This window comes from Arachis hypogaea, chromosome 9 (genome assembly GCF_003086295.3).
Source record: "Arachis hypogaea cultivar Tifrunner chromosome 9, arahy.Tifrunner.gnm2.J5K5, whole genome shotgun sequence".
Taxonomy (NCBI): Eukaryota; Viridiplantae; Streptophyta; class Magnoliopsida; order Fabales; family Fabaceae; genus Arachis; species Arachis hypogaea.
Genome location: NC_092044.1, coordinates 102,802,878 through 102,874,966, shown reverse-complemented (window position 1 = coordinate 102,874,966; position 72,089 = coordinate 102,802,878). Strand labels below are relative to the sequence as shown.

At 36.5% G+C, this 72,089-nt stretch overlaps 2 protein-coding genes and 2 non-coding genes across 10 annotated transcripts; 2 read left to right on the top strand and 2 right to left on the bottom strand.

Moving 5' to 3' along the window:
- The first annotated feature begins 12,663 nt into the window (after nt 1-12,663).
- Nucleotides 12,664-40,559, top strand: LOC112711374 (probable ribosome-binding factor A, chloroplastic). Of its 7 annotated transcripts, none has more exons than XM_072203326.1 (6): nt 12,664-12,986; nt 14,247-14,630; nt 14,764-14,937; nt 15,255-15,453; nt 15,733-15,850; nt 40,341-40,559. In XM_072203326.1, exons 2-4 carry the CDS (start codon nt 14,268-14,270, stop codon nt 15,390-15,392), a joined length of 675 nt encoding a protein of 224 aa, XP_072059427.1. In that variant the 5' UTR covers nt 12,664-12,986; nt 14,247-14,267; the 3' UTR covers nt 15,393-15,453; nt 15,733-15,850; nt 40,341-40,559. The 7 variants fall into 7 exon arrangements, with proteins under 7 accessions (XP_072059427.1, XP_072059428.1, XP_072059426.1 ...); XM_072203327.1 differs by lacking the exon at nt 40,341-40,559 and adding an exon at nt 17,145-17,544; XM_072203325.1 differs by lacking the exon at nt 40,341-40,559 and adding an exon at nt 16,067-16,322.
- LOC112713393 (small nucleolar RNA R71) lies at nt 29,437-29,543 on the top strand. Its single transcript, XR_003158365.1, has one exon. It is a non-coding gene; the product is annotated as a small nucleolar RNA R71 (small nucleolar RNA).
- Nucleotides 40,560-61,024: 20,465 nt separating the features above from the next.
- Nucleotides 61,025-61,108, bottom strand: TRNAL-CAA (transfer RNA leucine (anticodon CAA)). Its single transcript has one exon. It is a non-coding gene; the product is annotated as a tRNA-Leu (tRNA).
- A 3,261-nt stretch (nt 61,109-64,369) lies between these two features.
- On the bottom strand, nt 64,370-66,035 carry LOC112709389 (F-box protein At5g07610-like). The gene is made up of 3 exons (XM_025761278.1): nt 65,098-66,035; nt 64,881-65,013; nt 64,370-64,474 (listed from the first exon to the last, which is right to left on the bottom strand). The coding sequence occupies exons 1-3, from the start codon at nt 66,033-66,035 to the stop codon at nt 64,370-64,372; spliced, it is 1,176 nt and encodes a 391-aa protein (XP_025617063.1).
- Nucleotides 66,036-72,089: the final 6,054 nt, after the last annotated feature.

Sequence of the window (72,089 nt, the reverse complement as noted above, 5' to 3'; positions counted from 1 at the left end):
GAATTTGGAGAACAACCATGAAGAGGAGGCTTATAATCAAGGCCATGCCAATCGTGCTGGGCAAGAAAGGAGGGTCTTAGGATCCTATATCAATCCTAATCCTGGAAACTGTGGGAGCAGCATTCAGAAACCCACCATACAGGCCAACAATTTCGAGCTAAAACCCCAGCTCATCACTTTGGTGCAAAATAATTGCTCATTTGGAGGAGGTGCTCAAGAAGACCCTAACCAACACTTGACCACCTTCTTGAGGATTTGTGACACGGTGAAGTCCAATGGAGTCCACCCTGATGTCTATAGGTTGCTCTTGTTCCCCTTTTCACTCAAGGACAAGGCATCCAAGTGGCTTGAATCCTTTCCAAAGGAGAGCTTGATTAATTGGGAAGAGGTAGTGAACAAGTTTTTGGCAAGGTTTTACCCCCCCCTCAAAGGATTAATAGGCTGAGAACTGAAGTGCAGACGTTCAGACAGCAAGATGGGGAGACACTTTATGAAGCTTGGGAAAGGTTCAAGGATCTAACAAGGAGATGCCCACCAGAGATGTTTAATGAGTGGGTCCAACTTCACATCTTCTATGAAGGTCTTTCATATGAGTCAAAGAAGGCTGTGGATCATTAATCAGGAGGCTCTCTAAACAAGAAGAAAACCATTGAAGAAGCCATAGATGTCCTTGAAACAGTTGCTGAAAATGACTACTTCTATACATCTGAAAGAAGTAACACCAGAGGAGTCATGGAGCTGAACCACATGGATACCTTGCTAGCTCAAAACAAGATGATCACCAAGCAGCTAGCAGATATTACCAAGAAGGTGGAGGAGAACCAAATTGCAGCAGCCATCACTTCATCACCAGCTCAAGAAGGAGCAAACATAGGAGAAGAAGGTGACTGGGAGCAAGCCAACTATGTTGGAAACTCACCTAGACAAAGCCATGATCCATACTCCAAAATTTACAATTCTGGATGGAAAAATCACCCCAACTTTGGATGGGGAAATCAACAAGATCAAGGGCAAGATCAGAGACGCCACAACCTCAACTCCAATAACCATGCAACTCATCAAAACACCACACAGAGACATTACCATCACTCATCCAACCAATCTTCACAACCCCTAATCTCAACCCACCATCATTGACAGATGATAGACTCTCAAAGATTGAAGCTCTACTTGAAAGCTTATGCACAGAAGTTCAAGACAACAAGGTGTTTAAGAAAGAGGTACGAGCCAACATCAAAAACCAAGGGGAGAACATCAAGAGGTTGGAGTCCCAAGTAGGGTACCTATCTCAACAACTTCCCAAGTCCACTGATGGATTCCCCAGTGACACAGATAAGAATCCAAGAGGAGATACAAGGAAAGTAAGATGGGAAGAATGTAAAATGATAACCACAAGTGATGGAGAGAGTATGAATGGAGTAGAACACCTTCAAAACAATCACAAAGAAAGCCAGGAGGAAGGAAGTTGTACAACTCAACCTACATCCAAGGAAGAGCTAAGGAAGAAGGATATGTTGAACCCATATGCACATTTTCCCCACAGGCTTAAAGGTGGTGTAGCAGGGAGAATGTACTCAAGGTTCCTTGATATGTTTGTATCTCTTGATGTAAATATACCATTCATTAGAGCCCTCCAGCAAATGCCTTTCTACATCAAGTATATAAAGGAGCTACTAGCCAGAAAGAGTCTATTGAAAGGTGGACAAACCATAAAGATGAACAAGGACTGCAGTGCCCTCATTCAACCAGGGGCACCTACAAAGAAGGAGGATCCAGGGAGTTTTCACATCCCTTGTGCCATAGGAGAAATAATGATTGACAAAGGGCTTTGTGACTTGGGAGCAAGCATCAATGTAATGCCTCTCTCCCTCATGAAGAGGCTCCAAATCAATGAACTAACTCCCACTGATGTAATTATCAAATTGGCTGACAAAACTCAAAGACAAGCAATAGGAGTGGTTGAAAATGTGCTGATAAAGGTTGGGAGCTACTACCTTCCCACAGATTTTGTTGTTTTGGAAATGGATGAGAATCCTATCTACCCCATCATTCTGGGAAGACCATTCCCAGCCAGAGCGCTCATAGATGTAGAGCGAGGAGAGCTGGTACTGAGGATACATGATGAGCAGCTCACCTTCAATGTCTTTAAACCCTCACAAGAATCAGATCATGATAACAGAGAGTTGATGAAGGAGCCAACCAAGGAAGCATTGATGCAAGAAACAAGCAGTGAAGTGGAAACAATTCAAATAGAAGCCCCATTGGTTGGAAAGCCATGTGCTCAGGAAGAACCACATCAAAACGGGATCCAAAAAAAACCAGAATCACCAGAGCCATGCAAAGCTAGCAACAAAAATCCCTTAGAAGAAGAATCTGTAGAAAGCAAGATAGCACTAAGAGAAACAAGGAAGAAAGTACCTAGAAGATGGAGAAACAAGAAGATTCCTACAGAAGATTTCTCTCCAGGTGATGAAGTGATCTCTACATACTTCCCAACCATACCACCTCACCTTCCCATTATTCCATCTCAGCTGCCCCCAGTGTATACCATCAACAAAATCATGTCCTTAGAGCATATGGAGCTTATCAACAAAGCTAATGGACATAGGTTCACTGCAAGAGGGGAGGACTTCAAGCACTATCAGCCACCTTGAGAAGAACCAAACGTCAAGCTAGTGACGCTAAAGAAGCGCTTCATGGGAGGCAACCCATGTTCTATAACTCTCTCTCTCTTAAATCTCTAATAATAGTAATAATGCAAAGTTCATGGATTTTCAGATCAATTTTGACAACCAATATAAGACTCCTTTACATGCAAAGTATAGTACATGATAAGTTTGGTGTTCAAAGCACACCAAGTGGGTTTGAACACACTTTTTGAAAAAAGCAATTCATTCCCCAAACTTGTTGTACCATATGACCACAAACAAGTTTGGTGTACCAACGTTGCATGCATGGGCAGCTTAATGGTTGATTGATGTGTATTCATGAATTCATGGAAAGAAATTAGCCTAAAAAAAAGAGATCTTTGTTTAGTTAGTTCACCCCTTGAATTTTCCCACCAATTTTTCAATTAATTTTCACATTCTCTCTTTTTCGTGTATAGGGAATCAAAAAGGACATTGATGGTACTTGATAGGACAAATGAGGAAGAGGGATTCGGCTACTACACCAAGAAAATTTCACATTTGTCCTCATAGGGAATGTCCTTGGAAGTGTTACCATGCAACATTGGGAGTGGATGGCTTTGGAGACCGAACCAAGACCCTCATAAAAGAGGTGATCCTTGTGCTCATTCAATCTCAAAACCCCAACCGTCCACTATCAAACAACACCATCAATCCACACCCTTCAACAATTGCCATCTCTCTGTATAAACCCCTTTACACAACCTTTCTATACACACCCTATATCCCCGTCTTTTTCACTTCTTTCTCTCGGTTATACGTACTTCACGTACACCTTATATCCTCACCTTTCTTCCTTCTCTCAAAACACATTCCTCTAAGACACATTCTGCCTCACATCAACCGAATTCCATCTTCAACTTCATAGCTTTCACCATCTTCGCAAACCAATCCTCACTTATGGCATCATCAAGCTCCAAAAGGCAAAAGAGGAAGGAACCAATGGAGCAGCCTTCCTTCGATGCCGGGAGGTTCAAAACAGCCTTCCATGAGCTCGAGCTCGAGCGAATAAAAAACAAGAAGATACTGCATAAATCAACCTTCCAGTTCGATGAAGATGAGTGCCCACAAATTCGAGAGAAGATAAAAAAAAATGGGTTGGCAAAAAGCTCACTAACCCGGAAGCAAGGGTAAATGCAAATCTCATCAGGGAATTTTATGCAAATGTGGTTAGAGAAGACAAGACCATGACCCCCACCTTCACAAGCTATGTAAGAGGGAAGGAGGTAGATTTCAGCCCAAATGCTATAACTAGAGTTCTTCATCTGAAATCACCACAATTTGTTGAGCTCGGGTACCAAGAAAGAATGAACAATGGCCCCGACAATGATAAACTGGAGGAAATTGTAGGTGATATATGCATTGTGGGGTCTGACTGGGAAATGTATTTGGATAAGAGACCTCGTTTCATCAGGAGAGGAGACCTCATCCCAGAAGCCAAGGGATGGTTTGAGCTTGTGAGAAGATCTATCCTTCCAGCTGCAAACAATTCTGAAGTTAACATTTCTCGAGCTACCATGGTACATTGCTTAATAAGAGGTGGAAGCATAAATGTGCACGAAATTATAGCTGAAGGAATCCAAGAATCATCCGAGAAGAAGGATTCAGGTGCTAGACTTTGGTACCCCAGCACCATCCTTATATTATGCATGAAGGCCAAGGTAGTCTTAGAAGACAGCAATCCAACTTGGATAGGTCTTGGGAGATCACTCACACTCCAACGCATAACCCATGTGACTCCAGCTCAACAGCAGAAAAGACCCGATCTAATGAAGAGAACATCAGAAGAAGCACAAGAGGAAGAACCTATCCATGAAGAAACCCAACAAACAGAACAGCATCAAGAAGGGTATTATGACCCAACCAACATCAATTTGGGTCACATCCGAGGAGCCATTGACGATTTATCAAGAATATACATGGAAGGGCAAGAACAAAAATTGCAACTTCAATCTCAGAGAATGGATCATCAAGAAGAAATGCTAACAAACTGGATGAACCAACAAAGGAAATGGCAGCAACAACTAATGGAGCAGCAACAAGAGCACTACTCTCAGCTCACTCAAGCCATCAGTCAGGTGTCTGAAAGGCAGGAAAGCCAAGATAAACGCCTCCAGGAACTCAATCAACGCCAGATGAATCAAATGAAAGCATTTAATGAATTCAGCGTGCTCAACAAAGGAAGACAACTACATCGAGAAGAATTTAGCATCAACACTCAGGCAAGGTTAAACTATGTGACTGAGCATATGCATCACCTGCACCCTGATATCCCAAGTTATGAGGCAGTGCGTAAGAACTTAACTGAACAAGAAGAGGGGAAGGTGAAACAGCAAAAGGAAGCATTAAAGAAGAAGATGGAGGATGCCAGTTTCTGGAAAAAGTTGATGGGGAAGCGCAAAAGAAATGGAGACTCAAGTAATCAAGGAGAATCCCAAGGGAGCAGAAGAGAATGAGCATATCAACAAGTGAAAGGTGGTGAAGTTCCTCCTTAGTTTACTTTCTTTTTCAAAGCTTTAAATAAGAAAAATCATGTATGAAATAGAACATGCTTCCATGGTAGTTTAGAATTTTCAATTATGCATTTAAGTTTCATTGCTTAGGTCTATGTTATTGAGCCTAATGTCTTGAATGCTCACTTTCATCTTCCTTACTTGTATGCTTGTCTCTCTAAGTTTATCTAAAAGAAAATGTTATGGGAAGAACAAGAGTGGAGTCATTTTGTGAAGAATGTTTGTGGTAGGTTGATTAGTAAGCTAAGTTGGTTCACCAAGAAAGGAAAGAAAGCAACTATCCATCCTAAGTCCTATGTTTGAGACACATTTTTTGAGGCTAGCTAAACAATAAGATCCCAACAAGAAAAGAAAAAGAGTAATACAATTGAAAATAAGAAAAGGAACACAATAAGAAACAATGCTAGGCACCAAGGGTTTCAAAATTGAGGCATGTGTCTGTGGTGTTTATGTACAAGGGATATACTTGGATGAATAAGCTCTTAGGGGTGCCTTATCACTTGGTAACTTGGGTTAACTAATCCAGGATTATCAGCTGAAAGTCCACTATCAAGAGTAACCTTTGCTACAGAGCACTTAGTAACCCAAAGAGGTGCTGGACACCAAGGTCTCAAGAAAGAAAGAATAACAAACCATGTGCCTGTGGTGTGTAGGTATGAGGGAAAGAGACTTGAGGGAGTAAGTCCTTAGGGGTGTCTTAACACCTAGCACCTTAAAACCAAGTGGTTTGGGAGTGTTGGCTGAAAGCTTATCATAAAGAGTTGCCCTCTTACAAAGCACTTAGCAAAAAGAAAAATAAACTTTGAAAAGGAAGGAAGGATCACTAAGAAAGAAGCCTCCAGGGATGCAATCAAGAGAGTGACTAGGGATTTGATAAAGGCTTGAAACCTAAAGGGAAAGAACCTAAGTTGCTATGCATGAAACTCCATGAACCAGGAATGCCACTTCTATTTTATCTTCTTGTTCTTTCATTTCATTTTTCTTATGCTTCAATACTTGCTTAGGGATAAGCAAGCTTTAAGTTTGGTGTTGTGATGCCAGGGAATCTAGGCCAGTTTCACTGACCTTTTCTTTACTGTTTTAGGATAGTTTCATGCATTTTCTTAGTGAATAAGGCAAGTTTTGGGTGAAAATACACTTACACATTGATTCAAGCAACTATTGTGAATTTTGCATGATTTCATGAGATTTTTGCTAGAATTGCATGATAACTTGATGATGCATAATCTCATGACTTTGGCTAGAGCTTTGATGCACTTTAATTGCTTGATTTCAGGACAAATGAAGCATGGAAGAACCACGTTAGCATTCACGTTAACTTAGTTAATGAGAACACTAACGTGGAATGGCAAGGAGCTTGCAACGTTAATGAGAAAAGTGATCACCAATAACGCCTGTGAAGCCATCCATAGCTCACGTTAATAGCCACGTTAACTAAGTTAACGTGGTAGTTAACGTAGAAGAAAAAGGGGAACTCCACGTTAACGAGAAAAGTGAACACCACTAACGTTGGGAAACTAGGCAATGCCCCACGTTAAGAGTCACGTTAACTTAGTTAACGTGAACTTTAACGTGGAAGAGGAGCAACAACGCCAACGTTAGTGACACTCACTTTTGTCACTAACGTTGGATCATTAGCATTGCCTACGTTAATTCTCACGTTAAGATTGTTAACGTGAAAGTTAACATGGAGTTGAATTCAAAGAACCAACGTTAGTGACACTCACTTTTGTCACTAACGTTGGGAGATGGCTTCATTTACTACGTTAAGAGCCACGTTAACTTAGTTAACGTGAGTCTTAACGTAGGAACTTTAGGCAATTGGAGCGTTAGTGACAAAGGCGAGTGTCACTAACGCTCTCGAAGGTGAAGAACACCCACGTTAAGAGCCACGTTAGCTAAGCTAACGTGAAATTTAACGTAGGGGCAAGAGGCAAGCCAACGTTAATGGGAAAAGTGAGTCCCATTAACGTTTGCGAAAAGGGGCACAAGCCAACATTAATGGGAAAAGTGAGTCCCATTAACGTTAGCCAAGGTTTGAATAGGAGACGTTAGTAGTCACGTTAAGACTTTTAACGTTGGAGTTAACGTGGGTATATAAGGGTGGAACGTCAGTGGAAAAAGTGAATGCCACTAACGTTCTCGCACCTAAAAATGTGACTCAACGTTAATCTCACTAAATGCCAAGCCTAACTCATATTTCTCTGCAAGATGGGCCCACTAAAGATGAGAACGGCTTCAACTCAAGGTCCAGAGCCCACATCCAAGACTTGAAGAACTCACTAGAAGATCATGAAGAGTAGTATATATAGGAGTAGTTTTGAACTAGAGAGGAGCTTGGCACTTCTGGGCACTACTCTCTAATAGATTTACTTTTTCTGCACTTTAGCATGGATTCTTCTTTTCTCCTATTTTTCATTTCTAGAGCTATGAACAACTAAACCCCTTTCATTGGGTTAGGGAGCTCTGTTGTAATTTGATGGATCAATTTTAGTTTTCATTCTTCTTCTTCTTTCTTTTCTCTTAATCTTACTAGAAAGCTTTCAATCTTAATTCAATTGGTTAGTTGTCTTGGAAAAGAAACTCTCCATAATTGGATCTCCTTTGAGCCTTGGAAAAGGGATGAGGAGATCATGCTAGAAATGCTTTCTCATGTTGGACCGAATTGGGATTTGGATGGATATTGTGACATGTAATCCTACCAACACTTTGATTTGGGAATACATGTGGTATAATCAGTGACCACACTTTATCTCTTCCCATGAGCAATTAAATCAAGGAATTGGGCAATTGTTCAAGCTTAGAGAGATTGGATTGCCAAGGAATTGGGATCCAATCACTTAAGATTGCCAAGGAGATCAATGAATGCATTGATTGAGGAAGAGATGAGAATGAACTTGATTCGGAGAATGCAACATCTCCTGAACCCAATGATTTCCCGATATCTTATCTTACCCATTCTCTTTACTTTCTGCCATTTAATTTCATGCTTATTACCCCAACTCCGCATTTAAGATTCTGCACTTTAATTCCTGCTATTTACTTTCCAGTCATTTAATTTTCTGCAAATTCCAAATCCAATTTCTGCTTAGCTCAACTAGCACTTTCTTCTAACTAAAATTGCTTGACCAATCAATCCCTGTGGGATTCGACCTCACTCTACTGTGAGTTTTACTTGACGATAATTCGGTATACTTGTCGAAGGGAAATTTGTTGAGAGACAAGTTTCCACGCATCAGGCGTGTGATGCGTGAGCATCTTTTCTATCTTTTCCTAGTGAATTTGCATCTAATTTGTTGAGTTTAATCAAGAATTAATTATATTTTACCCAATATGGATGCTACTTTGAGTCTTTTGCAATTTTGTTTATTTTAGGTAGCATACGACTGGATTTGATGGAGTTTCTGCAGCTCAAGAATTAAAGGAGATGGCAGCGAGGAGTGACGCGCACGCGTGCCTGACGCGTTCGCGTGATTTGGAGGTATCCAAGTCACGGGCACGCGTGATTTGAAGATTTGAACAGTGACGCATGCGCGTGATCGACGCGTCCGCATGACTTGCGAAGAAGACCAGTGACGCGTCCGCGTGACTGACGCGTACGCGTGACATGCGCCACGTGCAGAAAATGCAGAAACCGCTGGGGGTGATTTCTCGGCCCCATTTTAGCACCCAAGATAGACACAGATCCAGTGAAGCCAAGTGGTCCCCACGTTACAAGACGCGGAGTAATTAGTTAATTTTGATTTAAATTCAAATTTGAATTTGAAAATAGGAAAAGATATTATCTTAATTTTAAATATTAGATTTTAAATTAATTAGGATTAGTTATAAAAAGGAGAGACTTCCCTTCTATTAGGTACATTCCATAAGGGGGATTCTATTAGGGAATTCTATACAAATTTACATTCCACATTCCATGAGCAACTAATCCTTCATTGTTAAGGTTAGGAGCTTTGTCTATTTGTATGGATTGATTTTATTACTTTTTCTATTTTAATTTATGCATGGATTTATAATTTAAGAATTGTTTTCGCTCTTTATTTTATGAATTTGGGTGGAACGGAAGTATGACCCTCTTTCTATTTGAGTTCTTGTATAACTTGGAAAAGCTCTATACTTGAACAACAGCTTGAAAACAATTTCTCCTAAATTTTAATTATTTGGATTTAACAGGATACGTGACATATAATCCTCTTATTTTCGGGTAATTAGAATTTTTGTGGCATATAAACTGGAATTTTAACTTCACCTTCTAATTGGAATTAATTGACCAAGGAATTAGCAGTTAATAAATTTTAGAGGAGACTAGGAATTAGGGTCTAGTCACATATAGTTTGCCATAAATTAAATCCTGCATAATTAAAATAGTTAGTAAGAAAAGTAAATCCGGAAAAATAGATAAGTCTGGAGCCTTAACTGTTTTCTCAATATTTTATTCCCAACTTATTTATTTGTCTATCCTTTTGATATTCTGAGTTCGAATTTAAACCTTTTGAATATCTCCAAACCCTTTTCTGCTTGCCTAACTAAGCCAATCAATCAATCATTTTTGCTTAGTCCATCAATCCTCGTGGGATCGACCCTTACTCACATAAGGTATTACTTGGTACGACCCGGTGCACTTGCCGGTTAGTTTGTGGGTTGTAAAATACCGCACCAGCGTGCCACTTGGGCTCGAAGGCGTGGCACGCCAAGTTAGCTGCATGAGAAGACATGCCACTTGGGGAGCCAGTCATGACACGCCAAGCCAAGCTGAGGAGCTAGCCGTGTCATGCCGATCACACGCCAAGCACACGCCAATCACCTGACCCATTTTATTAGTTTTTCCTCTCCTATTTTTCAATTGCATTTTTTTCTTTTTTTTTTGTAATTTTCCTTTTTCTAGTAGTAGGAGTAGTATAAATACCCCCTGAGAGTACTAAAGAGGGGGGATTGGCTAGGTGGATAGCGTGATTGGTTAAGTTTTAGTTTTACTTCACTTCATTTCTTCCATTTCTTGTACTTTTCTCTAAGTTATGAGTAGCTAAACTCCCTCTCATTGGGAGAGGGAGTTTTGTTGTACTTAATGGATTAATGATAGTGAATTTCTTCTTCTTTTCATTTTCTCTTTGATTTGCTAGAAGGAATTTCGTTCTTAATGCTTAGTGTTCAATCATCTTGGAAAAGAGGTTGAATGCAAAATGGGTTTCATGGGAACCTTGGAAAAGGAAACATGAAATCATGCTTGAAATCCCTTCTCACACTTGAATAGATCTAGGTTTTGGGATTGGATATGGTGATATGAAATCCACCCATTATTTGGACCTATGAGGATGTGTGGTATAATCAGGGACCAAGCATATCTCTCTTCATGAGCAATTAGACCAAGGAATTGGCTGATTATCAAGATTTGAGAGATTGAATCACCAAGGAATTGGGGTTCAATCAATCATGATTGCCAAGAGGTCAATGAGTTGCATGATTGAAGATGAGATGAGCTGAATTTAATCCAAAGAGAGCAACATCTCCTAATCCCAATGAATCTTCCCTATTCTTATCTTCCTTATTCTTTATAGCTTTCTTTAATTTCTGTTATTCCCCATTCCCATTTACAATTCAGTCATTTATGTTCCAGCACTTTACATTCCTGTCATTTACTTTTCTGTACTTTATTGCTTTCCTTTACTTTTAAGTTATTTACATTTCTTCTATTTAAATTTTTGCACTCCACAATCTCTATTGATTAGCTTGACTAAATTCACCCATTAACTAAAGTTGTTCAATCAATCAATTTATGTGGATTCGACCTCACTCATAGTGAGTTATTATTTGACGATAATTTAGTGCGCTTGCTAGAGAACGGATTCATTTTATATGGGGAGTGAATTCCGGTCATCAAGTACACCAAAATAAGATCAAACAAAACACTTTCCATTAAATTTTCTATACAAAGGATTTCATTACAGGTTAAGGACTCAACAAATAATTGTATATTAAGCAAACTTATACTAATATAACTGTTATGCTATTAGTTGTCATGCTTCATTGTATAAATACATTGCCAACTAAGATAACAACATAAATACAAGAGAAAAAGTCTATGTCATCCCAAGAGCCATCAATAACTACTAGCACTTTTTCCTGACAACTTGTAACTTTATTATTTGCTTCTTCCAAGTTTGCTCCTGATTGTTTGCTTCTTCTAAGCCTGCATCAAATATATATCATACAGTACTAAATAGCGGTCAATTCTAATTACTCAACTAAAGTTTGATTCTTTTTCTATATGTAAATTGGAAAATGTGTTTAATGAAAACTCAATTGGAGTACTAGAATTCAATTCTTTGATACAATAACATAAGAAACTCAATTGGAATTTAAAAAGTACAACGACATTGACGATGTATAAAAGGAACTCATTAATATACATAGTGTAGTAATTGTAAAACATGCTTATAGCCAGCTTATATGCCAAAAAAGACTTACTACAACATTTCATCAAACCTAAAATGGAAGTCACGGAGAAATGAACAATTGGTAAGTTGGGTGAGAGATTGGTGAGCATCAGCATTAAGTGCTGTTACAGTAGCTACAACTAACATTAACATAGTCTATAAAAAGTTTGTATGCCAAAATAAAATTCATTTTACTACTATATTCACTAATAGAAAAAATAAAATAATAAATTAAATAAAATACTAAAGGAAGAGGGAGCGGAGAATTATAATGCCCATATAATTTTTAACTAAAAAGATACAAAATTTAAAGTGTCAAAACAATACTCATTTAAAAAAACATTGAAATTAAGGGTTTAAAGGCTTCAAATATTATCCAATTTACATATATGTTTAGTAATCTAACACAATTAACACTCATTCAATGTTACCAATTCTTATTTTTTCAGTATAACAAAAAAAAAATTAAGCAACTTTTCTCAACTAATTCTCAATTAAACTTTGGAAGAGCAAGAAATTGATAGGAAGAAGAACATTATACCTGACCTCCATGAAAATTGAACGCATATAGAGCGGAAAAGAGGAATTGGCGACAAACAAAACAAGGGATAGAGCCATCCGAGGAAACAAGCATTGGATACGGAGATGGAATAAAAGGTTTAGGGTAGATGTGGCCAGCGTGCAAGGTGAAGACATTTACCTTCTACAACTAGAAGCTCATCACCATTCTCTCTAAGATGACCGATGACCATTTACAAAAGAGGAGAACAACTTAAGAGAAGGAAGTTTTTTGGAGATAGAGATAACTAACAAAAAAATTTTGAAGAAAAAGAGTTTTTATTTTAGTTTTTTTTTTTACTTTTAATATTAATTATTTTTTAATTTAATTTATGAAGATAAAATAATCATTTTTAGTTATGTAGTGTTATTGTGTTTTGCAATCAAATATAGTATTAGACATTATACTAATGTCATGTTTATTATTGTCAAACACTATACATAAATACAAATATTATATGTCTATATCTCAAATATCTATATATTAATGTCTATATTCCAATACATACACAATCCAAACCGAGCCTAAAAAAATATAGCCTAGCCTACTAATCTCGTCAGATTCACTCACTCACAGCCCCTCGTCGTCTCCCTCACTGGTTGCGGCGTCTTGCCCTCACCCAAGACCCAACCACTCCTCAGTACTCACACACACTGCCCCCCGGTTCTTTGGGTGCCGCCGCTCGCGTCCGCTCCGCCGTGCTCTGCCTCGCTCGCTCGTCTTCCTTGTCGTCAGTCCTCTTCCCTTCGCCCTCTAAACCCAACTCCCTCCATAACTGCCGTGCTTACATCCGGTAATCCCTCTCCCCTCTCTCCCTCCTCTGATTTATGTTGGATTTTAATAACTTAATCGTGGCAAGGTCTTTATAATGCTTGGTCTTAATTTTGATTTGTACGGTAGGGGAATAAAATGGAAAATCCAGTGTTGCTTATGACTGATTTTGGTGGAATCGTGAATTTCTGTGGCAGTTAACGGAGAAAAAAGGAAAATCCAGTGTTGAATTTCTATAACATAGGAGAAAACAGAAAATCCAGTGTTTAAATATTGTTGGAGTCTTTCTGAACCAAGGGATGGATGAAATGTGTTGTATATGTATTTTATTAGATTTATTTTTGGTCTCTTAGAACATCCACGGCAGACAATAATAACTAGATTACACCTTATAGTTTGTACTTGTAATTTATTGGAGTGCTTCATCTCTCTTTTGCTAATTATACTTTCAGTTGAACATCTTTCTTCATTTTTATTCAATTAGATGGTGTAAATTGTAATATTATATATTGTTACTCAATTAATAAGAATTATGGAGAGAATTGGGGAATGGGAAATGGGATCCATGTGGGGACTGCAGGGAGACGGGGAATGGGGATAGGGTTCAATTATCTCCCACGGCGGGGATTGGGCCGGGAACGGGGAGGGTTTTGGGGTTTGGGGACAGGGAGCAGGGAGGCCTCCCCCGCCCTCGCCCCGCCCTGTTGACATCCCTAAAGCAGCATATGAAGGTGTTAAAGATGTGTCTTGATTAAATTTAAAGGGTGCTCATAGTTGCGATTTTATTACCATGATTGAATAATGTTTGGATGTAGATTAGTTTGGTTTTGATAGTAACTTTATGTTGTTTTCTCATCTGTTTTACCTTGAATTCCCCTTCTTTGTATTGGCTTTTCTCATTTTCCTTCCTAGATTTTTCAGTAAAACGAATTATGCTTTTTTATCTTCCTCCGGAGTTGATGTAAAAGCTACGAGTTTACTACCTTGGCAGTTTGGCAATTGTGTAAGCTACATATGAAGGTGTTAAAGGTGTGTCTTGATTAAAGGAGTGCTCCAGCGGATACTGATAGTTGCGATTTTATTACCATGATTAAATAATTTTGGATGTAGATTAGTTTGGTTTTGATAGTAACTTTATGTTGTTTCTCTTCTGTTTTGCCCTGAATTCCCCTTCTTTGTATTGCCTTTGCTCATTTTGCTTCCTAGATTTTTCAATAAAACGAATTATGCTTTATCTTCCTTTGAAGTTTATGTAAAAACTGTGAGTTTATTACCTTGGCAGTTTGGTGAATCTGAGAGAGCAATGACATACCTGCTTTATCCACCACTGATATTACCATGCCCATGTGGATGGCGGAATCACATCCTTGCACCACCAAGCTCAACCGCAACAACAATGAACCCTGTTCAGAGGCGTGGTCTTAGTGGAAGTGTGCAGCCGGGGCAGGATTTTGTTGGTAGGAGTAGGAGTAGGAGCGTGAGGTGCATGGCCAATCCTAGGAGAGTGAAGATGGTGGCGAAGCAGATTCAGAGGGAGCTTTCTGATATGCTCCTCACAGACAAAGTCTTGCAGTTTGCGGTTCTTCCAGAAGCTTCCTTGGGCGCTGACCGCTACCTCTCATCTCTGACCACCATAAGTGATGTTGAAGTCTCTTCCGACTTGCAGGTATACTGTTTTGTGTCTTTTCCATATTCAACAACTTATATTTATATGATTCCTTGCTCACCTAATTGGTTTGGAACAGCATCAATTTCGCTGTGCTTTGTTTACGTGTAATTTGATTGCTCAACAATGATAGGTGGTTAAGGTGTATGTGTCCGTTTTTGGAGATGAAAGAGGGAAGGAAGTTGCCATGGCTGGATTGAAGTCTAAGGCCAAATACGTCCGCAGTGTGCTCGGCAGGCGTATGAAGCTTCGCTTGACTCCTGAGATACGCTTTATAGAGGATGAGTCTTTTGAGAGAGGAAGCAGGGTAAGATTGTGTTTATATGGTTACACATCTGTTGCTCCTTCCACATTCTCTTCCTCCTCTCTTCTTTATCAAGATCCCAAATTTTGCATTTTTCTTTAGAATACACATAACATAGCTCATAACAAACTTGCTTGTCACTCTTTCTTGTATTCTGGTATAAACATATATGTCATCATCCACCAGCATGCTTCTGTAGCAAGTGCTCACTTATGCATGGCATTTTTTTGCCCCAAGTTTGAGCAACTTTTAGGACACTTTTTGTTTTCTTTTCTGTGAGCGATTACTGATTTGATGCATCCACCATTTCAAAATTTCAGGTGATTGCAATATTAGATAAAATAAAAAATGAGAAGAGTTTGGAGAATCAAAACGGGGAGCTCTCGGATTCATCGGCACATGATGATGATAATTGGGATGATGTAGATCCTGATGAAGGTATCATTTACGTGGACTAGCTGCCTCTCACGGTGCGTCATTATTTTGGCTGTTGATAGACAAAGCATTCAGAGTTGATAGGTATGTTTAATCAAGCATTCATGATTAATTTCTGATGGCTAGTTTTAGTTTACTTTTATTAACTAGACTATACTTTCTTTTGGGGTTGGAGGGGAGGGGCGTTGTGCGACGTACGAGTTTTCTTAGCTTTAGAATGTCTGATTATGGCACCCCAATAGTGTCGTTGCTGTTGCTATTGAAGTTTTCCTACAACTGTAGAGGTCTCTGCATAACCAGAATTTAGAGCAAGAGATTTTGTCATATGTTAAGTACTGAATTCATTAGTTATTGGAAGTGCAGGGAAAGTTGGCTATAGAGTGGGGCTATAAGTTTGGTAGAGATTGATGCCATGCCATTACCCGATCATGAAGCCAACCCAATGTCAACACAGTTGCCCACCCTCGCTAAGAATCATATCGTAAGATTTTCTCTCCTTATGTAACTGTTACCCAGGTTTGGGATATCAGTATACAAATAGTTTTCCTTAGGTAAGTGGAAACTGGAAATGATAATATTTGCATTTCCCAAGAACTTTATGCTTAATATTGCTGTCCGGATTTAGGTGTCTAACAATATTGCATGTAAATTGTAATTCTAGAGTTTATTTGGTTGTGATTTGGTCTTGAATTCTCAGGATTAGCCACTTGTTACTTTTCAATGGCGGCTTATGGGATAGAGATAGTAGCAAAAAATCGGAAGAGGGTATATGATCAAATGTGAAGAACACTAGGGAATGAGATCGCCATCGATAAATAGCGTTAAACAATTGTAACTTAAAAACTCCCGAGACAGCAAGACCTCTTTCTGACCACCGGAAATTGTCTCTTGAAGAAGGAATTTCTCCTTCGAACTAAAATTAGAAAAAATTCTGCTTGCATTTTAAAACTTAACTCTTAAGTATAAATTTTAAAATTTATATTTAATCTTTTTAATTGCATAAATACGAAAATCGGTAAGCATATTACTAGTTCCTAATAATTGTGAATAGTGATAAATATTTGGTTACATCTCTTGCTTTGAAAATATACTAACACAACTTTGCTTTTGTGAATAATATTTATATCAAAATAACATTGTTTGTCAATATAAAATAAACAATCACCATATAAAAATATTTTATGGAAGGTTTTAGAAAGGAAGAGAATAAGAATCGCATATATTTTGCAATTAAATACATGAGCTATAACTAGTGTGAAGACTCAATGTGGTGTGATAGAGGAATATTTTTATTGGTATAAGATTACATCAGGGATTATCTTTAAGTCTTTATTTTTTTACATTAGTCTTGGGAGTACTCACAGAGCATATCGAAGAGCTTGTGCTATGGTGTATATTTTTTGCTGATGATATCGTCTTTATAGAAGAGTTAAGGAAAGAGCTAAATAAGAAGTTGGATTTATGGAGAGAAGTTGTAGAAGTCTTTGGTTTGCGCATAAGTCGTAGTAAGACAAAATATATGGAATGTAAGAAAAATTCTAATACAGAGGTGAAGATTGAAAAAAATATCATACGAAAAGTTAAAGTTTTAATTATTTTAGATGCATCATACAGGATAATAGAGAGATGGAACATGATGCAAATAATAAGATTCAAGCAGGTTGGTCAAAATAGTGGAGTACGTTTGGTTTTATATGTGACAAAAAAAGTGTCTTTAAAACATAAAAGTAAATTCTATCACACTGTTATCAGACTGACTATGCTTTATTGTATAGAGTGTTGGGCGGTTAAAGAGGAGTACGAACATAAGCGTGACAGAGATGAAAATGTTGAGATGAATGAGTGGTCATACGCGATTGGATAGAATAAGGAATGAAAATATAAGAGAGAGAGTCGGAGTAGCACTTATTGTGGAAAAGATAGTAGAACCGCGTCTCAGGTGATTTGGACATACGAGAAGAAGACTGACAGAGTGTACCTAGTCAAGAGAGTGGATGAGATGGAAAATAGACAAGAGGTGAAAGACAGATAAAGATCATCAATAAGATGGTAAACATGATCTACATGTAAACGGTTTCTCTGTGGACATAATATATGATAGAGTTTAATAACGTCGTTTAATCAATGTAGCCAATCAAATCAAATTTAGTGGAATAAAGTTTTGTTGTTGTTGTATTACCAATACTAACAAAATAAACGATTATGAAAGATAGTCTTACGGATATATGTTCCTATGTTTATTGTCTATCCTCTATCCCATTGTCCTTATGATTGCTGCCCACTTTTCCTATTTGGGGACTCTCTCGGATCACTAAATGGCAAGACCTCTTTACCCAAAGATTCTTATCGCTTTAACATTAGTTGAGATTCTTTTTGGGTTTATTTGCAAAGCATCTCCAGTCAATAATAATAATACTAGACGTGACCTTCCATGTATTCTTACTTCCCTAGCTCCCCCTGAGCCCATGTCTCCAATAAAAGAATCAATATGATTCTTTCCTTCAAAATAAGCAGTTCACACCTGGTTTCACAAATGTACACACACGATGAGCAAACTCGTTGTGAAAAATTTAAAAGTAATATAGGGTTAAGTACGATTTTGGTTTCTAAAGTATAGGTAAAATTTTTTTTTTCGTTTCTAATATTTTTTTGCATACAAAATCGTTTTTAAGATTTAACTTAATTTTAAAATAATCATTTTAAAATAGTCATTCGGACCAAAATATTCTTCTTCTTCTTTACTAAACTACCCAATTTTTCCTTTCCATCACAGCATCTCTTTTTCTTTTTCTTCTTTTTCATCATCAATAGCACAATAAGAAGAGATCATAAAAACACAAGAAATCAAAGAATAACGAAATCAGAAGAACAATAAAATTAGAAGCACAACAACAAATTCAAATAAATAGAATCAAAATTAGAAGTACGGCAACAATAAAAGCCGAATCAAAATCAAAAGCAGAAGAAACAGAAGTCATCAACCTCTGGCCGCTGCTGCCCTCAATGCGCCAGTTCTACTCTCTTTTTTTGTCTTCTTCTTTTTCCTTCCAACCGCCACCCACCGTCGACGTCCGTCGAAAGCCAGCAGTCACCACAAGCACCGCCTCTCCCTTCACATAACACGTCATAGCGCCGCGTGCCACGTCGAGGGATTCGAAGTTGAAGACGACGAACTCGAAGATGACAAACTCGAAGATGCTTTTATCGATCCCACCACTCGTCACTCTCTACCTTCCCAACCTCTCACAACTGACCTCACTCCTCCTACCCCCATCGATCCCCAACCCGATCCCAAACCTGCACCCTCCGATCTCCCGAAACTACTGCCCACCACCTTCGATTTTTGGGACAAGGATGAATTCAAAGGCCTCCCCATCGAACACCCTTCCTCCGATCAGAATGCTTCTCATTCCAATCCCACTTAATTAGTGAATAATTAGCTAATAAATTAATTATTAATAAAAAATTAGAAAATTGAATTTTACAGTTTAATGAGAAAAAATTAATTAAAATATAAATTTTGACACTAATTTTAAAGATTTTGACTTAAAATTAGGCCGAGCAGACCGAACCGGACCCAAACTGGGTCCAAGGGCCAAACTAATCCACTTATGCATATGAGCTTTAGCTCATTTGCCTTTCTCTTCATATGAGAAGTGTTGAAACACTCAGCAAAGGGGGGGGGGGGTAAGAACACTCCAAGCTACAAACCCTTGAATTGAATTCAAATCCACATAACTCTCAACTCCAAGTTTCGATTGCCGCACCGTCTGTGGCCACGCATTCACCGCGTTGAGCTCTATAAAGTCCAGTAAATAATTTTGGTAAGGAAACTCGTTTTCATCTCAGCCTCTCATCCTCCATAATTTTAAAAAATTTAAGGGTTTGGTTATTAAAATTTGATGTCTGGTATTTAGGCTCAAATTAAGCTTGAGGGATTAGTGGGTTTTGTTCAATTGAGGCACGTGTAAGGTAAGAATTCTCAAATCCTAGTAAATTCCATGATTATTTGTGGTTGAGTATTGAAATTTTATATATGGATGTAATAATATGTATTAGGAAGTGTATATGTGATTTTGGAACACAATTGTGGAGGTTGGAATATTTGTTGAATCTTGAGTGTTGAAATCTTGGAGGTTGGAAACTTTGGAGGCTGAGTTTTGGTGCCAATTTGAGGTGTCTCTGGTTTAGGGAGAAATCGTTCAATATATGGTTTTGGTTTTCCGTATGTAATATATAATGTTTTCTATAAACTTAGGTTATTGGTGTGAAATTTCTAACCACAAACTAACTGATAAGTGCACTGGTTCGTACCAAGTAATACCTCAGGTGAGTGAGGGTCGATCCCACGAGGATTGATGGATTAAGCAACAATAATTGAGTAATTAGCTTAGTCAGACAAATAGAAAATGGTTTTGAAGATTCAAAAGTATTAACAATAAATTCAGAATATTAGAAAGACATGCAAGTAAATAAGTTGGAAGAACAATATGAAGAAGGCAGTTAAGGTTTCAGAGTTATCTATTTTTCGGATTGACTTTTCTTATTAATTTATTTTAATCATGCGAGATTTAATTCATGGCGAACTATATGTGACTAGACCCTAATTCCTTAGAACTTTTTAGTCTCCTCTAAAATTCATCAACCACCAATTTCTTGGTCAATTAATTCCAATTAGAGGGTGAAGTTTAATTTTAGTTATTATGCCACAAAAATCCTAATTACCCATATAAGAGGATTATATGTCACGTATCCCGTTAAATTTAGATAATTATAAATTTAGGAGAATATGTTTTCAAGTTGTTGTTCAAGTAAAGAGTTTTTCTAAGTTATACAAGAACTCAATTAGAAAGAGGGTCATACTTCCGTTCCACCCAATTTCATAAAATAAAGAGCGGAAACAATTCTTGACTTATAAATCAAAACATGAATTAAAAGACAAAAAAATAGAATCAATCTATACAAATAGACAGAGCTCCTAACCTTAACAGTGAAAGTTTAGTTGCTCATGGCTCAGAGAAAACTAGGATTCAGGTAAACTGTAATTTACAGAATGAAAATGGAATAATCTGAAAGAGAAGTGTCTTTTCTCTTTTATATCTAATCCTAATTAATTTAAAATCTAATTTCTAAAATTAAAATAATATCTTTTCCTATTTTAAAACAAAATTTAAATTTAAATCAGAATTAATTAAATAATCCGCGCTGTGGGGACCACTTGGGGACGTTAGGCGCGCCTTACTTGGTGCTAAATGGCGCCTTACTTGGGCCAATGAGTAAGGCTTGCGCCTTACTAGAGTGGTGAGGTAAGCATGGCGCCTTACTTAGACCTTCCCGAGAGGAAAGGCAGTTTCTGCGCCTAACTTAGAATACCATGCGCCTAACTTGTTCCTTGGCCTTCAAACCTTGCGTGTTGTTGTTGTGTCTTGCGCCTAACTTGAGAAATCTCAAGTTAGGCGCAGCCTTGGCAGAGTTGATGGAAGAGAAGTATGGACTATTATATATCGTTGGAAAGCTCTGGAAGTTAGCTTTCCAACGCTACTGGAATCACGTCCATTGGACCTTTGTAGCTCGAGTTATTTAGGTTTGAGTGCAGAGAGGTCAGGGTTGACAGCATCATTCGCCTTCTTCTCTTTTTCTGCGAAAACTCCATCAAATACAGCCAAATGCTACCTAAAATAAATAGAATCACACAAGACTCAAAGTAGCATCCATAGTGGCTAAAAGATAATTAATTCTTGATTAAACTCAACAAGTTAAATGCAAATTCATTAGGAAAGGATAGGAAAGATGCTCGCACATCACAACACCAAACTTGAATTGTTGCTTGTCCTCAAGCAACCAAAACTAATATAAGCTTAGGATGTGAATTTGCATGAGAGTGAGAGTTTAATGAAACTCATGTCTCTTCTTATAATGGGGTTTACAACTGCAATCCTGAATAGTTTTGGCATCTCACTCTCCTTTGAATCAGAAGGATGTCACTGTCATTCGGAATTAGAATCTGGAGAATATTATGAATTCTCTAATCTTTTGTACTTCAATTTAATCATTGAACACAGCAAATTTTCTTTGCTTCTCTTTTCTTTGGTGCTTTGCACCTTGAGCCTAGCCGTGACTTTAAATATTTTGTCTCAAGCTTCACTTGACACAGAAACACCACAAGCACTTAATTGAGAAACTCTCTTTAAGTTCTGATTTTTCTTTCAGTTACTCCCAGACAATGGTGCTCAAAGCCTTTGGCATACTCTGTTAAATGCGATTGATCTCGACTCTTAGTGTTCTGTCTTAAGGATTACTTGACACACTCACACCACAAACATATGACCAGGGAAACAACTCTTTGAGCTTTTAATCATGTCTGATCTCCTTAGTCATTGATGTCCAGAGCCTTAGACCTTGCTTTTATTTTTTTATTTTGCTGTTTCTTTTGCTTCAAGGATTAAACTTTCACTTATTGCAGAGAATTCATAATAGTTTTTTAAATTCCTATTCCTTGTACATCAACATTCTTTGATTCAAATTTAAATATGCATTGTTCATGTCATGCATTCAGAATCACAGAATATACCACCACATTTGGATAAATGAGACTCCTATTAAGAATAAACTCAATTTCTCAAGCAATACATCACTTCTTTTCTTTTCTTTTTAGATTCAAGTTCAGTGAGTGGTACATGAGACACTTTCCAGAATTAAAGCGAATAACAGAAATTTCTAAAAATGGTAGACTTAAACTAAAACCTAGGAACTTAAATAATAAAGTATCATCCAGCAAATAAAGCAAAATAACAGAAAACAGGAATATATTAAAGTAATGGTAAACTATTATAGAAAGTGAAAAGAACTAGACCACCTCAATCTCCTTCGTGGGGATCTCTCTCCTCAGGCTGTGCTCCGTGAGATCCTCTCAGGCGGCTGTAGTCCTGTCGCAGCTGATGAATCTCCTGTCGCTGAAATTCCTAAGCAGCCCGCATCTCATCAAGGGTGGTGCAGATGTGTGCCCAACGGCTATCTGTACTGCTTTCATCTCCTTCACATACGCGGTGTGCTGCTGCCAGCGGCTATCGTTCGCGACTCTCATCTGCTCGAGGGAGGTGGTGAGCTGCTGCCAATATTCCTGAGGAGGGTCATGCTGTCTTTGCGGTGGTGGCTGATCCTGTTGGGCCTCCTCCTCACCCTGCTCTTCCAGGCGGACTCTGTGCTGTTCTCTGTGGCTCTCCATTCTTTTCTTTGTGATTGGTTTTTCAACAGAGATGGGGACAACATTCTCCATCTTTACCCCTGCTGCTTCACACAGGTGGTATATCAGATGTGGGAATCCGATACTAGCTCTCTTATAGGGGTTGGAGGCAATCTTGTATATCTACTCTGGAATAATATCCTCCACCTCCACCACTTCTCCCTGTATGATGCTGTAAATCATGATAGCCCGGTCCACAGTTCATTCGGACCAGTTGCTATTAGGCATGATGGACCTTCGAATGAAATCCAACCATCCTTTAGCTAAAAGGACTAAATCAGCACTCTTCAAGTGATTCGGCTTTCCCTCAGCACCTAACCTCCACTGAGAACCCGGAATGCATAATTTTTCAATGACCAGACCCAGCTCTTGATTATGGTCCATTCGCCAACTGTAACTGGGTGCTAGCTGAGGTGGACTTAGCAGGTGGAGGACTTCTCTGACGCATTTTGGAGAGAATCTAATGGTTTTGCCTCTTACATAACATTCATAAGTCTTCTCATTTACTCCCTCAAGGTCTTTGTATGTGATCCAGAGGTTTCCATAAAACTCTTGGATCATTAATTGCCCAACCTCTATGTGCAAATTGCACATAAAATTCCACCCTCTTCTGTCAATTTGAGACTGAATTTCCGAATAGTCATCCGGATTCAGTGCAAATCTTACCTTCGGAACCACAGGCCTCTTTATAGTGTTCTCAAAAAAATTTTCTTCATGAAGTTTGGACTTGAATTTGTGCGTGTCATGAGAACTAGTGGCCGGCTCCTTTTCCTTTCTTTTCCTTGAAGGTGTGTTAGTCTTGGGTGCCATTACAACAGAAAAATAGAAAGAAAAACAAGAAGCAGAGCGACAACACCAAACTTAAAATTTTTGCTCGTCCCCGAGCAACTAAAGAAATACAAAAGGGGAGAAGAAAGAAAAATAGAAATTCAAATAACAGAAATAAAAGACAATGCTGAATATATATATATATATCCTTTTTGTTTTTTTTTTTTTGAATGTGAAAAGAGGGACTAAAGAAAATAAAAGAGAAAACAGAAGAAGGGGGAAGGGGGTTGGACAGGGGCACGGTGAAGGTTGAGAGGAAGAAGGTTGAAGGTTGTTGGCTTAGGGATGAAGGAATGTGGATAGAAGGAGGGAAGAGGGAAATTGCGTTGCTTTTTTTGCTGAAGAAAGACAAGGGTTGTGGGTTGAAGGGGGAAAGAAGTAGGCTTATATAGATGAGGGGGTAGGTGGGGATTGATCACGGAAAAGGGAGGAGGGGTGTTGAAAGAGGAAGAGATGAATGTATGAAGCTAGGTGTGGTTTGAGAGGAGAAGTGCTGGTGTTTATATAGGGGTTGGGTTCGGTTCAGGAACTTGTGTTGGGAGGGGGGTGTCACAGGTGGGTCTTGGGGGAAGAGGGTCACGGGTTGTGCTTGGGAAGAGGGGAGTAAGGGCCTGGGAATATATGGGGATGAGGGGGTTACATATATAAATATATATAAGGGGGGTAAATAAGATATGATATGATATGGTGATAAAGTGGGGGGAAGCACTTGGGACGTTGGCTGTGCCTTACTTGTGTGGAAGAGGCTATCTTTGGCGCCTTACTTGGGCCAAGTAGCAAGGCCTTGCGCCTTACTTGGGGAGAGGGAGATACGTGCGTCTTACTTGGGCCAAGGAGTAAAGACTGCGCCTTACTTTGTCTAAATAACAAGGCTTGCGCCTTACTTTGTTTAAACAACAAGGCATGCGCCTTACTTGGTGGATGCCTCTCTTGCTTGACCCATCCCGAGAGTACAAGCTTCCATGGCGCCTTACTTGGTTTCCTTTGCACCTAACTCGCGTAACTCGCCATATCTCGCGCCTAACTTGAAGATTCTCAAGTTAGGCGCAGACCCTTCCAGAGTAATGGTTCTTGATGCGTAAAACGCATCTCTACGCGTTCTATACTCAGTTTTAAAAACCTGTTCTGTTTCAAAAATCTTGCATAATCCAAACATACATAAAACAAAGGAAAACAGTGAAAATTCAATAGAAATCAAACAAATAATAAAAACCACTACTACGAAAAATAACTAAGGATACGAAGTTATCGGGTTGCCTCCCGACAAGCGCTTCTTTAACGTCACTAGCTTGACGGTCAGTTATGCTAATTCAGCAGGTGAGCGGACCTCTAGCGATCGATCTCGCCTCCAGGATAGTGCTTCAACCTCTGGCCATTTATTGTAAATTTTCTGTCAAAATTCTCTTCCTGTGTTTTCACATGACCATATGGTGAAACTCTGGTAACCACAAACGGTCCTGACCACCGGAATTTCAGCTTTCCGGGAAAGAGTTTGAGCCTTGAATTATACAGAAGCACTCTCTTTCCTGGATCAAGGACTCTGATGGCAAGCTTCTTGTCATGCAATAACTTGGTTCTCTCCTTATAGAGCTTGTCATTCTCATAGGCTGAATATTTGAATTCATCAAGCTCATTCAACTGAAGCATACGCTTAATTCCTGCAGCTTCTGAATCAAGATTCAGATACCTGATTGCCCAGTAAGCTTTATGCTCCAGCTCAACTGGTAAGTGACAGGCTTTGCCATTGACTAACTGATAAGGGGACATGCCAATAGGAGTCTTTAAGCTGTCCGGTATGCCCAGATAGCATCATCAAGCTTCCTAGACCAGTCCCTTCTTGAAACACTGACGATATTCTCTAGAATCCTCTTGAGTTTCCTGTTAGAAACTTCTACCTGTCCACTTGTCTGAGGGTGATAAGGGGTTGCCACTTTATGACGGACTCCATATATTTGCAGGAGAGAGTACAGCTGTTTGTTACAGAAGTGGCTTCCTCTGTCACTAATGAGTGTCCTTGGGACACCAAACCGGCTAAAGATATATCTCTGAAGAAAACTCATTACCACCTTGGCATCATTGGTGGGTAGAGCCACAGCTTCCACCCACTTGGACACATAGTTAACTGCCACTAGAATATAGTTGTTTGAATGTGAGGGTGGGAAAGGTCCCATGAAATCAATACCCCACACATCAAACAACTCAACCTCAAGAATCCCCAGCTGTGGCATTTCATGGTTGGCAGGGAGATTCGTGGCTTTTTCACATCTGTCACAGTGCTTCACAAATGCTCTTGAGTCCCTGAAGAGAGTCGGCCAGTAAAACCCGCTCTGAAGGACCTTTGTAGCTGTCCTTTCACCACCAAAGTGGCCTCCATAATCAGAACCATGACTGTGCCAAAGAATCTGCTGTGTTTCTTCATCTGGGACACATCTCTGGATGATACCATCTGAACACCTTTTAAAAAGGTATGGTTCCTCCCAAATGTAGTACTTTGCATCGGTCAATAGCTTATTCACTTGTTGCCTACTGTACTCTCTTGGAATATAATTCATGGCTTTGTAATTTGCAATGTCTGCAAACCTGGAGCCTGCTGAATGAGGAACAATTGCTCATCAGGAAATGTTTCAGTCACAGTTGTGGGTGGTTGTACTCCTGCATCAGGCTCAATTCTGGAGAGATGGTCAGCTACTTGATTTTCTGACCCTTTCCTGTCTTTCATCTCAATATCAAACTCCTGAAGGAGCAACACCCATCTGATTAATCTTGGTTTAGAATCCTGTTTGGTTAGAAGGTACTTCAAAGCAGCATGATCAGTATAAATAATAACCTTAGAACCAATTAAATAGGACCTAAACTTATCAACAGCATACACAATAGCTAATAATTCTTTTTCTGTAGTTGTCTAATTCTTTTGGGCATCATTTAACACACGACTGGCATAGTAAATGACATGTATAAGGTTACCATGTCTCTGTCCTAAAACAGCTCCTATAGCAAGGTCTCTGGCATCACACATCAACTCAAATGGTAGATTCCAATCAGTGGGAGCTATAATGGGAGCAGAGGTAAGATTTTCTTTCAGAGTTTCAAAAGCATGCAGACAATCAGAATCAAAGACAAGGAACATCAACAACCAACAGGTTGCTCAATGATTTAGCAATTTTAGAAAAGTCCTTTATAAATCTCCTATAAAATCCTGCATGACCCAAGAAAGTCCTGACTGCCTTAACATTAGCTGGTGGTGGTAATTTTTCAATTACCTCCACCTTTGCTCTGTCAACCTCAATCCCCTTACTTGAAATCCGGTGTCCAAGAACAATACCTTCTGTAACCATAAAATGACATTTTTTCCAATTTAAAACAAGGTTTGATTTTTGACACCGTTTCAAGACAAGAGATAAATGCTTAAGGAAAGATTCAAAAGAATTACCAAAAATAGAAAAATCATCCATAAATACCTCAATGAACTTTTCAACCATATCAGAAAAAATTGAAAGCATACACCTCTGAAAAGTTGTTGGAGCATTACAGAATCCAAACGGCATTCTCCTGTAGGCAAATACTCCAAAGGAACATGTGAATGCTGTCTTTTCTTGATCTTGAGGGTCAACTGCAATTTGATTATATCCAGAATATCCATCTAGAAAACAATAAAAAGCATGACCAGCTAACCTCTCAAGCATCTGATCAATGAAAGGCAGGGGAAATGATCTTTCCTTGTGGCAGTGTTGAGCCTCTTATAGTCTATACACAATCTCCATCATGTGACTATCCTTGTAGGAATAAGCTCATTCTTTTCATTCTTGATCACTATCATCCCTTCTTTCTTGGGAACTACCTGCACAAGACTTACCCAAGGACTGTCAGAAATAGGGTAAATAATACATGCTTCCCATAATTTTATTACCTCTTTTTGGACCACCTCTTTCATAGTTGGATTGAGTCTCCTTTGTGGTTGCACAACTGGTTTAACATCATCTTCAAGGAGGATCTTGTGCATACACTTGGTTGGACTAATCCCTTTCAAGTCACTAATGGTCCACCCAAGAACTGTTTTATGGCTCCTGAGCACTGAAATAAGCGCCTCTTCCTCTTCAGGCTTCAGGGAGGAGCTAATAATCACCGGATATGAATCATTTTCACCCAAGAACACATATTTCAGAGAAGGATGTAAAGGTTTAAACTCAAGCTTGGGGGCTTCCTCCTCTGCTTTAGGCGTGTGAACCATAGCCTTCTGGGGTGGTGAATCATCAACTTCCAGTAATTCATACACAGAAATAGGATCCAGAATGTCATCAAGTACCTCAGCTCTCAGTATCTCTTGAACAAGTGGTTCAATTACATCTATTTTCATACACCCTTCAGTATCATTAGGGTGCTTGAGAGCTTCAAAAACATTGAGGACCACTTGTTCTTCATTGACCCTCAGGGTTAATTCACCCTTTTGCACATCAATCAGAGCTCTACCTGTAGCTAAAAAGGGTCTACCAAGTATAATAGAGGATTTTACCTCCTCTTCCATGTCTAATATAACAAAATCAACAGAAAATATAAATGGTCTTACTTTAACAAGTAAATCCTCAACAACATCCACAAGTAATTTAATAGAAAGATCAGCAAGTTGAAGAGAAATATGAGTGGATTTTACCTCCTCAATTTGAAGCTTTTTCATCACTGAAAGTGGCATTAGATTGATGCTAGCTCCAAGATCACATAAAGCTCTTTGAATGGTGACATCTCTAATGGTGCAAGGAATTACAAAGCTCCCTGGATCTGGCATCTTCTCAGGAAGGTTGTGTTAAATAATGGCACTGCATTCCTTGGTTAACACCACTGTTTCTTGTTCCTTCCAATTCCTCTTGTGGGTCAACAATTCTTTCATAAATTTAGTATAGAGAGGCATTTGCTCAAAAGCCTCTGCAAAAGGAATGTTGATATGTAGCTTCTTGAAGACATCTAAAAATTTAGAGAACTGCTTTTCTTTGGAAGCCTTCTGGAGCCTCTGAGAATATGGCATTTTTGGCTTGTATTCAGGAGCCTTTGGCAAGGTAGGATAAGTGTCAAAAGAATCAGAGAATGGGTTGTCTGCACGCTTAGGAGGGGCACGCTCTACTTCTTCCTTATTCTCCTCTAGAGTTTCTTTTTCAACTAACTCTTCATTGACCTTGGTCTCAGAGCCAGCTACTTTACCACTTATCAATTGAATAACCTTAGTCTTCTATTGGGTTCACCACTGTATCACCTGGAAATGTACTTGCAGACCTCTCAGGTATTTGCTTGCTCAGTTGGCCCATTTGCACTTCCAAGTTTCTAATGGAGGCTCTGGTTTCCTGCATAAAACTCCTCATTATCTCCCAGTTAGAATCTTCTGGGATTTAGAGTTTGCCTGCTGAGGTGATTGTTGCTACTGAGACTGAAATTGGCGGTTATTGTGATTGTTCTGTTGGAAACCGCCCTAAGAATTATTGTTGAAATTCTGAGGTTGGTCTCTCCACCCAAAATTTGGGTGATTTCTCCACCCCTGATTGTATGTCTTAGAATATGGATCATTATTGGGATTTCTAGGACCATTTCCCATGTAATTGACCTGTTTAGAAGAGGATTGAACATAATCATAATTATCATTCTGCACAAAATTACCTGTCATGTCATAAGAGACCTCTTGAGATGGATTTTGGGTGTTGATAGTTGAGACTTGCATGCCACCCATCTGTTGAGTAAGTAGACTTATTTGCTGAGACATAAACTTGTTCTGAGTAAGAATAGCATTAAGAGCTTCTACTTCCATAACACCCTTCTTCTGAGGAGTCTCAGAGTTCACATGATTCCTGTTAGATGAGTATAAATATTGGTTGCTAGCAACCAACTCAATAAGCTCAATAGTCTCCTTCGGTGTCTTCTTCTTATGCAGTGAACCATCAGTAGAATTATCTAAGCACATCTTGGACATTTCACCTAAACTTTCATAAAAGATATCTAGTTGGGTCCATTTGGAGAACATGTCCGGAGGGCATTGCCTAGTCAGTAGCTTGTATCTCTCCCAAGCTTCATAAAGAGTTTCACCATTCTTCTGCCTGAAGGTCTGAACCTCCACCCTAAGCTTAGTCAGCTTCTTTGGTGGGAAAAATTTTGTAAGAAACTCAGTAACAACCTTGTCACAAGTATCCAAACTCTCCTTGGGTTGGGAGTCAAATCATAGCTTTGCTCCATCCCTCAGAGCAAACGGGAAGAGCATGAGTTTGTACACCTCAGGGTTCACTCCATTTGTCTTCACAGTATCACAAATCTGCAGAAAATTAGAAATAAATTGATTTGGGTCTTCGTGGAGAAGACCGTGATACTGACAATTTTGTTGCACCAGGTGACCAATTGTGGCTTCAACTCAAAGTTGTTCGCAGCTTTAGGAGGCACCACAATGCTTTTTTCGTAAAGATCTGCAGTAGGAGCAGAGTAAGAGCCAAGTACTCTCCTTTGTTGCTCATTCTCATTCGGATTTGCCACATTGGCATTAGCAGCATTATTAGGATCCATAGTGGATTCTGCAGCCTTGTAAAGTCTTGCTTGTTGCAAACGTCGCCTGAAAGTCCTTTCAGGTTCAGGATTAAAGTCTAAGAGATGTTCTTTGTCCTGTTCCTGTGCATAAACAAATAGAAGACAAGAAAAGATGGAACTCTCTACGTCAGAGTGCAGAGAATTTCCAGTGAGGTAACCTGAGTAAAGAGATAAAAATATTGAATAAAACAAACAAACACTAAAATTCAAAAATTACTAGAAAAATCAAGACTAAAAATTTTCGAAATTATTAGGCAAATTAAATAAGAAAAATTAAAATAAAACTAATTAGGAGACACCAAACTTAATTTCAGAAATTAAGAAAAATATTAGTGCTAATTTATTTATTTATTTTTTTCAAAAATAAAATAATAAAAGAAAAGAGAAATAAACGAAATAGCAGGGAGGGGTACGAATAAAAGAAAGCAAGAAAGAAGAAAAGAAAAAAATTTACGTGAATAAAAATAAACAAATAAAGAAATAAAAATTAATAATATTAAAATAAAACTAATTAAAAGAAAAATTATCTAATCTAAGAAATCAAACAACGAGTAGTCGTCAATCACAATCAATTCCCCGCAATGGTGCCAAAAACTTGGTGCGGAATTTCTAACCACAAACTAACCAGCAAGTGCACCGGTTCGTACCAAGTAATACCTCAGGTGAGTGAGGGTCGATCCCACGAGGATTGATGAATCAAGCAACAATAATTCAGTGATTAGCTTAGTCAGACAAACAGAAAATGGTTTTGAATATTCAAAAGCATTAACAATAAATTCAGAATATTAGAAAGATATGCAAGTGAATAAGTTGGAAGAACAATATGAAAAATGCAGTTAAGGTTTCAGAGTTATCTATTTTTCGGATTAACTTTTCTTATTAATTTATTTTAATCATGCGAGATTTAATTCATGGCGAACTATATGTGACTAGACCCTAATTCCTTAGATCTTTCTAGTCTCATCTAAAATTCATCAACCGCCAATTCCTTGGTCAATTAATTTCAATTAGAGGGTGAAGTTTAATTCTAGTTATTATGCCACAAAAATCCTAATTACCCAAATATAAGAGGATTATATGTCACGTATCCCGTTAAATTCAGATAATTAGAAATTTAGGAGAATATGTTTTCAAGCTGTTGTTCAAGTAAATAGTTTTTCCAAGTTATACAAGAACTCAATTAGAAAGAGGGTCATACTTCCGTTCCACCCAATTTCATAAAATAAAGAGCAAAAACAATTCTTGAATTATAAATCAAAACATGAATTAAAAGACAAAAACAATAGAATCAATCCATACAAATAGACAGAGCTCCTAACCTTAATAGTGGAGGTTTAGTTGCTCATGGCTCAGAGAGAAAACTAGGATTCAGGTAAACTGTAATTTACAGAATGAAAATGGAATAATCTGAAGAGAAGTTTCTTTTCTCTTTTATATCTAATCCTAATTAATTTAAAATCTAATTTCTAAAATTAAAATAATATATTTTCCTATTTTAAAACAAAATTTAAATTTAAATTAGAATTAATTAAATAATCCGCGCCGTGGGGACCACTTGGGGACGTTAGGCGCGCCTTACTTGAGTGGTGAGGTAAGGATGGCGCCTTACTTAGACCCTCCCGAGAGGAGAGGCAGTTTCTGCACCTAACTTAGAATACCATGCGCCTAACTTGTTCCTTGGCCTTCAAACCTTGCGTGTTGTTGTTGTGTCTTGCGCCTAACTTGAGATTTCTCAAGTTAGGCGCAGCCTTGGCAGAGTTGATGGAAGAGAAGTATGTAGTATTATATATCGTTGGAAAGTTCTAGAAGTTAGCTTTCCAACGCCACTGGAATAACGTCCATTGGACCTCTGTTGCTCGAGTTATTCAGGTTTGAGTGCAGAGAGGTCAGGGTTGACAGCATCATTCGCCTTCTTCTCTTTTTCTGCGGAAACTCCATCAAATCCAGCCAAATGCTCCCTAAGATAAACAAAATCACACAAGACTCAAAGTAGTATCCATAGAGGCTAAAAGATAATTAATTCTTGATTAAACTCAACAAGTTAAATGCAAATTCATTAGGAAATGATAGGAAAGATACTCGCGCATTAGTTATATGACCAGATAGGTTGAATTGTGTGTTTGCTGCATATTTAGTGGTTTTAGTTAATGTAATATGTGTTGATTTGATGTGGATATTCATTAGATTGGTGAATGATATGAATGTGGTGGATGGTTGATGAAATGATGATTTTAATGCACAAGAATGATATATTGATGATTGAGTACAAGGTTGTATTGAGTGTGAATTGTTGAGGTTAAACTTGTTGAAGTTGTGTATTGGGGTGCTGTGAAATGAATGTGAGTATTAGGACGTAGTTTAGTATATTTCAATGTTGTTTAAAAGCTTGGAGTGCTGGTTTTGAGCTATGGAATTGTTACAAATAGAGGTTTGAGATTTGTTGAGAAAAGATTATTTTTGACCGAACTTCGGCGAGCTATAACTCGGCTCACGGACTCCCGAACTTTTTCAATTTGTCATAAATGAAAATTGTGTTCGTGAAGTTGACGCCGTTCGAAGAACGAACTAAAAATGATTTCTAATGGAAAAATTATGTGCATCAGAAGTTTGGTGTGTAAAGGCGGATTCTGCAGCACTTAACAAGTTATACGCGAGCACACACGTGACGTGGGTATTTTATTCTATTTTAATGTCCCGGTACGCGAGAGGGTGAATGCGTATGCGAGAATGTAAATGTAAGGGGTTGCGTATGCGAACACTTGCACGAGACACGAGCATTTTATTCTGTTTTAATGTCCCGCGTACGCGGGAGTGCACATGCGTATGCAAGCAGGGTAAAAATGCACCCTCGCGTACGCGAGACCATGCATGCGTACGCAGGACCCTGTTTTTCAGCAACATTTTATATTGTGATTTTAACATGATTTCAAACTTCTAAACTTCTATTTTTACTCTCCAAGACCATAAAACTTAGTTGTAATGATAATGATCGGAGTTGAACTATGAAGGGGGTGGTAACTTGAAAGTGAAGAAAGTTTGAGATATGATGAACTATGATTGAGAAGTGCGAAAATGTTATATAATTGATATATTGGCTTGTGCACTTCTTATTATCTGAGATACGAGTTTCTCTAAGTAGTGGCTTGTTAGCACTTGCTCTAGGTCGAGACTCGACACTCTGTTGATCATACGTTGCAAGATGTGGCCGGACACTTTAACTCCTGGGAAATTCTCCCAATGAGTTGAATTTGATTATGATTGAGAAAAAGCTACACATAGACTCTTGGGGATGCGTGCACAAGAGACTGTCCAGGGTTAGCTATCGGATGTGTCGGGCTAGCTTTATAACCGACAGATGAAACTCATCAGCCATACGACATGCATACATCATATGCATATGTGTGTTTTGTTTGATTGTGCATTGTTTGGGCTTGCCTATGTGATTATTATGCTTACCTGCTATATTTGCTACTTGCCGTATCTATATCCTACTTGTGTTTGCTTTGTCTGTATTGCTTGTCTATGTACCGGAGTTTTTGGAGGATTGGAAGAAGGCGAGAAGTTGAGGGAATAAATAGAATTGAGTTAGACTTAGGAACCTTAGATAGCTCACCTTGTATTAAGGTTTTAAACTTTAACTCTAAACTTTATATCTGAAAGTCAGAGTTCTAGGATTGCCTCTAGCTTTTTCGGGACTTTATATATTATGTATGCTGACACCATTACCATGCTGAGAGATCTGAGACACTGATTAGAGGTAACTGTGAAAAGATTGGTAAAACTTTAAATGCCTTATTTGATACTGGAGCATCACACTTGTTTATAGCATTCGAGAAGGCTAGTGAGTTAGGACTGAAGATAGTTGTGTTAGCCTATGAATTGAGAGTGTATAATGCTACTTCTAAAGCTATTGTGACTAGATTAGGCTGTCACCAAGTTCCGTTCCGAGTTAAACAACGAGATTGTGTCTATGATCTGATTTGTCTGCCGATGACTGGTCTTGATCTCATTTTGGGATTGGATTGGTTATCTAAGAATCGCGTTATGCTTGATTATTTTGAACGGTCGTTGCAATTTATTTCGGAAGGGTCGGAAGGACCGGTTATGGCGAAGGGTTACTATCTGAACTCCGTTATAATAAACTCTAATGGGTGTGAATGTCAGGGTGTTATGCTATTAGCTGCAAATGTGTTGGGAAAGGAGCAAAGTTTAGATCGGATTCCGATTGTGAACGAATTTCCTGAAGTATTTTCATACGACATTCCCGAATTTCCTCTTTCTCGAGAAATTGAATTTGCGATTGAGTTGGTGCTTGGAGCTGGGCCAATCTCAATTTCTCCTTATCGAATGCCGCCATTGGAATTAACTGAACTTAAATCTCAGCTGGAAGAATTAATGAGTAAAAATTTCATCTGATCGAGTGTTTCTCTATAAGGAGTGCCAGTATTACTACTGAAAAAGAAGGATGGGAGTATGCATTTGTGTGTGGATTATCGACAATTGAACAAGGTCACTGTGAAAAATAAACATCTGTTACCAAGAATCGAGGATCTGATGGACCAATTGCAGCGTGCTGGAGTATTTTCTAAGATTGACCATAGATCTGGTTATCACCAGATAAGGGTGAGAGACGAAGACATTCTGAAGACAGCTTTTAGAACTCGTTATAGCCACTATGAATATACGGTAATGTCTTTCGGGTTAACCAATGCCTCGCTGGTGTTTATGGACTACATGAACCGGATTTACTGTCTGTTCTTGGACAAATTCGTCGTCGTCTTCATTAATAACATCCTCATCTATGCCAAAACCGAAGAAGAATATGCGGAGCACTTGCGGATTGTGCTACAGATTCTGAAGGAAAGAAAATTGTACGTGAAGCTATCTAAATACGAATTCTAGAAGGATGAGGTGAAGTTTCTTGGTTATGTGGTAAGTCAACAAGGAATTGTTGTGGATCCTACTAAAGTTGAGACGATAATGAACTGGGGGTGACCAACCTCAGGAGTTTCTTAGGTTTGGTGGGTTACTACCAAAGGTTTATCAAAAGTTTTTCACAACTTGCGTTGCCTTTAACTAAGCTGACCAGGAAAGACACGTTGTTTAGACCTCTGAATACGAGGAAATTTTTCAAGCATTGAAGCAGAAATTAACTACAGCGGCTGTGTTGGTGTTGCCTGAGCCTAATGAACCTTTTGAGGTATACTGTGACGCATCATTGAAGGGTCTGGGGTGTGTGCTGATGCAATACCATAATGTCGTGGCATACGCTTCACGGCAGTTGAGACCGCACAAAACGAATTATTCAACTCACGATCTAAAACTTGCTGCGGTTGTGTTTACTCTGAAAGTTTGGAGACATTATCTGTATGGCGTCAAGTTTCAAGTCTTCTTGAACCACAAGAGTTTAAAGTATCTTTTCAATTAGAAAGAACTGAATATGCGTTAGAGGAGGCGAATAAAGTTGCTAAAGAATTATGATTTCGAGTTAACTACCATCCAGGAAAAGATAATTTCGTGGTAGACGCTTTGAGCCGAAAGTCGTTATGTGTTGCTTGGATGATACTTCGAGAAGAATAGTTGCTAAAATCATTTAAGAATCTGAACTTGGATGCCAGAGAATGTCTAGAACTCTATGTTTAAGTCAATTGCAAGTTTCAAGTGATTTTAATTCTGAAATCTTAAAAGCTTAACAAGACGATCAGGAGTTACAGAAAATGTTGTCAACAATTGAAAAAGGAAATCGATGGGGAGTTTCGTGGGATAGAGACGGAATATGGAGGTATAATGGTTGGATTTGCGTGCCGAATGTTGGGAATTTGAGGCAAGATATCTTGAAGGAGGCACATAGGAGCGGGTTCTCTATCCACCCGAGAAGTACCAAGATGTACCATGATCTGAAGGCGATGTTTTGGTAGCCAAGAATGAAGGGTGATGTAGCGTCACACGTTTCTAAGTGCTTAACCCGTCAGAAAGTCAAAATTGAACACCAGAAACCATATGGAGTGCTTCAACCTTTAGAAATTTTACAATGAAAATGGGAGAGAATCGCAATGGATTTTTTGTCAGGTTTGCCAAGAACTCGAGCTGGATTTGACACTGTTTGGGTGATTATGGATAGACTGACAAAGTTGGCTCACTTTTTACCTGTTCGGATGAATTGTACCTTAGAAGAGCTAGCATGTTTGTACATCAAGAAAATTGTAAGGTTGCATGGCGTGCCTACCACCATAATCTCTGAGAGAGATCCTCGTTTCACTTCTAGATTCTAGGGGAGCTTTCCAACGGGAGTTTGGGACTTAGTTGAGCTTAAGTACGGCGTACCATTCTCAAACGGATGGCCAATTGGAGAGGACAATCCAAACCTTAGAGGATTTGTTGAGGGCTTGTGTTTTAGACCAACTAGCAAGCTGGGATCGGTATATGCCGCTATGGAGTTTGCGTAGAACAACAGTTACCATGCGAGCATCGGAATGGTTCCGTATGAGGCGCTGTACAGAAAAAAATATCAATCTCTGCTATGCTGGTATGAAGCTGGGGAAACAAGCTTGTTAGGGCCTGAGTTGGTAGCTGAAACTACCGAACAAATCCAGAAAGTCTGAAATTGAATGCTTACTGCTCAGAGCCGCTAGAAAAGCTACGATGATCAAAGGCAAAAGCCTTTAGAGTTTGAGGAAGGAGAGCATGTGTTCCTAAAGGTCACACCAATAACCGGATTGGGTAGAGAGATAAAAACCAAGAAGCTAAACCCTCGTTATATCGATTCGTTTCATATTCTAAAGAGAATTGGACCGGTACCTTACCGAATAGCCTTACCTCCGCATCTTTCGAACCTGCACGACGTATTTCACGTGTCGCAGCTTTGGAAGTATACTCCTAATGCCAGTCATATCCTAGAACCTGACTCGGTTCAAGTAAGAGAAGATTTGACACTTCAAGTAATTCCGGTTAGAATTAACGACACCAGCATCAAACGATTACGCAGAAAAGAGGTTTCATTGGTTAAAGTCGCTTGGATTCAGGATGGAATTGAGAATCATACTTGGGAATTTGAATCCAAAATGCGGAAGGATTATCCATACTTATTTTCAGGTAACTAAATTTGATTTTGTGAGCAAAATTCTTATTTAGGTGGATAGGATGAAATCCCGCATAATTAGTGAATAATTAGCTAATAAATTAATTATTAAACAAAAAATTAGAAAATTAAATTTTATAGTTTAATGAGGTGAAATTAATTAAAATATAAATTTTGACACTAATTTTAAATATTTTAATCCAAAATTAGTCCGAATCGGGTCTAAATCGAGACCAAGGGCCTAACTACTTATGCATATGAGCTTCAACTCATTTGCCTTCCTCTTCATATGAGAAACGCTGAAACGCTCAGTAAAAGAGGGGAAGACCACTCCCAAGTTACAAACTCTTGAGTTGAATTCAAATCCACGTAACTCTCAACTCCGAGCTCCGATCGCTGCACCGTCTGCAGCCACGCATTCACCATATCGAACTTTACAAAGTCCGGTAACTAATTTCGGTAAGAAACCTCGTTTCATCTCAGCCTCTTAACCCCCCCTAATTTTAAAAAATTTGGGAGTTTGGTTATTGAAATTTGATGTCTTGGTATTTATGCTCAAATTAAGCTTGAGGGATTAGCGGATTTTGTTCAATTGAAGCATAGGTAAGGTAAGGATTCTCAAATCCTAGTAAATTCCTTGATTATTTGTGGTTGAGTATTGAAATTTTATATATGGATGTAATAATATGTATTAGGAAGTGTATATGTGATTTTGGAACACAATTGTGGAGGTTAGGAGCTTGGTTGAACCTTGAGTGCTGAAATCTTGGAGGTTAGAAACTTTAGAGGCTGGGTTTTGGTTCCAATTTGAGGTGTCTTTGGTTTACGGAGAAATTGACCAAGGTATGATTTTGATTTCTCATATGTAATATATAATGTTTTGTGAAAACTTAGGCTAAACGACTTAGGAAAGGTTAAATTGTGTGTTTGGTGCATATTTAGTGGTTTTAATTAATGTAATATGTGTTGTTTGATGTGGATATTCGTTAGGTTGGTGAATGATATGAATGTGGTGGATGATTGATGAAATGATGATTTTAATGAACAAGAATGATATACTGATGATTGAGTATAAGGTTGTATTGAATGTGAATTGTTGAGGTTAAACTTGTTGAAGTTGTGTATTGGGGTGCTATAAAATGAATGTGAGCATTGGTATGTGGTTTGGTATATTTTGATGCTGTTTTAAAAGCTTGGAGTGTTGGTTTTGAGCTATGGAATTGGTAAAAATAGAGGTTTGAGATTTGCTGAGAAAAATTGATTTTTGACCTAATTTCAGTGAGTTACAACTCGACTCATGGACTCCCAAACTTTTCCAAACTTGTCTTAAATGAAAATTGGGTCCGTGAAGTTTTGGGCCGTTCGAAGAACGGACTAAAAAGATTTCTAACAAAAAAGTTATGCACGTCAAAAGTTTGATGTGTAAAGGTTGATTCTCCAGCACTTAAAATTTTTTTGTAATACAATACTACCTCTGTTTTACTAAAGCTCTATGTGGTAGGGTGTTGTATTATGGTATCAGAGCAGTTCATTCCTGTAGAGCCTGAGGGACTGATTGACTATATTTCTAAGCATACTCTGGGTGTTTATACATGCTAAATTAGATTATCTAACTGATATATGTGGCATGAATATTCATAAGTATGTACTTGGGACTTTGAAACATTAGACTTACGATATTGAAAATGAAACGTGTGAGTCCCGCATCACCATCTCTTAACCAGAGTATTAACTAATGTCGACTGACATTGGATTACTCCATTCTGAAAAATGTGATAAAAATCAGTCTCCCGTAAAATGTCCCTCCACAATTTGATTGTACGGATCCGATGACAATAAATGATCACATATTAACATTCATGAACCCTACAAAACATAGACATATATCACATTAATCAAATATAATCATAATTAGTTAATTAATAATATTTAACATCTTCTCATTCTCATTATCACATAAACAATAAAATATAATTATATTAACAATTATATTATTAACTACTCAAAATATACTACATCTATATTTCAAAAATTTCACATTATACTTATTAGCTTCTAACAATAATTAATAAAATTAAAATAAATCTAAAATATAAATCTAATTATTATTATTACATCCATTAAAATTATATTTTCTAATATTTAAATCCTATTATTTTTATAATAATAATTATTCATTATTTTATATTTATATAACTAGAATATAAGATTAAACTCTTCAATATTATATATATATATATATATATATATATACAAAAAAATTTGTTTATAATCATAAATAATTTATTAAATTCATATTTATAATTTACTGTTATTAACATAATTAAGTTACTACTTAAATTATACTAAACTAACTGTCACAATAATAATAATAATAATAATAATAATAATAATAATAATAATAATAATAATAATAATAATAATAATAAGAAGGTTTAATTATTCTGTTGATTCCTATAGTTTCGCGAAATTTTTAATTAGGTCCCTATACTTTTTTTTCCTTTTAATTGAGTCCTTACACTAAATTTTTTTTTAATTGGGTCCCTACATTTTTTTTCCTTTTATTTAGGTTCCTATACCAATTCTTTTTTTTAGTTGGGTCCTTATAAAATTAAGCTAATTACTACTAAGAAGAACTTAATTGAAAAAAAAATTAGTGTAGAGACTCAATTAAACAGAAAAAAAGTATAGGGACCTAATTAAAAATTTTACAAAATTATAGAGACCAACAGAGTAATTAAACCTAATAATAATAATAATATACCTCAGTTAATTAATACTTACTCACTTCACTAACTAAATTATTATATTTAAACAACTTCAAAATTTTAACTAACTTTCAGTCCAATACAATAAAATAAATATTAATTACACATCTATCTAATAACAATACACACTAATTAATAATTAAATATCTAAATAATATATTTATAATAAAATTAATTTAATTATTATTCAAAAATCTTTAAAATTTATTTTATTTTGCTGTTGGCTTCTAACAATTAATAACAATATTAATATTAATATTAATACATACCTACAATCTATTTAATAATAATTTCTACAATAAACTAATCGTTAATGTTATCATTATTATTTAGATTAAATCAAATTATTTGATAATAAAAAATTTATATAATCAAAATGACTAAGATAATTAATAATGTAAAATTTTGGACAATTAACTTTTTTTTATTTTTGGTCTCCTTGACATTGTTGATTGTTGATTTTTGGTTTTCCTTGCCGCTGTTTCTTGTTAAATTTTTGCAGGTTCAATGAAAGAAGAGAAGGGAAAAATGTGAGATTGGGCATGCTGGAGAGTGAAGACATAGGTGGGTGGGGTTAGTTGATTTCAAAGTGGGGCTGAGCCTGTATGCAAGATGCCTTGGTACATAAATTAGATGGTTCGATTTGTGTATTTCAAATTCTGTAATTAGATCATTCGATTAATTTTCTTCAAATTAGACCGTCCGGTTTTTTTTTATCGCATCCACCATACTTCTGTGAAACACGTTAGATCCCAATAACGCAGTTATATACCATGTTTATCTCCATATCAAAATTAAAAAAAAAGTGTACAATTGTGTTTACAAAAAATTAATAGCTAAAAATCGTTATATGATAATTCAATTAACTTTATTAAATTATTTGACGGTTATTAAATATTAATTTTATATAAAAATAATTATATATAAATTTTTACTTTTATTTTTTAGGACTTAACTATGTTATATCTTTACTCTTTAGATATAAATTAAGATGGTTATTAATAAAATTTTTTAATTTTTATTTCAGAAATATCTAATAAATATATTAAAATTTTAATTTTTTATTTTTTAAACTAATAAATTTACCTTATGTGAATATTTTCTTAGCTAAATCATATTTTTTAGGGGTAAATATTGTTTTGATCGTCCCTAACGTTTAGGGTCGAAATTAAATTCGTCCCCAACGTTATTTTGGATTTAAAATCGTCCCCAACGTTTTAAAACGGTATTAAAATTGTCCTTTTTAATAAAATTTTTTTCTAAATGACAAAATGGCCAATTTTTCACCCGTTCTTCTTCTATTAACAAATTCAAACTACAAATCCTTCTTCTTCTTCTTATTCTATTAACAAAATTCAAACTACAAATCCTTCTTCTTCCATTAACAAAATTTAAAATTACAAATTCTTAAATATAATTAACAAAACTCAAGATTGTGATGAACAAAAACAAGAACAAAAATTAAGAAATTAGAGATTGTGATGAACAATATCAAATTCTCAAATCCAACAACAACAACAATAACAGATTCAGATTTAAAAAAAAAAAACAAAAAGAGTGAAAAAAATAACAGCATCTATAAGCAATCCAGAAACAACAACAGAATAAAAACAAGAACAAAAATTATTCTTTAAATCCAACAACACCAACAACAACAAATTCAAATTTTAAAAAAAATAAAAAACAGAAAATGAAAAAAGCAACAAGAATCCGGAAACAAGAACATAAAAAAATAAAAACAAAGATTAGAGAAAAGGTGGTTGCAGTAGCAGCAGCGACGTAGGGAGGGGAGCAGCTCGGCGACGACCTCCTTCAGCCTCGACGGAAACTACTGCAAGGTTTGTGATGAATTTGAAAATTAGGGATTGTGATAAATTTGAAAATTAGGGATTGTGATGAATAAGAATAGGAATTAGGAACTTGAATCTTAATTTACCTGTGATTGTTGTGATTGTAGAATTGCGTGGTGGTGGTGACAGTGAATCTAGATAGCGAAGAGTAGGAAAGGAAGGGGAAGGGAGGCACGGCGGTAATGCTGGAAACGCGAGGAACACGATGACCACCACCACCACCTCTCCGACGACGACGAGGGTAAGGGCCAGGTGCGATGAGGCAAGGCGAGGCGAAGCGAGGGCGATGCGCGGTGAAGCATGGGCGAAGGGGAAGGCGAGGCGTGGCGAGGTGAGGTCAAAGGGGAGGGCGTCGGCGACCACAACGGCGATGGCGAGACTTTCTTCTCTCCTCTCTCTCTCTCTCTCTGAGTCTCTGCTCTGACTTTCTGCTTCTCTCTTCTCTGAATGTGAGTGAGAAGAAGTGAAGAACGAAGAAGAACCTTGTTTCTCTCTCTATTTTGTGATATACCTAAGGGTTAAATCGTCCAAAATGACGATTTTAATACCAAATACAACGTTGTGGATGATTTTAAATCCAAAATAATGATAAGGATAAATTTAATTACGACCCTAAACATTAGGGACCAAATCAATACTTATCCCTACTTTTTATTTATTAAAAAAAAATAAAAAAATTATAAGATAATATATTTCTCACAAATTAATTTTTATACTTTACATACATATTTGATACTTCAACATGGAAAAAAATTCATATAGCTATAATCTGATTTTTTTAGTATATTATTATTTTTATTTTTTTCAAAATATGAGGATAGTTTAAAAAAAATCAAAATCAAAAGATATGGTTTGCAATTTTTTAAAATTCGACATTCAACAAATCGGTGGGTCTATTATTTTCAATATTATGAATTTTATAAAAAATAAAATTAAAAGGTCTAATTTTGATATAAAAAATATTTTTAAATATATTTTTTATTTTTTATAAAAAATAAAATTGAAGAGTTCAATTTTAATTTTAGAAATTTTATAATTTTCTAGACAAAAATTAGAGTACTTGATTTTAATATAATTAAATTTTTTATTTTTTAAATTTTGTAAAATCAATTACTTCTAACTACTACATCATATTTATGAAAAATAACTTTGCTAAATAACTAATTAAAATATTAGTCAATTACTGTCAATAAATATGTAACAAGGAGAGAAAAAAACCTAAATTCACACACTGCGTTCCAAAATCGCGCTACTGTATTGCGCCGCCCACCACCTTTCCTCGCTTAAAACTTATTCCCATTGTCCACCACCGTCCGTCAAGTCCTTTTTTTTAGATTTTCTCTTGGAGAAAATGTGAATTCAAATTAAAAAAAATTTATCTAAAATCAAATAAAAACAAACATCCAAAAACCATTCGAACACTAAAAAAAGAAGCATATAAAACTATTTAAAAAAATCCAAAACCTAGAAAAAAAGAAGGGAGCTACTTAGATAAAGACATCTAAAATGTTTTTTTTTAAAGATATTTTTTAGTAATTAAAATTTAACACAAATAATAAATTAAACTATATTATTTTTGTTAAAATTAGGTCAAACAAATTAATTTGATCGAAAAAATAGTGAATCAAATGGTGAGAGATCACACTTTATTCTCTAAAGTGAAATTCAAACTTTAGAGGATTCAAAATTAATATATATATATATATATATAAAGGAAATTAATATATATAATAGGAGTATTTTAGCCATTTTTATAATAGGATATTGTAGTTATTTTTTATAAAAATAATATTAATTAGACCAGTTCAAGATTTGATTTGCCATTTCTTCGGTTAAATTAATTTGTCTAGTCTAATTTTGACAAAAATAACACAATTTAATCGATTATATGTATTACATTTTAATTATTAAAAAATATTTAAAAAAAAAGACGTTTCAGACGTCTTTATTTAAGTGGCTCACAAAAAAGAAACATCCAGAACATAAGAAAAAAAATATTCAAAACATATAAAAGAGGTACCTTCGAAATTTAAGAGAAAAAATATTCAAAACTAGTAAAGTGAATCATCCAAAATCTACAAGAAGAAGAAGAAATCCAAAACTAGTAAAAAGAATCATCTAAAATCTACCAGAAAAAGGCCGGGCCGTGTGTGGCGTAACCATTGCAGTCGCTATCTTGTGTGCCGTCAACCGTAGAGGACGCGTTGCTTTTGTCGATGAATAACTGGTGCGCGGTGAATGATGACGAGCGCACGGATTTGATGTGACATGGTGGCGTGGGGTAGAAGAGATACTAAATGACGTTGCGGTGAGAGGATTTTCAGGCAGTAGTGTCATAACGGGTCGAGAGGAGTTGGAAGAAGATGGAAGGCATTGCAACGAGAAGGGTTGGATTGGAGACGGACAGTGTTGCGACAAAAATTGTTAGAGAAGAGGATGCGACATCGTGGTGAAAAGAGTAGGGAAGGAGAGGCTTGGCGACATGGCGATAAGAGACGAACCAGGAAGGCACAGCAGTGCGGCAACACAACTTGGAAAGGGAGACGCGACGTTGTGATGAGAGAAATTGGAGGGAAAGATCACGTTGTTGCAATATTATGGATTAGAGTAATAGCATGCGTATTATTTGAGCGCATACCTAATTTTTTGAAATTTTAAAATTAAAGTTTTTTTAAAAATTGAATGCTAAATTAACTACTTAACTGCATATGGAGTTAGTTACTTATTTTTTTTAAAAAAACTACCAAAAGTACCCATGAAGTTTATGAACGCTGACAAAAGTACCCATAAATTAAGAAAATTAACGTTGTACCCATGAAAGATGAATTTCGTATGACAAAAGTGTCAAAATCCTAAATTTTTATTGATTTTTTAATAAAATTTCCAAATTACCCACCCTTACCTCATTCTACCGTCACTCCCTCTCTTCTCACTTCTTCTTATCTCCTCACTTATCCCTCTCTCAAAAATCCTCACAGAGTCTTCTCTTTTTCACTCTTAAGGTGACTACAACATCTTCATCACGCGCCTGTGACCCAACCTGAGGAGAATATCGCCGTGGCGCACTTGTTGCAGCCGAGGAGAACGTCATTGTGGCGCACTTGACCTAGCAGAGGAGAATACCATCGTCGCACGCCTGAGAAGAGAGAGGGGTCGTGGTGCTTTTGCATGCAGAAAGAGGGTTCGGTAAAGAGAAATCAAAGAAGAAAGAGAGGTGGTGCCGTGGATGGAGGTTCTGCCATTGACGATGTTACAGCTAGCGAAGAAAAGCTATTTCTTTTTTTTAAACATTTTTTTATTTTATTTTTCTTCTTTTCAGAAATTGATTTAATTACTACTAAAATGATATTGTTCTATTTTTTTAAATCTACTTCTATTTTTTAGGAAGGCTGAGATTGATTTACAGAAGATCAGGTTTATGACTACTTTTACTTCTGATTTTTGCTTAAATAAATTTTAAATTTGATGAATGAATTTGTTGGTTTTTTATAGTTAATGGCTGGTTCTACTTCTAGTTTTGCTAAAGTGAATTGAAATTGGATGAATGAATTTGAAAATTTTTATTGTTGAATATTTTTTGGTGTTTGATAGATTTGGTTTGGGTATGGATTGCAAACTTATGAGTGAATCGGTTGAGGTCTGATCCTCCACCACCACCACTACTACCATTGATTTCGGTCTGGTTTGTTGTAGGAGTAGTTTCGGACTCCATGGCAAGAGTTGGTGCAGATTGGGTTATGAAAGGTTGAAAAAGTGAATTGAGGTTGAATGTAGGGTAGTTTATGAATTTTATTAAAAAATCAACAAAAATTTAGGATTTGGATACTTTTGTCATACAGAATCCATCTTTTATGAGTACATCATTAATTTCCTTAGTTTATGGATACTTTTGTCAGCGTTCGTAAACTTCATGAGTACTTTTGGTAGTTTTGCCTTTTTTTTTATAAAAGGTATCGCATTGATGTCATTAGCATAAACATCAATTGAAATAAATACCGTCATATATTGCTTGTCAGGAATAACAATGGTTATATTATTCAATCAGAATTTAATTTAAAACTGATTAATTTCTCAATATCACTTTACTAATTTCTTTTATTTTAGAAAACCTGGATGCATTCAACCAAATAAACAAAACAACTTTTGCTGTGTCATGAAACCACTCATCCCAAAAGCTTAAGTTGATAAGAGAAGGTAACATTAATGATTATACTCTAATATTTTCTCTCAAGCAAGAGCCTCTCTTTTAGATTTGCTTGATTTTCTATTCTTTTTCACTTTTGGGGAAGGTAACATTAATGGTTATACTCTAATATTTTCCCTCAAGCAAGAGCCTCTCTTTTGGATTTGCTTGATTTTCTATTCTTTTTCACTTTTGGGGTTCTTCAAGGATCGAACTCTTAACCTTTCGGACATAGAGCTTTGATACCATGTCATGAAACCACTTATCTCAAAAGCTTAAGCTGATAGGAGAAGGTAACATTAATGGTTATACTCTAATATGCCGATTGTGCCAACTGGTAAAGCGGTAATCTCATTTAGGTATGTATTATGAGTATATAGGTCTTGTTAGATTATCATTGTTATAGTAGATCACGATATATAATTAGACGAATTAATACTGTTTATACTAAAAAGGAAACGAAAAAATCCGAAGCTCTATTAATTGATTGAGAGCCAAGTTATAGTAAAATTTCAAGGTTAACTTGATTGTGATAGAAAAGGTTGCAGATGACTAGTTGAACTGTATCCTTAACACAAATTAAAATGTGCAGAAAGCTTATCTCTCCTAATCCCTTTATGTGTTGGTCCATTTCCCATTTGATTCGTTCGTGACGCTGCCTCTTGTCTCTTGGGCACGAGGAGAATGTGTGCGTGTGTGCCCTGTGGGTCTCTCTCTTTTCGTATAAGGGATTGTCCATTTACAAATTTTCAACAACGTCGCTGGCGCAATAATAATGTTGAGAAATGTGTACGCCCCTTCTGGCATGAATAATCCATATCCACCAGCCAAAAAAACGTGTTTCTACTCTTATTACTAATAAGTATATTTGAACTACAGTTTATAAACGAAAATTTACATAAAATTAATTTTGTAAACTTGATTTTGATAAAAAATAAGTTTGTGTTAAAATGATTTACGTTTAGTAATTTTTGTATCAAAATAAATTATAATAAAATAAATATTATTTAGTTTATACCGTTTAAAATTATTTTTAGATAAAAAATTATTAAAATAGACATCAACTTAAATAATTTTTTTATATTATCCTATCATTTTAATTTAGATATTTAAATAGATCTTATTAGTTAATTTTATAATAAAATTAATATTTATTTATTAAAATAAAATAACATATAAAAATAGACAAAATATATTTTTAAATAAAAATAAAAAATATAAATTATATATATATATATATGTAAAAGAATATTTAATCAAATATGTTACATTTTGTAAGTATTAACGTTACTTTAGTATTTTATTACATCGTATTCTTATTCTAATATTCTCAATAATCTTATTCTTAATATTAATTTTGGAATTTAACGTTTATGATTTTATTATTATCTATGATTAATTTTTTATTTAATTTATCTTTTTTAATGGAATAATAATCTATATTATAAAAAATTACACTAAAACATAGCATACGAGAATAGAATTATAATTATAAAAGAGAATACTAAAAATAATAAAAAAATTAAATACTTACTTTGTAATAATTAAAACAAATCTCAAAATTCTTAATGATCTTTTTATATAGTATATTTTTAGTATTCTGTTTTTAGTATGCTATAATTTTTTACTACTATTATTATTATTTACCGTTAATTTTGTTTAATTTACTTTACCTAATATAATCAATAAATTATATTATAAAAAGATAATAACAAACATAATACACAAAAATCACAATTATAAAAGTGTATAATGTCAAACAAACAGTTGAAAAAAATAAAAATAATAAAATAATAAAAAATAGAGCTCATATAAATAGAAATAACAAAAATTTTATAAATAATACAATAAGATACATAAAGAATAAAGCTGGTAAAAGATAAATAAATAGTTAATATCTATGGCTAAAAGCCGTTAAAAAAACGCAAAAACTAAAAATAGTTACTTATTGTAAACGTGATTTTAGTAGCAAAATCATTTTTGCATTCATGAGAAAAATATTTACCAATTAAAACTTTTAAAAAATCTTACTTCTTCCCTTCCAACGATTTTTCAAACACCCTAAACTACTATTATTTGTCTACTAGCCTTAGTTTTATATTTTTCGTATGCGAAAAATCGGCAATTATTCAGCTATTGTATAAAGAAATATGAACTTGGCATTTTATAACTTTTTTATTATATTACTGTTAAAAAAATTAATAACTCATTAATAGTAAGTCTAATTATTCTATAATAATATTTTAATTATTTAATTGGTTAATTATTTAATTGAAAAAGAATAATTAATATGTATAAATATACAAAAATATATAATAATTAATATAATAATTATTTTTTTAGCTTTAGATAAATATTCTTTATATTTCTGTACATAGAACTATAGGTGACGTATTAACTAATTCCAGAGTGTGAAAAATACGAAACCTTATATACCATATAAAATTTGTACATTTACTAAAATAAAAAATTTGAAAACTTTAAACTTCTATTAATCAGATGATTTATTTAACAAATAAATTTTTGTGTCAAATGTTTATTGTATTTGAGGAAGTAAATTATTATTTTTTATCTACTACGAAAGCTTAAAATATTAATAAATTTACTGACAAAAAATAAATCTAATTTTGCACTCATAAAAAATGAGTTTCGATTGAGAAAATTATTTATATTCTAAAATATCTAAATCACACCTCCAAACCTACCTTATTCCACTGCTAAAATATAATTCTTTATTGCCACCAGTGGTAGAACCAAAAATTTTATAAGAGGAGTCAATTAAATACAAAATAAAATATAATATAACAAAAAATTAATAAAATATAATTTATAGCATATATATTAAAAAAATAATAATATTATATAAAAGTTAATATTTAACTATATAAATTAACAAAATATTGATACCATATATATTAATTAAGAATTTGTTCATCATATATTCTTTTTTTTTTTGAAAAATGAGTGAATTATTTTTATTTTTGGTAGTTTTAATTTAACTTGAGTTATCTAACAAAAAAATTAATTGCATATATATATATATATATATATATATATATATAAAATAAACATATTGAGCAATAACAAATAATTTTAAAAACACAAATGAATAATAATAAAAAATAAAGTTATTGATTTTATTTTATTATTTTTGTTTTAAGTCTCACACAAAAATAATTCTATTAAGTTTTATTCTCACTTCAACCTTTGAATTTCACTATCCATTATATAAAAAAATAAATTGATTAATTTAAATAAATAATATAATAATACTTGACATTGTTACTAACTTAAAAAAATTGAGATATACCTCTTTGAGTTTTTATTGTGCACCTAATTGTCAATATTTTACTCTTCATTTCAATATTTTTTGTTGGGGTAAGTACTGTTTTGGTTAATCTTATGCTCTCAAAGAGAGAGCTCATGTCGCAACTGCCACTGCTGGTCTTTGAAATGGTCACCAGAAAAGGGAGGAAAGGGAGATCTAAAACCGAGAAAAGGGAGGTCCAAAATTGGAAAATACGAGGAACACGACCACCACCACCACCACCATCACCTTCCCGACGACGACGAGGAACACAAGGAGGGCAAGGGGTAGGTGCAGCACTGCGAGGGCGACAGTAAATTGCGGCGCTGGAAGGGCAACAGTGAGTTGTGACGGCGATAGCTAGGTGCGACGAGGCTTCCTTCTCTCTAAGTCTCTGCTTCTCTTTCTCCCTCCTTTATTGACGATTTCGAATTCTTTCTCTCCCCCTCTGCAATCTCTCTTCTTTCGACGGTGGTGGCAGCAGCACCACCATTATGTCATTTGAATGTTCTTTGAATGTTGAATATTGTGTTATTGTTGATTTGAATGTTATTGTTGATAATGGATCCTCGAATTTGAATATATATTCTGTTGTTGTTGTTGTGGAAAGAAATGACTGATAGTGAAAATAAGAGGGATGACGGTGGTGGAGAATGTAGAGAATACAAAGTAAATAGTGGTGGTGAGGAATGCAAAATGAACGGTAGTACAATTGTATTGTTGTCTTTTAAAAAAATATTTTATTTAAAAGAATAATTTTAATACTAAATAAAATATTAGAAACGATTTTAAATTTAAAATAAGATTAGAGACTATTTTAATTTTGACCTTAAATTTTAGTTACCAAACAAATATTTATTCCTTTTTCTTCATTATATATCTTGGTATGGAAAGAAAATTGAAATGGAAAGACAAAAATCTACAATAGTCCACCATGAGAGCCACTAATAAGAGACAAAAGTGTGCGCTGCTCTCATGTTTTGATGGAATAGAGAATTGGCCAATTAGGGTATCCATTGAAATTTTATTGGAAGAAAGATAGACTATTTTAATTGATAACATGGGCTACCATAGTAACTTTGTTTTTTATTATTTATCAAAATGGGTTATTTATTAACAAGAGCCCATAGACAATAGCCCAATACATATTGCAGACTTTAGTTAAATTTTAGTTTACAAGGTTCTACAACATATTTTTGTTTTAATCTAACATCATATATCAAAAGCACTTAGAGAAAAAGATAAAGAGGTTCTTAACCTTTTGGTCCGCGAACATTTATATCTTTGAAGATTTGAAAAAATATTTAAGTCCTCGACTTTCTTAAAATTTGGGTATATCGATTCCTGGATCGTCTAATTTGTCCTATTTTAAAAATTTTCTCACGTGTGCATCCGTATATCAACCAGACCAATACAACGGAAGCCATGTTTGATTTTTTCGTTGGATCTGCTAAATCCAAATGAACAGAAAGATCAATGTGTCCAAATTTTAAGAAGGTCAGAGACTTAAATGTATTTTCAAATTGTTGGGAATTTAAATATTTGCGATTCAAAAAATAAAAAATCTATTTGTCCTTCTCTCAAACACTACTTGGAGTTCTACACATACAAGTCATTTGGTTTACAAGTTATACAAATTGGGAGAAACTTAACAAAAAGCACGCTGGCCCATATACGATTTCCATGGCGTGATTTGCGTTCCTCCTTCTCCTCATCCTCTTCCTTCTTCTTCTCCTACTCTTCTTCTCCTACTCTTCTTCTTCTTCTTCCATGAAAACGAGTTTCTTGTCAAATTTGTTTGATCTCCTTCGTGCGTTTTCTCTTTGCCTTTTCATTTGTTGTTTTATCTGCGTTTATCATTGGTATTCTTGCTTCGTTTTTTTTTCGATTTTCATGGTTTCTAAAATCAAGCTTTGAAATCGTTTTGAAGATAATGGAACTTCAGAAATACACCCAAACGATTACAGAAATACACCCAACCAATTATAGAAATACACCCAAACGGTTACAGAAATACACCCAAACAGTTACAGGAATTCACCTAAACGATTATAGAAATACACCCAAAGGATTACATAAATACACCAAAAGGATTACAAAAATACACCCAAAGAATTTTAAAAAATACACCCAAAATTCTTTAAAGTACACCTTATGCATAATTCAGAACTCTTCCTCTTTCTCCTCCTCATCTTCTGCTGCTTCTTCTTCATTTCTTATTTCATATTCTCATAATTCTTTTTAGGAGGAAAAAATCAAACAAAGAAAAAAAATACATAATGTTGCAAAATCAAAAGAAGAACGAGGAGAAAAACGACGATGAAGATGAAACACTTCAAAAACAAAGAAGAAGAGGCACGAAAAAAGAAGAAGGAGGAGAAGAAAAAGAGGAGGCATGGAGAAAGAAAAAGAAAAAGAAATAAATGACTTGTATGACTTGTATAGAAAAACGCTTGTATGTGGAGAATTTCTCATAATATTATTGTACACAAAAAACACTTAATATTATTTACTACTACTATTTAAAATAAAAAACTTAGGAGACCATGATCATCTTAAGTCCGATCAATCTGTCACTAATTGCTACTACCGCAATCTCTAACTTTTTACCACCACTCGAGTTAAAATATTTTTTCATCAAACTCTCATCTTTAGCTACTAGCATTTCTACTGCTATGGCTGGTGCACGAAATTGTGATCTCAATGGCGCCAACAACTTGGTACGCACAATTGTAATATCACTCTTCTTCATAACTTTGCACAACTAACCAGCAAGTGCACTGGGTCGTCCAAGTAATAAACCTTACGTGAGTAAGGGTCGATCCCACGGAGATTGTCGGCTTGAAGCAAGCTATGGTCATCTTGTAAATCTTAGTCAGGCGGATTCTAATGGTTATAATGGTTTTCTAATATAAAGATAAATAAAGCATAAAATAAAGATAGAGATACTTATGTAATTCATTGGTGGGAATTTCAAATAAGCGCATGAAGATACTGTGTTCCTTCTGAATCTCTGCTTTCCTATTGCTTTCATCCAATCATTCTTACTCCTTTCCATGGCAAGTTGTATGCAGGGTGTCACCGTTGCAATGGCTACTTCCTATCCTCTCAGTGAAAATGGTCCAAATGCGTTGTCAAAGCACAGCTAATCATCTGTCAGTTCTCGATCATGTCGGAATAGGATCCATTGATCCTTTTGCGTCTGTCACTACGCCCAACACTCGCGAGTTTGAAGCTCGTCACAATTATCCCATCCCAGATCCTACTCGGAATACCACAGACAAGGTTTAGACTTTTCGGATCTCAAGAATGCTGCCAATGGATTCTAGCTTATACCACGAAGACTCTGATCTTACGGAATGGGAGGCTCGGTTGTCTGGCAAGGCAGCCATGCGTCGTGGGTTAGGAATCCAAGAGATACACACTCTAGCTTTCACAGGTAGAACGGAAGTGTTTGTCAGGCACACGTTCATAAGTGAGAATAGTGATGAGTGTCACGGATCATCACATTCATCAGGTTGAAGTGCAAATGAATATCTTAGAATAAGAATAAGCATGAATTGAATAGAAGAATAATAGTACTTTGTATTAATACTCGAGGAACAGCAGAGCTCCACACCTTAATCTATGGTGTGTAGAAACTCCACCGTTGAAAATACATAAGTGATAAAGGTCCAGGCATGGCCGAATGACCAGCCTCCCTAAATGGCATATGAATTCAAAAATAGGGAAAAAGACCCCTATTACAATAGTAAAAAGTTCTATTTATACTAAACTAGTTACTATGGTTTACAGAAATAAGTCTAAGTGCAGAAATCCACTTCCGGGGCCCACTTTGGTGTGTACTTGGGCTGAGCTTGAGCTTTACACGTGCAGAGGCTTCTCTTGAGGTTAAACGCCAAGTTGTAACATGTTTTTGGCGTTTAACTCTGGTTTGTGACGTGTTTCTGGCATTTTACTCCAGAATGCAGTATGGAACTGGCGTTGAACGCCAGTTTGCGTCATCTAAACTCGAATAAAGTATGGATTATTATATATTGCTGGAAAGCCCTGGATGTCTACTTTTCAACGCAATTAAGAGCGCATCATTTGGAGTTCAGTAGCTCCAGAAAACCTATTTCGAGTGCAGGGAGGTCAGAATTCAACAGCATCTGCAGTCCTTTTTTACCCTCCTATCAGATTTTTGCTCAGGTCCCTCAATTTCAACCAGAAAATACCTGAAATCACAGAAAAACACATAAACTCATAGTAAAGTCCAGAAATGTGAATTTTGCATAAAAACTAATAAAAACATCCCTAAAAGTAGCTAGATCATACTAAAAACTACCTAAAAATAATTTCAAAAAGCGTATAAATTATCCGCTCATCAATGGCCACTAACACCACTGCCCCCTCTCATTAAAATAACATAATAAAAATAAAAATAAACATAGATGGTATTGATCATTGTCGCAGACTATACCATCCTACTTTAAGGCAATCTTGAACCCTCGGTTGGCTCACGAGTATTTATAAATAAGGAGGAGAACTTACTCATAAGACTACAAAACATTAATTTATGCTTTCAATTTAAGGTAGAACAGCAGGTCAGTGGGATCTTCTATAACATTTTTAGTTTTAATGGAACTGCTAGGTTTTGAAGAATAAAAGCATTTGAAGACTCTGGTAGGTTGTAGCTAGATCAAAAGAAAGAGTGAACCAATTTCATCACTCATGCATCAACTTTAATCGAGGAGGATAATTTAAAAAAAATCTCAAAACCATCCTGTTAAATAAAACATAATGTTTTGAAGACTTTTATAATAAAGTAACCTAATTATAATTTTCTTATATTCTCCCATTAATAACGAAAATAAATTCATTTTAGTTATCATATGAGTTAGCAAAGTTAATAATAAAGTAGAGTAAAGTATCATTTTTATCCGACTTTTTTATTGAAATGCGCATGGAAAAATGTTTAATTCCCAATATACGCACGGTTTGAAACGCTTTCTTAAATACGCACATGCAATTCGCAAGGGTCAGTCACGAAATGGAAATAGGAGCCATCTCAAGAATGGTGGCCACGAAATGGAGCCTCCATTTCTGCTTCATCATCCATGAATTGGAGCCACCACTTCAGCCTTGGCAGACGCGAAATGGAGGTAGATCAGCAGACACGAGGTGCACAAATCAAGTGGGGCACACAAGAAATGGGCAGCAGATTTTGTTTGTACCACACACGAAATGAGGCAACTTAGTGTGTACCGCACATGAATTGGAACCATTGTTATGCTATAAAAATCCAACGAAGAGAGGAAGTGAGGCCACAACTCAGATTCACCCTTCTAGTTTTTTTTCCTCTTCGTGAATCCCATTTCCATAAGTCTTAGATTCAACAACTTTTGTTGTGGAACATGTATATGTGATCTTATATCCAAATGGTGAAATTTCTCATACAGTTGAAGGAGTAACGTTTATGTGTGATGATCCACTTTGGATAATAATTTCCCCGTAATCATGTTTGCAACAGTTTAATTATTAAATCTTGATGAATACTAGGTTGATTGGAAAAAAGGAAATCAGTAGCCTGATTTACAGGATGCCAGTTGCGATGGTGAATTCGTTTGCTTATAAAAAATGCAGATTAAATCGGACCAGCATGTGTCGATGATACGTGCAAGCATCTATTCCATGGAACTTTGTCTGAAGTTTCAAGATGTAGGTGGTAGCTCGTCTAGTTCGAATAACTTGGAAGAAATGAGAAATTTTGGTGCGGCTGAAGCGATTCCCTTTCCCGAGATTGGTAGGACTCGGAGTTCCTCTTTTAACGCGTTCGTGACGCCGGGACAGAATGTTGAAAATCCTCACAGACGTCCCTCCCCCCCTCACAAGCCATTTTGCACCCCCAGAAGGTATTGTTGATGGGCTGGCAATCTCGTCTGATGAAGATGAGATTAAGGATGATAGCAGTGATGAAGCAGAAGTGGTTCCTAAATCCCAATCGCCTCAGGGCGAAAGGGCCATCCCAACTCGAGCCGAACCGGTAAGTATGACGGGGGTTGGACGTGGATCCAGTAGCACTCCGGTAAACTATCTTGCACTGAGTCTTGGTCCAATGAACTCAACTACAGCGGAAGACATACCAAGCACCTATGCCATGACCGGTCAAATAGAAGTGGAGATTGGCCTGAAGTTCCTGAATAAAGAAATAGCAATGCTCGCTATTAAGAACTACAACAATCGTAGAAGTGTATAATACAAAGTTGTAGAGTCAGATCAGACTAGGTATGTATGTCGATGCAAACATTTTGGTGACCAATGTCGTTAGATGGTACGTGTAGCGTAGACGAGGGCTTTGAGATTTTAGAAAATCCGGAAATACCAGGGGCCTCACAGTTGTTTGACAACTGCGACCTCGCAAGATCATGCACAACTCGATAGTAGTGTCATATGCCAACATGTATTCCCCATAGTCCAAGCAGACACCACCATATGCATTAAGGTATTGCAGGGTGATGTAGAGTCAGCATACGGATACAAAGTGTCATATAAGAAGCTCTGGCTAGCGAAGCAAAGGCAATAGCTAGAATCTATGGAGACTGGGATGACTCATACAACTAGCTGCGGAGATATCTCAACGCGTTGCAAACTTTCATTCCAGGTATGAAATACATGTCAATTTATTCTAATTTATTGATGATCTACGGAGACTGGGTCAATTTTTCACATTTGTTGATGTACAATTTATTCCACTAATTGTGTTTGGTATTCAATTGTGGATATACAAACTTGACGGTACTACATGAGAAACATGCTCGACTGTGACAGTGTCATGTTTCATCAAGTTTTCTGATCGTTCCTATCGTGTGTTGAAGCATTCAAGCACTGCAAGCCACTGGTATCGGTTGACGGAATACACTTGTATGGCAAGTACACAGGGACCTTATTGATGGGAATAGCATAGGATGGGGTCAACAACATACTGCCCATAGTTTTTGCGCTTATCGAAAGAGAGAATACAGACTCGTGGTACTTTTTTCTTTTAAACTTAAGGAGGCATGTAGCTACTCAGTCGGGAATTCTACTTATCTCTGCCGGGGCACCTGCCGGAGTCATCACCTCTGGGATCATGCAACACATCGGGGGCTGACAGAAACCTCTTACTCCGCGCACAGTACCACCTATAATAATCATGACTCGGGCGCAATGTATCTGCTCGATCAATCTGTAGCCGGTATGATACAGTATGTCAGTTTGCCCACACTTCGAACCATGTTTGTAGGCAGATGGGGCACCATCCATCGTTGTTGCGAGCCGATTGTCCATGAAAGTATCGATGTTCAACGGAGGGTTTGGCAGTCCTTGTTTTTCCCCCGAACTGACGCATGACTCTGTCTATGTTAACAATATTGATCCACCAGAATAATATCAAAGGCACGACCGCTGTATAGAAATCTCCATGTGGGGCACCTAGAAATCCCCCCCAGCACTCTCGACATAATACGTGCATCCATGTACGACATCCACATAAACTACAAGCACCAAACATCCAAGAAACCGTTAAACATATGCATGTGATGAAAAAATAATTCAACTGTTTCAAATCATGACATTAATTACCTCATCCACCTTCAGGTTGTCCAACTTCAAGCGGTGCTTAAGCAAGCGTTGCTCAACATAGTCATTCTTCCCTTTCTTACCTGCCCACCTATACAAAAACATGTTGCTCATAACGTAGTTTCATTTCAAATGCACATGAAATAGTACAAATACAAAAACACAAATGAGATGCGGTATAATGTATTACCTTGTAGCTAAGGGAAAGTTATACGGACTCGTCATTTCTGGTGCCCAAAAAGGTAGCGTATAGTATATCCATGACATCAGTAACGTATAGTAGCCAACCATTCCCTTGGTGTTATAATCAGTTGCTAGGCACATTGCTCTATATAACCAACAGAGAACCGCGCTGCCCCAGCTATAGGTACTAATGGCATCATAGTTGGCCAAGAGAGGAAGATAACGGATATGGACCGTGTTGTTTGCCTTGTCCAGAAGTAGAATGCCACCCAGCAAATACAGAATGTAACAATGTGCGTACTATATGATGGCGTCCTTTGGAGAGTCCAGCGGCATCTGTTGGAGCCGACTTCTGAGCCACTTCAATTTTATGTTAAACTTTGCGGTCCCAACATGTCCATCAGGAACTTCACCAAGGAGTTCCTCACACCATTGCCAAATATCTCTCTGGTGGAACTTACTTCAAGACCTTAGAGTGTCGCTCACCAGCTCACCGTCGATTGGTAACCCCAACTGCATAGCAACATCCTCCAGAGTAACAGTACACTCACCCCATGGGAGATGGAATGTGTGGGTCTTAGGATGCCATCTTTCCACAAGAGCGCTAATCAATGGGTTGTCATATTCAAAACGCTTTATCAAAGACGCATAATAGAATCCGGCTCTTCTCAGATATGGTTCAAGCATTTGCCTCCTAATCTCCATACTTGGATCTGCTTCATCTGAAGTAAAAAGGTCGACTAGTGTGCCATGCGGAGTCAACACACATGCCGGCTGAAATAAAAAAGGATCAAAACACAATTATTCAATTTACAACAATTTTTTTTAATCATCAACAATTTTTTATTTATTTATTAAAAAACTCACCTTCAAATGTAAATGCACAGAAATGTGAAATTCATCCAACCTATTAAGGTTTTCTTCCACATTAATTCCACTACTACTCATTTTTATGAATTAAAAAAATATTTCTCCACTACAAAAAACTTTTTTAACTGCACCACAAACACAACAACACACTAAACCCCACTACTTCTTTCCTGTTTCCTACCATTCGAATTGGTCTCTTCTCCTTTACCCCCTTTTATATTGCTTCACCCACAACACTATAATAAATTGCCTCTCAAACTACCCACTGCATGCTCGTACGGGAACTATCACTACTAGGAGTTGCTGCCTTCACTGCCCCGCTGCCATTTCGTGTGCATCATACCTGAGGTTCACCATTTCGTGTGTCATACCTGAGATCCACCATTTCGTGGCTGATGCACTAGGAATGGGTTGTGTCAGACGGCAGACTACATTTCGTGGCCACCATTCTTGAGATGGCTCCTATTTCTATTTCGTGGCTGACCCTTGCAAATTGGTTGTGCGTATTTAAGGAGGAGTTTCAAACCATGCATATATTGGGAATCAAACATTTTTCTATGCGCATTTCAGTAAAAAAGCCATTTTTGTCCCTAACGTTTACGGTAAGTCTCAAAGTTATCCCTAACGTTTAAATCGTCCTATTTAAATTCCTAACGTTTTAAAATTAGCTAAATGTTATCCTGCCATTAGAGATCTGTTAACATAATTGACGACGGGACAAAATTGAGACGATTTTGAAACGTTAGGAACGTAAATAGGACGAAAATATTGGGGAAAAAACGATACATAAAAATAAATTTTAATTTTATCCTTCAATAATATCAATTTTTTACGGTACATAGTTATTCAATTATTTTTTAATCACATCTAAGTAAATTACACTTAATCACATTACTTTCATTTTAAATAAATTAATTTTTTTATAATTTTACTTTTAAAGATTTTTACTTAAACATTAAATAATTTCGATACATAAAAGACAAAAGGTACAATTTATACTCTATTGTAGTATCATTTTGATTGTGTACTAAAAATATAAACCTTTTTTGTACATAAATAATTTTAAGAATGACCTACAAACATGGTCAAACAAGAGTCAAGTTCCTCTTAAAGGTATTGGGTGAAAGGATGGAACCCAAAAGAACACCTTGAGAAGTTGAATTTTTCTTCGGTGGAAACTAAATTGGTAGAAGTGAATTGGTTGGATTTGGAGTGTAAATGTGTCATCTAGTTAAAAGAAAATCAAACTAGACGTCCTTTCACTGATGTCACATGCCATGAGCTTTAGTTTAACGTGTGAAAATCAACTTCCTCCATTCAACAGTTGAAAAGACTTAAAGTGACGGGAATACTAAAAGATATTTAGGATAAAAAAGAGTAAACCAAATATCAGACTAAAACTATTGGACAATAGATTTCCTCTTCATCATGGTTTTACACTATAAAAAGGACCTCAAGCCACCTCTGTAAAGCACCCTTTACCCTTCACATTCTTCTAGATCTTTCTGACTTCTGAAGCTAATAAGCTAAAAAATCCATCTTTTCCTCTACCCAAAATTTCTTTTATTGTTCTTCATTTCAGTCACCACCTTCACGAGTAAAAACTGGCATTCTGGTGTTCCACCAAAACACTCGACAACTATTAACCAACCCCTGTCTACTTTAAACAAAGGTCATTCATCCTTTTGTGACATTAATGGAGGTCTCAACACTTGTTCTTCACATCTATTTCTCATCATTAGTTCTTCTATTACTTATTTGCCATTAATAGAAGTATTTTTCCTCACAAGTTTACTTACCCGGAATCTCTCATCTTAACCATTATTTTTCACTTAATCTATTTTTCACAAAATCCATCCGAATCACATTTTTTTCTTTTTTGCAAGTTTATATACTAATCATTTTACAAACATTTCATGATGAATAAAAATCTTTGATAATAAAATTATAAAAAATAAATTTATTAGAATAAAATGATCAAGTTTAATTTACTTAAATGTGGTTAAAATATAATTAAATAACTGTGTACCGTAAAAAAATAATATTATTAATAGATAAAATTAAAATTTATTTTTATCTATTATTTTTGTCTCAACGTTTTCGTCCTATTTAAGTCCTTAACGTTTTAAAATTGTTTTAGTTTTGTCCCACCGTCAATTCTGTTAACAGATTTTTAACGGTAGGACAACATTGAGCCGATTTTAAAATATTAGAAACTTAAATAAGACGATTTAAACGTTAGAAATAATTTTAAAACTTACTCTAAATATTAGGAACAAAAATAATACTTTACTCAATAAAATATAATCAGACCAATGAACCTAAGAAGTAACACAGGTTAAAGATGAACGTCTTGAAATAGTGGTTTGTATGAATAATTAGAGTTGTATTTTAACGATAATATTAAAGGATATATTTAGTATAACTGAAATTGAAATATAGTCATATAGATGAGGATTTTTACATAATCATGGGACATGAGAAAACAAGAATAAATGACTTTATATTATGGACGTTTAGTTGAAATCAATTTGTTTGGATAGTTATTAAGTGATATTTAGATATATTATTATATAAATAATATATCGTACATGTAATTGATTAATACTAACCATAGGACATAGAACAAAAAATCAATGAATCGTTCAGTATTTTTCACTTTCTACGTAAAGAGTTTCTATTTGAAACAGTAGTTTAATTTTGTTAATTTATATATTAAGATAAAATATGTATTGATTATTGAACACTAGTTCAACAAGGACAAGAGCAATGTTTCTAAATTATGTCATTCTTATTTGTAGATCTGAGGTTATGTAAATATAAAACCACAAATAAATGAAGTTATGGCTCAAATTTCTCTAGTATTCTTGAAGATTTGAAAATCTTTTTTCAGTATGCTTTACAATGCTTTTTTGTTTCACTTTATCATATAAGTAATTTAATTTGATGATATTTAAATATTATGTTTCTTGCTTCATATTATGCCTTATATATTATTTATTATGACGATAAATTATGTTAGGTTTTATTTATATTTTTAATTTATTAAGTACTCACTACATTTTGTCATTTTTTATACGAAATATAAACATTATATATTTGTTTAATTTGTTAATGACTAAATATGCTTAAACAAATGACCTTTTTTATAAGGTAGTAGTAGTGATAGAAAATAAAAATAACAAATTTGAAATTGTCAGAAGTGGGATTTGAACCCACGCCCTCGTTAGAGGACCAGAACTTGAGTCTGGCGCCTTAGACCACTCGGCCATCCTAACTTGTTGGTAAGAATTTCTAAAAATTTATAATAGAATCTTTTATAATCTTATTTTTCTATTTTATTTAACATAACATGTAGTCATGTATGTTGCACAATGTAATATATGTTAATGTATGCATTTATGTATTCTAGTAATATATCATCTCTCATATTAAATCATTTTTCTTCACTCCCTACTTTTTTTTTCAAATATTAAATATATTTTTTTAATTTTATAATTTTCATTCCCTATACAATTAATAATATATATAGTCAATCCAATTAAATAAGATATCTTCCACATATGATTTTTTATTTTTAAATTAATTTTTTATATTTTTAAATAATCTTTCTTTTATTTCAAAATTCTTGTTTTCTAGAAATAAATAATTAAATTTACAATTGAATTGATAGTTTTTTTAATTTTAAAAAATAAATTTGTTCAAAAAAAGTTTGTTTTAAAATACTAATCTGATTAGTAATTTAAATACTCAAGTTGACGATTCTATTTTTATTTTCTCTTTTGAAATTCATTCATCTTCCTATTTTTCACATTTTCGTTAATCTACTACTATTTTTTTTATCACATAAACTATTCTCTAAAACAATAGATATCTTATTCCTTTTATGTTATATTCGATTTTGTTGTTACATTGTATACATTTTTGAATGTTTATTTATAAGATCTATCATTTTGAATTTTATTTTACTACAAGTTCACTGTTTCATTCATAATTATGCTTAATAATTTTATTCTTACAATTTTATGAAATAATCAATAATTAGATAAACTCCTTTCGAAAATTCATGTTATATATATATATAATATATTAGTCAATATTTTATTGGAGCTACTGCTGATGTTTAATTGAAGATTAATTATTTATGTCCTTTAATATTTATTAATGCTAATGTGATTTCATTACATTTGTGATAAAGTTTGTATTCTATTTATAGTACATATATCGCATCTTTTGTAGAAAAAAAAAACTGAACTCTTTTAATTGTTCTACAATATTATTCCATTTTCAATGTTGCATTCAAAAATAAGTAAACATGTTAAAATGAGCCATGTAACAAATATTTCTTAAAAAAATTGCTAGTCTTTTTTTATATAATGAAACATTGATATGCATAGGTTGTTAATAAAAAAACGTATAATTTCTTTTTCAGGTATGACTTATTTTTTTATGAAATAAATATTTTAAATATTTGTTTTGTATATTTTTCTTTTGAATAAATTATCATTTGTATTCATGAAAGATATAAATACTGATAAATATATCTATAGAATAAAAAAAACTCACCTTATAATCACGGAAGATTACCTCCATATACCAAAAGTACTCTAACATTGATTACGCACTTAGTCTGTTAGTATCTGAATCTATATGGCAATAAAATCCGACCAAACCTATCTACATGTATTCCAATTGCAAATTTTTAATATAGACATGTTATCGTTTTAGAGCCATTTAATACAAAAATTAAAACCCTAACATGCCTTTCTTCTCCAATTTTTACCTTATCCCAGAAATTGAAACCATTTTATTTTTATTTTTTCTTCAAACACGAGCACTGACAAAGAAAATTTCTCTAATCCTTGGAAATGCCTTTGCGCAAATTAATTCTGCTACAAGTAATGCAAGCTGCAGCGTTGCTTCAATTTTGAAGAAGAAAAAGAAGGAAAAAAGCTTGACGGGAGATGCTTCTGTGGGTTGGAGGTTGCATTGATAAATCTAACACGATAACAAACCCAAATAGATGGTTCATTCGATGTCCTCTCTAAAAAATAATGGCTATTTTAATTTTTTTTGTGAAGGTTATCCTTTTTTAATTTTAATTGATAGTTGAGTGGGTATTTTAATTTTTCAGATAAGAGATTGTAAATATTTTGTGTGGGTGGATGAGATCGAAGAAGGTTGGGAGGGTTTAATGAGATCAATAGTTAAAAGGAATATAGAACATTCTTATGCGATATATGAAGATGGATTGACAATTACTACAGTTAGAGGGAAGAATAATGAGGCTTTCTCCGTAATGGCAAGGAAGATAAAAAAATTAGGAGAGAAATTAGAACAAGCAGAGTGTTGCTTGTAACTATGGCTTTGGGGGTTTTGTTTTGTTTAGCTTGTAACTTGTATTTAATGATCAAAATATAGGATTGATGTAATTGGAGATCCTTGTTGTTTATGACCATTGTTTCCTGTTCTTAGAATGACAAGAAGTTTAAACTAATTCCATTTTCAATGGTGTAATTTTTATGTTATTTAACATAAGTACCCATGAATAATTCAACAGTTGACATAATTATCCATGAATGGTTGACTTATCCAATAAAATAGGTATTGTCAGAATTGGGATTTAGGCCTAAACTAATAATTTCTCATGAACTAAATCATGTCATACATAACTAAACACAATACTGTAATTCCATAATACTGATTTTAAGGTTAAAGTAACATGTAGCATCTGACACATTGTGGATTCATAAAGAAATACAAGGGTTTAGTATCTATCTCGAGTACATCATAACACCAAAATAAAATAAAAGAAGCTACTATCTCTCTTGATTACATGAAAATACCAACAAAACAAACACCAAAGTCTAATGCTTTTCAAAAAAAAAATTGAACTAAAGTCATAGGCAACATATTTTTCATCAACTAAATATCTATGGCATTGGAGTTGAACTACTGCTCTAACTTAATACAACATTACTAGGCCCACCAAAAGAGAATAACCTAACTATAGATGTTCTCCCAGATCCCACCAACCTGCCTCTACCTCTGACAATTATTCCTTTACTTCTAACAGTTGATGTTATACCAGGTGTAGAAATAAACTGCATGAAATGTGTAGTAGTCCCAACACTAGCACCTTACATTGTTTAGGGTATAACCACGAGTGCAGCTTCTGAGTTATTTGCGGAAGAATTTGTAAATAGAGGCCTAGTAGATGGCAAAGCACTTGGAAAAGGTCTCTTAATATTTTTTCTTTTAACAGGCTTTCTATTTGTTGCAGGATTTGATGAAGGTTGTGGTTGAGGCTTTTGTAGAAGATTTAGTTGAAAATTTGGTTGAGGTTCCTGGAGTTGAAACAAGAAACAAAATAGTAGGTGTGAGATAAAATTCAATGGCAAATTGCAAATGAAATATGCAACAAATGAAATGGCTTTTACAACTGCAACCTGTGGGGTTGCTGAACCACTTCCCTCACCAGTGGTTGCTGCTTCAGCATCCGTAGTTTCTAAGATTTTCTCCCAATATATTTTGCCCAATTAATTAGCATCTTCATCCCTCATAGCTACATGCTCTTGAGATGCACCACTCCCTCCAATCATTGTATCTTTTCTTTTCTTAGAGCTCTTCTTATTGTGACCAGGCTACAAACAAAATAGGTCATTGTAAGTACATAAGTTTCATTGTGGTTTATTGCAAACAAAATAGACTTGCTAAGCAAAATTTGACATTGATTTAACGTACCTCGAGATAGTATTTGCAAACAATAGTTTCATACTTCATTTTCATTCTGTGAGGGTCGGAGTTATCAGTAGAGCCATCATTCCTCTTGGTAGAAAGTCTCCCAATAGGTTTTCTGTTGCGAGGTGAAAAAAATAGGCAGGGTGTCTAGCTTCTCTCAGAACTCTTGGCTTGGAACTAGAAGCATAAAAAACTCATAGGTTACATTGTATATGCCCATGGTTAGTCAATTATGGGAAAACTCTTCAGGTCTTCTCTTCTGGTAAGCCTGGACAGCACAAAATTATTAATATGGCGGGGATTACTTACTTTTATTTTTATGCCAAAGTCAAACACATCACAACTGGTTTGATCCTTTAACCGGAGAGCAATAACTTTTCCAGCTATCAGTAACAACAAAGTCATTTCATATTCATGACCATCTTTAATGAGATGTTGTATGCTGTAGTTTCCAACAAAATTTATATCCAAATTACGTTTAAGATTTGTACGTCAAAGATCAACGCCGTGCATAAGAACCCATGACCTTGATGAAGAATAATCATCTTCCTTCAACCGGAACACGGGTATACAAAATTCAAAGTCAAATCCAACCAAATTCATGTAACCGCGTGCAGGTGCAAGAATGTATCCATATCCATTATAAGCTTCTTTTGAGTTAAGTTCCAGCGAAGTCAAGTAAACATGGCCGCCAACATTAAGATCTTGAGGTCCTGGAGGCAAAGGAGGCAAGTCGACCTTCACGTACTCTTCCTTCAGATCAAAATGCAGCGTCGATTTGCTTTTGCTACCGATCCAGTAAACCAAGTCCTGGAAATAAAAATCATATGCAAAACCCATGTCTGTGGGAGCCGAGAAGGAAGAACGATACGGATTCCAGGCACCGGATTCTGAGGAGTAAACCATGGTATGGTGGCAATCTTCCTTTAAAGACTTGCCATGGAAAATGCAGATCAGCTTATAACCAAGAAATCGCAAGGGATCAAAAGCCAGGGAGTACTCCACAAAGGGTGATTTATCAAACCATGGAAAGGGTGAGGGCAAGAGTTTCTTGTCTCCTGTGGAGGGATTATAGATAAACCTGTCACTGAATTTGCGTACATACATCAAGCCGTTGCAAGATTGTAATATATATGAATAATTATCGGGGAGTTTGGGACAAAATATGAGACGGCGGCAGCACGGTATAAGAATCTTCTTATTGAAGTAGAACAATGTTAATTCACGATGTTGAAGATTGATGAAGTTGGGATCTAGGATCAAACTGGAGAATCTTGTTCCTTGGACGGTGGTGCGGCACTGAGAGAAATAAGGGTCAGAGATGAGAGAAAGCCACCGCTTGGAGACACGTTTGAAGGCCATGACATCTCTGAGGGGAAGACGAACAAGGATTTTAGTGAGCAAGGCAACATGTCTTTCAATTGCTTTGGCTGAAGAAGAGATTAACTCTGTGTTGTGGCTCATGGTTGTTCTTCACTTGGCTTTCAATCTTCCACGAGTGTGTTCTAGGTTTTGCTAGGTGTTCATACCCTGGGGTCGAGTTGTCCGACCCGCGATGTTCTACAGACAAAGCGACCGACCTCTTCAGGTCAGGATAACCCGACCTCTTCTCAAAGAGCTCGGCCAAGACACAGGAAAGCCCAAACAAAGGGCCCAAATAGAGGAACACGTCCCAAATCCAAGGGCAGCCCAAGCCCATAGAGATAAAGCCGGTTCCCTTAAAGATGACCTCACTTAAAGATAAGATAAAGATAAGATAAGATAACTAACTTATCTTATCCACAGGAGGCCACATTTCACCATTATAAATACACTGGAGCACCCAGGTATAACTCATACTCTGATTCTACTCAATACCTGCTTAATACCCTTGCTAACTTAAGCATCGGAGTCCCTTGCAGGTATCCCCCACCCTCCAGGAACGAAGGATCAGCACCACCACCAAGTCCAACAAGTCGGACACACCAGCTCCGGCCATCGTACACCTGCCGGACACGTCGGTTCTGACTAACACAGGAGATCTCATCCGAGATCGACCTACAGTTTTAGGTAACCCTCGGAACATTGGCGCCATTGCCGGGGAACCTGGAAGTCATCCCATTAACATGGCAGTGACAACGACCACGATTCATGTTTGGAAGACAGAACGCTGCATAAAAACGTGGACACAATACTCAAAGCTACTCCAGAAACCCACGGAGACAAAAATTCATCAAATCCAGGAGTAATAGAAACACTTCAAAATTGATTGGAGCAACTTGAGAAAGAGGCCCAACATCGACGCGAAAAAGAAGAAGATCTACACCGGGAGATAAGGCGGCGCCGAGAATTAGAAGATAAGCTTGTAAAACTCGAAGCTGATCTCAAAACTAAAGCTACTCAACCATCCACAGAGGATAGCTCTCAAAAAGATCAAGATCCATTCACCAGAGAAATTATGAAAATCAAAATTCCGAAAGATTTCAAGCTTCCGGATATGACTCTATATGACGGTACCTCGGACCCCAACCATCATCTCAGCAACTTCAGAAGTAGAATGTACCTCACTGATGCCTCAGATGCAGTTCGCTGCAAAGCCTTTCCAACAACTCTCACCAAGACAGCCATTAAATGGTTCGACAACCTACCTCCAAAATCCATCTCAAGTTTCGACGACCTGGCCAAGAAGTTCCTGGCCCGATTCTCCATACAAAAGGACAAAGCCAAACACGCACCTAGCCTACTAGGGATCAAGCAAGGAGATCGGGAGAGCCTTCGCAACTACATGGAAAGATTCAACAAAACATGCATGGACATACAAAGTCTTCCAACAGAAGCTGCCATTATGGGCCTCATAAATGGCCTACGAGAAGGCCCATTTAGCCAATCTATATCAAAGAGATACCCGACATCCTTAGACGAAGTACAAGAACGGGCACAGAAATACATCAACATGGAAGAAAATTCTCGACTTGGCGAAGCCTCAAGGTTCGGTTCTACCTACCGAGATAAAGAATCCAAGAAAAAGGAGGATCGCTCCGGAGAGAAAATCAAAAAGTATCATAACTATACTCCTCTTAGGGTATCCTTGGTAGATGTTTACAAAGAAGTCTGCCATACAGAGAAAATCCCTCCAGCTCGGCCACTTAAAGGCAAAAGAGGAGGAGGAAATCGGAATGAATACTGTGAATATCACCGACTTCGAGGACATTCCCCCAATGAATGCTTCGATTTGAAAAACGTCATAGAAAAACTAGTAAGAGAAGGAAAACTAGATCGGTTTTTGGCTAATCGGGATGACGAACCAAGAAAAAGAAGAATGGATGAGGATGTTGGACTATCTGAACGATCACCTCGCACACTAGAAAGACACGTTCACGTAATACATGGCGGATTTGCTGGAGGAGGAATCTCCAAATCATCTCGCAAGTGACACCTCAAAGAGGTGTACCACGTCGAAGGAAAGGAAGCCCCAGACATCCTAGCAATCACGTTTACCAAGGAAGACGCATCCGGAATCATCTCGGGACACGACGACCCCATGGTTATTACGATCATACTGGCAAACGTCAACCTTCACCGTACTCTAATTGACCAGGGAAGCTCTGCCGACATCTTATTCAAAACTGCATTCGACAAACTCGGCCTAGAAGAAAAAGAGCTAAGAGCATACCCGAACAGCCTGTTTGGACTAGGAGATGCCCCAGTTCAACCGCTGGGATACGTATCGCTGCATGCAACCTTCGGGAAGGGGAACCAATCCAGAACACTCAAGATCGACTACATCGTGGTCGACGTAAGCTCAGCCTACAATGCCTTAATAGGTCGGACAACGTTAAATCAACTCGGCGCAATAGTTTCAACTCCACATCTATGTATGAAATTCCCAACTGCGGAAGGGATAGCTACAATAAAGGCAGATCAAAAGATGGCACGTCGCTGTTATAACGAAAGCCTAAACCTCCGAGGTGAAGGAGGAGAGTTCCACACAATCGAGCTCGGTGGAGTTCAGAGGTGAGAAGTATTCCGACCACGACCCGAAGGAGAAGTAGAAAGAGTCCAGATCGGAGACACCTCGGATAAAATAACTAATATTGGCACAATCTTGAAAGGAGACACAAAGGAATCACTAATACGGTTCCTACGAGATAATGTTGATCTCTTTGCATGGAAAGCTGCCGACATGCCAGGCATTGATCCCGAACTAATGAGCCACAAATGGCAGTCTACCCGGGATTCTGGCCGGTACAACAAAGACGAAGAAAACTCGGGCCAGAACGATCTCAGGCTGTAGAAGAACAAGTACAAGCACTACTAGAGGCAGGGTTCATAAGGGAAGTTAAATACCCACTATGGCTAGCAAACGTCGTTTTGGTGAAAAAATCAAATGGGAAGTGGTGAATGTGCACCGACTACACCGACCTTAACAAGGCCTGCCCAAAAGATCCTTACCCACTCCCAAGCATCGACGCTCTAGTAGATGCTTCATCAGGATACAAGTATCTCTCATTCATGGATGCATACTCAGGGTACAACCAGATACCAATGTATCCACCAGACCAAGAAAAGACCTCGTTTCTTACACCTAAGGCAAATTATTGCTACATCGTGATGCCTTTCGGCCTGAAAAATGTAGGAGCCACTTATCAAAGGCTAATGAATAAAGTCTTCTCAGATCACATCGGAAAAATCATGGAGGTCTACGTGGATGACATGTTGATAAAGACACAAAGCGAAGAGACATTGCTAACTGATTTGATTCAAGTATTCGATACCATAAGGAAGCACGGCATGCGACTCAACCCGGCTAAATGCACTTTCGCAGTAGAAGCAGGTAAATTTTTAGGATTTATGCTCACACAAAGGGGAATCGAGGCAAATCCAGATAAATGCCAGGCCATACTCAACATGAAGAGCCCAACCTGCGTCAAAGAGGTACAACAGCTCAATGGAAGGTTGGCAGCCTTGTCCAGATTCCTAGCAGGATCAGCGATAAGATCCCTCCCTTTCTATGCTACTTTAAGAAAGGGAAAACAGTTTGAATGGACGACGGAATGTGAGCAAGCCTTCCGAGACTTCAAAGAGTTCTTAGGACGGCCACCTATCATATCTCGGCCACGAGAAGGAGAACCGCTCATATTATATCTCGCAGTAGAGAGCCGGGCAATAGCCTCAGCACTAGTCAGAGAAGACGAACATGGGCAAAAACCCGTCTACTTCATTAGCAAAGCGCTACAGGGATCTGAGCTAAACTACCAGAAAATAGAAAAGTTTGCCTACACTTTGATCCTCACATCACGGCGGCTTCGCCCATATTTCCAAGCGCATACCATTAAAAGTTCGGACCAACCAACCCATAAAAGGGATATTGCAGAAAACAGATCTAGCAGGAAGAATCCTACAATGGGCAATCGAGTTGTCTGAGTTTGACCTCCAATATGAGGCGCAGACAGCCATCAAATCATAACACCTGGCCGACTTCATCACAGAATTCACAGACACCCCGGAAATCCCCATAGAGTGGAACATATACGTAGACGGATCCTCGAATAAAACAGGAAGCGGTACGGGTGTGATAATCGAAAGCAACCAAGGAACTCAACTTGAGCTCTCCCTTAAATTCGAATTCCCGGCCTCAAACAACCAGGCAGAATACGAAGCACTATTAGCTAGTTTGAAGCTGGCTAGGGAGGTTGGAGCTCAAAAACTCAACATCTACAGTGACTCACAAGTCATAACCTCACAAATAACAGGAAGCTACCAAGCCAAAGATCCGACCATGAAAAAATATTTGGATAAAACCAAAGAACAGCTCGGACAACTCAGGGAATATAGAATTTACCACATACCTCGTGAGCAAAATGCCCGAGCTGACGCCCTTTCAAAATTAGCCAACACCAAACCAGGGGGCAACAACAGAAGCCTCATCCAGGAGATACTACAGAACCCGTCAATAGCGGAAGAAGAAAAAGTCCTAGCCATAATAGGTCGGGATCAAGGATGGATGACCCCCATAATAAATTACCTCAAAATAGAAGCACTCCCTACAGATGAAAAGGAGGCAAAGAGGCTGAAAAGGGAGGCACAGTACTACACTATCATAAACAACACACTATACAAAAGAGGGATATCAATACCTTTACTAAAATGCGTACCGACTTCTAACACAAAGGAAGTCTTGGAGGAAGTACACAGCAGCATTTGTGGTAATCATCTCGGAGCGCAAGCTCTCACCAAAAAGATACTCCGGACAGGATTCTATTGGCCAACTCTACAAAAAGAGACTACAGAATTTGTGAGGACATGCCCACCATGCCAGAAGCATGCCAACTTTCACATTGCCCTACCAGAAAAGCTCATCAGCGTGACCTCACCCTGGCCATTTGTGAAATAGGGACTCGACCTTCTCGGACCCTTTCCACAAGGATCGGGACAAGTAAAATTCCTCATAGTAGGAGTAGACTATTTCACAAAATAGATCGAGGCAGAACCCCTAGCCAACGCCACCGCTCAAGGAAGTCAAAAATTCCTATATAGGAACATTATTACGAGGTTCGGAATACCATACTCCATCACCACGGACAACGGTACCCAATTTACAGATGCAGGCTTCAGAAAACTGGTGGCCGACTAGAACATAAAACACCAGTTCACCTCCGTTGAATATCCCCAAGCCAATGGACAAGCCGAAGCGGCCAACAAAGTCATATTGGCCGGACTAAAGCAGAGGCTACAAGAAGCAAAGGGAGCTTGGGCCGAGGAACTTTCACAAGTCCTATGAGCGTATCGAACAACCCCCCATTCTACTAATCACCATTCAGACTAGCATACGGAGTGGAGGCAATGATTCCAATAGAAATTGAGAAAGGATCCCCCCGAGTAGTCCACTACAATGAACGAGTAAACTCCCAACTTCAGAGAGAAGAGCTCGACTTGTTACCCGAAATCCAAGAAAGAGCTCGGATCAAGGAAGAAGCTCTAAAACACCGAATGGCTTCCAAATATAATCAAAAGGTAGTGCCGAGAAGTTTTGCAGAGAATGATCTCATCCTAATCCAGAATGACATTGGAACAACTCGACCCGGAGAAGGGAAGCTAGCAGCGAACTGGAAAGGACCCTATCGAGTTATAGAAGTACTTGGGAAGGGATACTACAGACTGTCTGAGCTTGATGGACGAGAGCTTCCCCGATCATGGCACGCCTGCAACCTATGAAGGTACTACAGTTAGAAAAGGTAAAAGGTCTCACTAAATGGATGCACTCTTTTTCCTGAAAAGGTTTTTTAATGAGGCACCAGGTCGAGACCTAGACCAGAAAAATCCCACATGTATATATTCGCATTTTCCTTTAAATAAAATATATTTTAGATATTCTACAAGAATTCAAGACGCATTAATCTGAAGTATTCATCGTCCGATTATAAAGCAACAGGTCGGCAGAAAGTGAAAAATAAATTCACTGCGCGACCACGATAAAGACAACCGTCTGATAAAGGTGAAAACGCGATTCACCCAAAAGACGATCTAAAGATGCCAACC

Coding starts and splice junctions, on each gene's coding strand:
- LOC112711374 (XM_072203329.1), top strand. CDS start 14,268: ATGACATACCTGCTTTATCCACCACTGATATTACCATGCCCATGTGGA. Junction 14,631..14,763: donor AAGTCTCTTCCGACTTGCAG/GTATACTGTTTT, acceptor CAACAATGATAG/GTGGTTAAGGTGTATGTGTC. Junction 14,938..15,254: donor CTTTTGAGAGAGGAAGCAGG/GTAAGATTGTGT, acceptor TCAAAATTTCAG/GTGATTGCAATATTAGATAA.
- LOC112709389 (XM_025761278.1), bottom strand. CDS start 66,035: ATGAGCCACAACACAGAGTTAATCTCTTCTTCAGCCAAAGCAATTGAA. Junction 65,014..65,097: donor GATGATTATTCTTCATCAAG/GTCATGGGTTCT, acceptor TGGAAACTACAG/CATACAACATCTCATTAAAG. Junction 64,475..64,880: donor ACTTTGGCATAAAAATAAAA/GTAAGTAATCCC, acceptor TTTTGTTTGTAG/CCTGGTCACAATAAGAAGAG.